Source organism: Loxodonta africana, chromosome 8 (assembly GCF_030014295.1).
Source record: "Loxodonta africana isolate mLoxAfr1 chromosome 8, mLoxAfr1.hap2, whole genome shotgun sequence".
In the NCBI taxonomy this organism is placed as follows: Eukaryota; Metazoa; Chordata; class Mammalia; order Proboscidea; family Elephantidae; genus Loxodonta; species Loxodonta africana.
In genome coordinates, this window is record NC_087349.1 from 69215525 (window position 1) to 69287613 (window position 72089).

Genomic DNA, 72089 nt, shown 5'->3' on the forward strand with positions numbered 1-72089 from the left:
ACCAGCAGGGTCACCCATGGAGGACAGGTTTCAGCTGAGCTTCTAGACTAAGACAGACTAGGAAGAAGGACCCGGCAGTCTACTTCTGAAAAGCATTGGCCAGTGAAAACCTTATGAATAGCAGCGGAACATTGTCTGATATAGTGCTGGAAGATGAGCCCCCCAGGTTGGACGGCACTCAAAAGATGACTGGGGAAGAGCTGCCTCTTCAAAGTAGAGTCAACCTTAATGACATTGATGGAGAAAGCTTTTGAGAACTTCATTTGCTGATGTGGCACGACTCAAAATGAGAAGAAACAGCTGCAAACATCCATTAATAATTGGAACCAGGAATATATGAAGCATGAATCTAGGAAAATTGGAAATCGTCAAAAATGAAATGGAACGCATAAACATCAATATCCTAGGCATTAGTGAGCTGAAATGGGCTGGTATTGGCCATTTTGAATCAGATAATCATATAGTCTACTATGCTGGGAACGACAACTTGAAGAGGAATGGTGTTGCATTCATTGTCAAAAAGAATATTTCAAGATCTATCCTGAAGTACAACACTGTCAGTGATAGGATAATATCCATACACCTACAAGGAAGACCAGTTAATGTGACTATTATTCAAATTTATGCACCAATCACTAAAGCCAAAGTTGACAAAAGAGAAGATTTTTATGAGCTGCTGCAGTCTGAAATTGATCGAACATGCAGTCAGGATACATTGATAATCACTGGTGACTGGAACGCAAAAGTTGGAAACAAAGAAGGATTGGTAGTTGGAAAATATGGCCTTGGTGTAGAAACAATGCCAGAGATTGAATGATAGAATTTTGCAAGACCAATGACTTCTTCATTGCAAATACCTTCTTTCACCAACATAAAAGGCGACTATACACATGGACCTCGCCAGATGGAACACGCAGGAATGAAATTGACTATGTCTGTGGAAAGAGATAATGGAAAAGCTCAATATCATCAGTCAGAACAAGGCCAGGGACCGACTGTGGAACAGACCATCAATTGCTCATATGCAAGTTCAAGCTGAAACAGAAGAAAATCAGAGCAAGTCCACGAGAGCCAAAATACAACCTTTAGTATATCCCACCTGAACTTAGAGACCATCTGAAGAAGTTTTGACACTTTGAATACTAGTGACCGAAGACCAGATGAGTTGTGGAATGACATCAAGGACATCATACATGAAGAGAGTAAGAGGTCATTGAAAAGACAGGAAAGAAAGAAAAGGCCAAGGTGGATGTCAGAGGAGACTCTGAAACTTTCTCACAAACCCAATAAAGTAGATACCTTATATTCCTTGTTTTGTAGATATAACACAGGTGAGGAAATGGAGGTATTGAGTATTTAGGCAACTTGCTCAAAGTCATGAAACCAGCAAGTGTAAGAGCCAGATTGTGAACTTGAGAAGTGTGACATCAGAAGCTGTATGCCACCTAATTATTTTCTTCTTAGAAATATTTCTGGACTCACTGTATTTGTCACAAAATATTATTAATTTATTAGAGCCAACATCCATAGTTGCATTTTCCAAAATCCGTTTCCTGAAACAAAACTTCCATGAGGTATAAATTCATATAAGGGTGTTCCTTGGCTGAATATGGAGTCCGTCCGTCGGTGGTACAAATGGTTAACATGCTCCATTGCTAACTAAAAGGTTGGCAGTTGGAGACTACCCCGAGGCTCCTGGGAGGAAAGGTCTGGTGATTTATTCTGGAAAAATAGCCATTGAAAACCGTATGGAGCACCAAAACAAAACAAAACCCACTGCTGTTGAGTCGATTCCAACTCACAGTGACCCTAAAGGATAGAGTGGACCTTCCCCATTTAGTTTCCATGGAGTGCCTGGTGGATTCGAACTGCCAACCTCTTGCTTAGCAGCCGGAGCACTTAACCATTATGCCACCAGGGTTTCCCTATGGAGCACAGTTCTACTTAAATCCAAATGGGAGGTCACCACCAGTTGGAATCAACTTCATGGCAACTGATGTGGTTTTTGTTTGGGGCTGAACATGTTTGGTAAGTGATAGGTTAATCAATCAAACTAATTTCTTTTATGTAGATCTTCTCAGGGCTATTACTACACTAAAATGCAGTGTGTACTCCAAGACTATGACAGAGTATGCAGCATTTTTTTTCCCCTGAACATGCTTTAGGAAATACTTACTTTTAGACTGATTTTAGGCTTTACTCCCCCAATACAACAGTCACAAGCCATAAGTGGCTATTTAAATTTAAATTAATTAAAACAAATAAAAATTTAATTGCTTAGTCATATTAGTCACATGCTAAGTGCTCAGTGGCTGCCTGTGGACAGTGGCTGCCATATTGGACAGTACAGATACAGAACATTTCCATCCTCAAAGATATTTCTGTTAGAGCTGCTGTAGACTTTTTTGCCTGCATTTTATGCTAGATGGAAGTGATGCTTTGTTAGGTTATTAAACTCTACAAGTAGACACTGTGGTACTGAGAAGTGAATCTAGAGACAAAAACAATACATTTTCCACTGACTTTATTTAGTTTTTCTATCACTAATGAATGTTTTGATTAAAATAGATTTTTTTTAATCCTTGGAAACTCTACGGGGCAACTCTACTCTGTCCTGTAGGGTCGATATGAGTTGGAATTGACTCGATGGCAAGGGTTTTTTTTTAATCGTTTACAACTCTTGTGAAATTCAAGAGATTTATAGGACTTGAAGTTAAAAACTTTAAATAAATAGAAACAGCAAAATAAAATAGGGAAAAACATTGAAGAAATGATAGATTAAAAATTGATCATGACAGCAAGAAGCTGGAAGCAGAGATTTCCCTTTCTGTGCTGGATACATAAATCAAATTTAACTATAAGATAAGACTGTCATACTTCTAGGCCTCAAACTCCAGAATAATAAGGATTGTGATAACTACTCTGATCAAGCTAAAGATAGAAGACAGGCTCTCACATCAAACTGGCATTAATGAAAGGATAGATAATAGGCTAGATCTACTAAGACTAGACCTAGACTAAGGCTACTCCATGGAGTCCCGGGGTGGTTCAAATTATTAACTCTCAGCTGCTAACCAAAAAGTTGTAGGTTCAAGTCCAACCAGAGGCACTTCAGAAGAAAGGCCTGGTGATCTACTTTTAAAAAATAAGCCATTAAAAACCCTGTGGAGCATAGTTTACTCTGACACACATGGGGACTCCATGGGTCTGAATCGACTCTGCAGTCACTGGTTCTGTTTTTTTAAAGGCTAATTTTAGATACCTAGCCAGGAATTCTGAACGCAATTATCTTTAGAGATCAGACTTGTGAGGTAAGTACACGAAGAGAAGGAATGGAGGTAAGGCAGGAATTAGGGGATGGGTACAGCACAGCAAGTACCTACTCTTCTCCAAACCAATATTTCTGGTGTTGATTGCCAATGTGCAACATCTGAATCCTAGCTGCTCTGTTGTAATTGGAAATCAAACCCCATATTCATTAAAGTGAATAAGGACAGTATTTTCAGTTAGGGAAAAGGTTACATATTTGTATTGCAATGTCTGGATAACTAGAAAGCAAGGCATCGCCACCACCTGGTGGTAGCTGCTCTGAAATGCAATAATACCATCTCAGGGATAAAACTAGTTTCTGAAGCTCCCCAAGTGCATACCTGGCAAAATCTATGATATATGGCGGTGTTAAATATTATTCTTATTAAATAGACTTAAAAATGTTGTGAGGACTGAGGTTTTGGAGATATAAGCAAAATTGTGATCTACTTGAGGGTAAGGACAATGTTGACTTATTTTAAATTATTTTTATCAAATCAATGCATGTATATAGCCTGTGAAGGAAAATAGATATTTGTTTCAGTAGTTGATATTTTCAAGACTCCTTCCCAAATTTGTTATCTTTGTGTGGCTATGTAATGTGTTGATGCTCCTACGTCTTATCCATTAATTTCAGATGTTAAATTGACCCCCTCTTAGAGAAAATAGAAATAGCTCTGCTTCTACTTCTCTTCATTTATTTAAATTAATATTCAACATTCACATTATTGTACCATTTCCTGCAGAGACAAATGTATATTATATATTCATATTTTGTTTTTTCCTGTAGTTAATAATTGCTTTGTATTTTCTTTGCTTAGGTTTCTGTGTCATCATTTATTTTTAGAAAAATTCCATTCAATTTAAAAACTATTTTGTACACATTTAATGGATTAAAATTCCTTTCTTTCCCTTTTCCATGGAGACATCACTCTGCAATTCTTCCATCTTTCTGCTCCCGTCTGGACTAGATGCTCTGTCTTGCTGTTGTTAGGTGCTGTTGAGTTGGCTCCAACTCATAGCAACCCCAACTATAACAGAATGAAACATTGCCCAGTCCTGTGCCATTCTCACAATCATTGCTTTGTTTCAGCCCACTTTTGCAGCCACTCTGTCAATCTGTCTTGTTGCAGGCCTTCCTCTTTTCTTGCTGACTCTCTAATTTACCAGGAATGGTGTCCTGCTCCAGGTATTGGTCCTTCCAGATAATGTGTTCAAAGTAAGTGAGACAACGTCTTGCCATCCTCAATTCTAAGGAACATTCTGGCTGACTTCCTCCAAGACAGATTTGTCCGTTATGCTGGTGGTCCATGATATATTCAATACCCTTTGCCAAAACCATATAATTCAAGTGTATCAATTCTTCTGTCTTTTCTTTTCATTGTCCAGCTTTCACATGCATGTGAGGTGATCAAAAATACAATGGTTTGGGCCAAGTGCACCAGAGTCATTCAAGTGGATTCTTTGTTTTTTAAGGTGTTAAAGAGCTCTTTTCAACGGATTTGTCTGATGCAATATGTCATTTGATTTCTTCACTGCTGCTTCCATGGGCATTGATTGTTGATCCAAGTAAAATGAAATCATTGACAACTTCAATATTTTCTCCATTTATCATGATGTTGCTTATTGGTCCAGCTGTGAAGATTTTTGTTTTCTTTATGTTGAGATGTAATCCATGTTGAAAGCTGTAGTCTTCGATTTTCTTCAGTAAGTGCTTCAAGTCCTCTTCACTTTCAGCAAGCAAGGTTGTGTCATCTGCATATCGCAGGCTCTAAATCTTCCTTCAGTCCTAATACTGTGCTTTCCTTCATATAGTCCAGTTTCTTGGGTTATTTACTCAGCACACAGATTGAATAAGTATGATGAAAGGATACAACCCTGCAGCATACATTTCTCTGTAGGCCTCTAAGCCTCATGTAAAGTTGTCATTTTAGGACTTCCCTATAATACTGTCTAGGTTGGATCTCCTTTGCCTTGTATCTGGTATTCAGTGTTTTCCTGTTTGTTGGTATATGCTTTACTGGTATTTGCTGAACACCCTTCTGTAGCTTCTAGAGAAAAGAGATATGCAGATTTTTCCTGTTTAAAAAGATCTTTATTTTAAAAGCACTGGGGCAACATTTTGTTCTTTTATACATAGGGTCACCATGAGTTGAAGCTGACTCAACATCAATTAACAGCAACAACATTTACTTGCATATCTGTCTTTCCACACTATAAGACTATGTCTTACCTGTTGCCGTCAAGTTGAGTCTGACTCATAGCAACCCTATAGGACAGGGTAGAACTGCCTTGTAGGGTTTCCAAGGAGTGGCTGGTGGATTCGAACTGCAGACCTTTTGGTTAGCAGGCAAGCTCTTAACAACTGTGCCAAATCCCGATAAGTGACTAAGCGTTTATTGGGAACTCACTTATAAAAAAGAGGATCTCATCACCACCAAAAAGAATAGCCAAGAGTGGAACACATCCTTTGGATTGCTACTTTCATAGACTTCGCATTCCAGAGATGGAGAAATACCTTAAATTACTAATTACAAATTATGTAATACCATAAACAACTACTAATATAATGGGTAATTGAATTACAATTAATATAGGGGCTACAAAGTGAAGTAACAGTAAGAACAAAAACTGGTAATAGAGGATCCTGACTAAATTATGATTCAAGATTGTCAACTACAGAAAGACAACATTGAAGAAGTAACGTTTAGTTTGAGATTTGAAAGAAGAAAATAATAGTTGCAAGAGGTGGGAATGGAACCTATACAAAGGAAGTAAAAACATGTCTGAAGGTCTTCAGGTGAGAAAACACACTACAACTTCAAAGAATGAATGCCAAATCATGCAAAAGTTGATCATTTTATTTGAAGGGAATTTACACACACAAAAAAGACCAGTTTTATTTATATTAGACCAGGAAGAAGGACCTGGCAGTCTACTTCTGAAAAAATTGGCCAGTGAAAACCTTATGAATAGCCTCAGAACATTGCCTGATATAGTGCCATAAGATGAGCCCCTCAGGTTGAAAGACACTGAAAAGAGGACTGGGGAAGAGCTGTCTCCTCAAAGTAGAGTTGATCTTAGTGAAGTGGAAGGAGTCAAGATTTTGGGACCTTCATTTGCTGAAGTGCCATGGCTCAAAATGAGAAGAAATAGCTGCAAACATCCATTAATAGTCAGAATGTGGAAAGAATGAAGTATGAATCCAGGAAGATTACAAGTTGTCAAAAATGAAATGGAATGCATGCATAAAGATTGATATCCTAGGCATTAGTGAACTGAAATGGACTGGCATTGGCCACTGTGATTTGGACAATCATATGGTATGCTGGGAATGACAAATTGAAGAGGAATGGCTTTGAGTTCATCATCAAAAAGGAACATTTCAAGGTCTATCCTGAAGTACAATGCTGTCAGTGATAAGTAAATGTACATACTTCTACAAGGAAGCAGTTAATAGGAATATTATTCAAATTTACCACCAACCACTGAGGCCAAAGGTTAAGAGAGTGAAGATTTTTAACAACTTCTGCAGTCTGAAATTGAACAAACATGTAATCAAGATGCATAGACAGTTACTGGTGACCGGAATGCAAAAGTCGGAAACAAAGAAGAAGGGTTGGTAGTTGGAAAATATGGCCTTAGTGACGTAAGAGATCACATGACAGGATTTTGTAAAACCAATGACTTCTTCATTGCAAATACCTTTTTTCGACAACCTAAATGGCGACTATGCACGTGGATCTCACCTGATGGAATACACAGGCACAAAACTGACTACGTTTGTAAAAAGAGGTGATGGAAAAGCTCAAAATCATCAGTCAGATCAAGGTGGAGGGCCAACTGTGGGACAGACCATCAATTGCCCATATGCAAGGTTCAAGTTGAAGCTTAAGAAAATTAGAACAAGTCCACAAGAGCCAAAGTATGATCTTGACTATATTCCGCTTCAACTTAGAGACACATCTCAAGACTAGATTTGACCCATTGAACACTAATGACCAAAGACCAGACTTGGTGTGGAATGACATCAAGGAAACCATACATGAAAAAAAGCAAGAGGTTATTAAATAGATAGGAAAGAAAGAAAAGACCAAAATGATGTCTGAAAAGACTCTGAAAGTTACTCTTGAATGTAGAGTAGCTAAAGCAAAAGGAAGAAATGAAGCAAAAGAGCTGAACAGGTTTCAAAGGGCACTAGAGAAGACAAAATAAGGTATTATAATGACATGTGCAAAGACCTGAAGATAGAAAACCAAAAGTGAAGAACACACTCAGCATTTCTCAACCCGACAGAACTGAAGAAAAAATTCAAGCCTTGAGTTGCAATATTGAAGGATTCTACCAGGAAAATATTAAACAATGCAGGAAATATCAAAAGAAGATGGAAGAAATGTGCAAAATCACTGTACCAAAAAGAATTGGTTGGAGTCAAAAGTTAAAGAAGGTAGCATATGGTTAAGAACTGATAGTACTGAAGGAAGAGGTCCAAGCTGCATTGAAGGCATTGGAGAAAAACAAGGCTCCAGGAATTAATGGAATACCAACTGAGATGGTTCAACAAATGGATGCAGTGGTGGAGGTGCTCACTCATCTATGCTAAGAAATTTGGAAGACGGCTGCCTGGCCAACCAATTGCAAGAGATCCTTATTTGTACCCATTTCAAAGAAAGATGATCCAAAAGAATATGGAAATTATTGAACAATATATTAATATCACACACAAATAAAATTTTGCTGAAAATCACTCAAAAGTGGTTGTAGCAGTGCATCGACAGGGAAATCCCAGAAATTCATTCTAGGTTCAGAAGAGGAAGTGGAATTAGGGATATCATTGCTGATGTCAGATGGATCATGATTAAGAGCAGAGAATACTAGAAAGATGTTCACCTGGGTTGACTTGACTATGCAAAGGCATTCAACTGTGTGGATCATAACAAATTATGGATAACATTGTGAAGAATGGGAATTCCAGAACACTTAATTGTGCTCATGAGGAACCTGTGCGTAGACCAAAAGGCAGTTCTTTGAACAGTTCAGGGGGATACTGCATGGTTTAAAATCAGGAAAGGTGTGTGACAGGGTTATATCCATTCACCATACTTATTCAATCCGTATGCTGAGCAAATAATCTAAGAAGCAGGACTATATGAAGAACACAGCATCAGAATTGGAGGAAGATTCATTAACAATCTTTGATGTGCAGATGACACAACCTTGCTTTCTGGAAGTGAAGAGGACTTGAAACACTTACTGATGAAGATCAAAGACCACAGCCTTCAGCATGGGTTAGGCCTTAACATAAAGAAAACAAAAATCTTCACAACTGGACCAATAAGCAACATCATGATAAATGAAGAAAATATTGAAGTTGTACAGGATTTAATTTCACTTGGATCCACAATCAATGCCAATGGAAGCAGCAGACAAGAAATCAAATGACTCATCGCATTGGGAAAATCTTCTGAAAAAGGCATCTTTAAAGTATTAAAAAACAAAGATGCTGCCTTGAGGACTAAGGTATGCTTGACACAAGGCATGGTGTTTTCAATCACGTCATATGCATGTGAAAGCTGGACAGCGAATAAGGAAGACTAAAGAAGAATTGATGCCTTCGAATTATGGTGTTGGTTAAGAATACTGAATATACCATGGACAGAATGAAAAAATCTGTCTTGAAGAATTACAGCCAGAATGCTCCTTAGACTCAAGGATGTCAAGACTTCCTCTCAGGAGGGACCAGTCCCTGTAGAAGGACATTATCCTTGGTAAAACAGAGGGTCAATGAAAGAGAGAAAGACCCTCAACAAGATGGATTGACAGAGCGGCTACAACAATGGTCTCAAGGATAACAACAATTATGAGAATGGCACAGGACTAGGCAATGTTGCCTTCTGTTGTACAAAGGGTCACTATGTGTCAGAACCTACTCGATGGCACATAACAACAACAACAAAACTATAGTTATGAAGATTTCAAAGTGTGGCTTCAAACGACAAAGTAAAGTATTATAATGAAATGTGTAAAGACCTAGAATTAGAAAACCAAAAAAGGAGAACGCTTTTGCCATTTCTCAAGCTGAAAAACTGAAGAAAAATTTCAAGCTTCAAGTTGCAATATCGAAGGATTCTGTGGACAAAATACTGAACAGCTCAGGAAGCTTCAAAAGAAGATGGAAGGAATACACAGAGTCGCTTACCAAAAATATTTGGTCGATATTCTACCGTTTTAGGAGGTAGCATATGATCAAGAACTGATGGTATTGAAGGAAGAATTCCAAGCTACACCGAAGACATTAGCAAAAATGAAAGCTCCAGGAATTGATGGAATACCAATTGAGATGTTTCAACAAACGGACGCAACACTGGAAATGCTTGCTGGTCTACGCCAAGAAATTTGGAAGACAGCTACTTGTCCAAAAGACAGCAAGAGGTCCATATTTGTGCCCTTTGCTAGGAAAGGTGATGCAGCAGAATGGAAAAATTATCTGATACTATCATTAATATCACACACAAGTAAAAGTTTGCTGAAGATAATTCAAAAATGGTTGCAGCAGTACATCAACAGGGAACCACCAGATATTGAATCTGTGTTTAGAAGAAGAAGTAGAATTAGGGATATCATTGCTGATGTCAGATGGATCTTGGCTGAAAGCAGAGAATATGAGAAAGTTGTTTAACTGTGTTTTATTGACTATGCAAAGGCGTTTGAAAGTATGGGTCATAGCAAATTATGGATAATGCTGCAAAGAATGGAAACTCTACAACACTTAATCTTGCTCATACGGAACCTGTATATAGATCAAGAGGCAGTCCTTTGAACAAAACAAGGGGATGCTATGTGGCTCAAAATCAAATTCAGGAAAGGTGTGCATAGGGTTCTATCTTTCTCCATAGTTATTCAGTCTGTGTGCTGAGCATATAATCTGAGAAGCTAGACTATATGAAAGAAAACAAGGTAGTAGGACTGGAAGATTTAGAACCTATGATATGCAGATAACACAACCTTGTTTACTGAAAGTGAAGATGACTTGAAGCACTTACTGAGGAAGATCAAAGACTACAGCCTTCAGTATGGATTAAACCTTAACATAAAGAAAACAGAAATCTTCACGACTGGGCCAATAAGCAACATCATGATAAATGGAGAAAAGGTTAAAGTTGTCAAGGATTTCATTTTACTTGGATTCACAACCAATGCCCATGGAAGCAGAAGTCAAGAAACCAAAAGATGCATTACACTGGGTACTACAAAAGACCTCTTTAAAGTATTAAAAAGCAAACACGTGAGCTTGTGAATTAAGGTGTACCTCTCCCAAACTGTGGTATTTTCAATCACCTTATATCCATGTAATAGCTGGACAATGAATAAGGAAGATCAAAGAAGAATCGATGGCTTTGAATTATGGTGTTGGTAAAGAATATTTTTAAAGAATATTGAATATAACATGGATTGGCAGAAGAAAGAACAAATCTGTCTTGGAAGAAGTGCAGCCAGAATACTCTTTAGAAGTGAGGATGGTGAGACTTTGTCTCACGTACTTTGGACATGTTATCAGGAGGGACCATTCCCTAGAGAAGGACATCATGCTCGGTAAATTAGAGGGTCGTCGAAAAAGAGGAAGATCCTCAACCAGATGGACTGACACAGTGGCTGCAACAATGGGCTCAAAGGTAGCAACAATTGTGAGGGTGGCTCAGGACCAGGCAGTATTTTGCTCTGTTGTACATGGGGCTTTTATGAGATGGAATCGATTTGACAGCACCTAGTGACAACATAGTTATCAAACTACTTTATAAAATTACAACTACATAAAATTGGCATTAGCCATATTTAACTATTTGTACCTTTTTTATTCTTTCCATTAGTGGAGAGAGAGTAAAAAGTTCCTTGCTTTTTACTACCCGAATTCAGGCAAATTCTGAAAAAGTGATGGAAACCAATTCCATGGAGCTCAAATAGATATTTGAAAATGTAAGAAAAGATCAAATATCTGCTACATTGAGTCAAAACATCAGTAAAACATTAGCAGAGCTTGAATGAGCCTGACAAAAGTTCACACAACAATTCATTTGAGATAATGAAGGAAGTTCAAGTGTGAGGCAGGCAGAACCAGATTCAGATTATTTAATATTCCTTAGTTATTATACTTTAAAAAATACAATTTGGCCTTCTCCAAAAATGTCAGTGCACATATTTGTAAATTTCACTGCACATCTATTCATTGTATAGCTCCTTTTAGACCTTTTAATGCCATTGTACATGTTCTCAGGATTGTCAAATATATCTGAAACCAGACACACAATCGTGTTAAAGAATTAGGAAAAAGTGAAAGTATAAAAAAAAAAATTAACAAAAAGCAAAATTCTTGGAACACTTTCACGAATGGATATACTTGTAAAATAATCCCAGTTTAAACTCACTGGAAAAAAAAAAAAAGACCAGACCTACTGGTCTAACAGAGATTGTAGGAACTCCAAGAACATGACCCCCAGACACCCTCCTAGCTCAGTGATAAATTCACTCCCAAGGTTCACCCTTCAGCCAAAGATTAGGCAGGCCCATAAAACAAAATGAGACTAAATGGGCACACTAGCCCAGAGAAAAGGGTGAGACGGCAGGAGGGGACAGGAAAGCTGGTAATGGGGAACCCAAGGTTGAGAAGGGGAGAGTGTTGACATGGTATGGGGTTGGCAACCAATGTCACAAAACAATATGTGTATTAATTATTTAATGAGAAACTTGTTTGCTCTATAAACCTTCATCTAAAGTACAATAAGAAAAAATTTTTTAAATAAAAAAAAAATTCCAGTTTAAAAAATATAGATTCTAAATGAAGAGATATGGTAGTAGATGAACACTTTAGGTGTTTCCTTTCTCTCTTTCTTCTTTCTCCCTTCCTTCTTCCCCTCTTCCTTCCTTTCTTTCCTTTGTTCATTCATTTTTTTTTTGCCTTTTATTGTCTTTTTTAAATTGTGCTAAATATATAGATGTAGTAAAACATAGTTTTTCATAATTAAAAGTTGGATTTGATGGTGGGAGAATGAATTCTTCGGTATGTAGGCTGAACATGTTGTTAGGTGCTATCCGCTCAATTTTCAACTCATACAGATTCATGTGACAGAATAGAAGTGCCCCATAGAGTTTTCTTGGCTGTAATTTCAATGGCACCCAACAACAACATTTATGGAAGCAGGTCACCAGGTCTTTTTCCCCTGTGGTGCGGCTGGATGGGTTTGAATTACTATTTGCTTAACAGCTGAGCACATAACCGTTGCACAGCCAGGGCTCCTGAAATTGATCCTAAACTATCTTTTGTCTATGAGCTTAGCGAGTAACCTTTTAGGAAATACCTTAACTTCAGCATGTCAGTGGAGGGGCCTGAGGCAACCTGGAGTGTCAACAAAGAGGAGAGGGTGGTGATGGCCAGGACTCCCCACTGATTAAGTGACCAATGCCTTGGGAGAAGGTGTGGTCAACCAAATCTTGGTGGTGAATGAATTCAGTCTGGAGCAAGTGGGTTGCCAACTTTAAATCAACTGTACGTCTGGTCACGAAGTTAATTTAATTAATAGACTTATCATGCATTTTGGATCTACAGTGCTCTGTCAATGGTTTCAGAAGGTTTACAAAGAAGCAGTGGTTAGTGTTGGAGGAGTGCTTTAATAAAATTGGGAGTAGGGTTGTCCTTATAGATACTGGCCCCCTCCTTTGAGGATGGGCAATTACAGTATTTCTCATGATAACTATACATATTTTTTTCATTAAAAATCCAGATTTTCTAGTGAAAATTGCAGTGCTATTGTCCACTGCAATATGTTAATATTACTATTACATTAATATTGATTTTAATTTGTGGCAATAGAATATAGTCTTCTGAGCAACTGCTCAATATTTAACATAAATGAGATTATTTAATCCTTGCAACAGCCCTATAGGGTGGGCATTAAACATTCCACTTCACAGCTTGAAAAAATGGCAAAGAGTGGGAAAATAATTTGTTCAAGAGCATAGGCATGAGGAGAAGAAATCATTGAAACTTAGGTCTGTTTACCCCCAAATTTGTATACTTTCTAGTATACTTGTTTGAGGCCAAATAAAATCTGAGGATAATGGTTAACTCATAAACATCCCATTGCCAGTGTTCCACTCCAGGTAATCCAAATTAATATGTACATGCTATATACCCTGAGAAATGAAAAACAATGCATCCAAACATAAGGAAAAGACAGAGGGAGAAAAGAAGAATAAACTCATTGAAGTTTTAGGCAGCAAGTGATAATTAAAAACTGAGAAACCAGATAGTAAAGTACAGGGTAAAGACTATAGTAAAGGTGATTATAGTAAAGAATAAAGTGAGAAAATGGTAGAGTAAGAGCATAATACATTATACGAGCAAAAGTAACCAATGCAGTAAGAGTAGCGCCAACTGAACTGCAAAAATAAATTGAGAAAAAAAGAGAGAAAACACATCACATAAAGAAAGACACACAACAAATAATATATGTGGTTATGTAATTCAGAATATAACAACTTGAAAAAAACTAAAAAAAGACATATCAATAAATGCAAATGGCCTAACTCATTAATTTTTTTTCAAATTTGCTCCTTAATCAATTCCCGATACCTAAAACAAAGAGACTCAGAAGACTAAAAATCAAGAGTTAGACAAAAATATAGTATTAAAATGAAAGCAGCAGGGTTTGTGGTCTTGATAACAGAAAAAGTGTAATTCGAGTCAAAAACATTAAATGTTAAAAGGACACTTTTAATGGTAAAACCCACAATCCACAATTCAGATAAAATAGTTATAACTATCTATGCACCCAGTAACACAGCAACCACCTATATAAACCAGAAAATATAGGAGATGCAATTAAAACCTAGAAGGAAACATATTAATAATAAGAGGATTTAACACATCACACCACGGTCAGTACAAGACAGGTTAAGTGGACAAAAATAAGCAAGAATATAGAAGGCCTGAACAATGAAATCAATAAGGTAGATCATAAACCAAAAACATTTAAGCACATATGTGCATGTTTGTATGCACGCAGGTATGTATTTGTCCACACATGTACGTATACATAACTTCCCAAAACACACTGGCATCAAGTCAATTACCATTCACAGTGACCCTATAAGACAGAGTAGAACTGCTCCATAGGGTTTCCAAGGCTAAAAATATTTATGGAAGCAGACTGCCACGTGTTTCTCCCACTGAGTGGCTAGTGATACATTCCACCTTCCTATATGTTAATGGATCTTTGCAGCTATTTCCTTCTTATTTTGAGCCCTGCCACGTTAGCAAATGAAGGTACTGAAAGCTTGACTCCATCCACGTCATTAAGATCAACTTTACTTTGAGGAGGCAACTCTTCCTCAGTCTTATTTTGAGTGCCTTCCAACCTGAGGGGCTCATCTTATGGCACTATATCAGACAATGCTCCCCGGCTAGTTAATAAAGTTTGCACTGGCTAATTTTTTTCAGAAGTATATCGCCAGTCTTTCATAGTCTGTCTTAGTCTGGAAGCTCAGCTGAAACTTGTCCACTATCACCATGGGTGACCCTGTTGATATTTGAATACAGGTGGCATAGCTTCCATCATTGTGGCAACATGCAGGCCACCACAGTAAGAAAAACTGACAGATGCCCAAGGCTGACACAGAGTCACTGTACCAAAAAGAATTGATTGACGTTCAATCATTTTAGGAGGTAACATACAATCGAGAGTCGATGGTATGGAAGGAAGAAGTCCCAGCTGCACTGAAGACATTGGCAAAAAACAAGGCTCTAGGAATTGATAGAATAGCAATCGAAATGTTTCAATAAACGGATATAGGACTGGAAGCACACATTTGAGTTTGTCAAGAAATTTGGAATACAGCTACCTGGCCAACTGACTGGAAGAGATCCATATTTATGCCTATTCTAAAGAAAAGTGATCCAACTGAATGTGGAAATTATCAAACAATATCTTTAATATCACATGCAAGTAAAATTTGGCTGAAGATCATTCAAAAGAGTTTGCAGCAGCACATCAACAGGGAACTGCCAGAAATTCAACTGGATTCAGAAGAGGATGTAGAACAAGGGGTATCATTGCTAATGTCAGATGGATCATGGCTGAAAGCAGAGAATACCAACAAAGATGTTTAACTGTGTTTTATTAACTATGCAAAGACATTTAACTGTGTGGATCATAACAAATTATGGATAACATTGCAAAGAATGGGAATTCCAAAAGACTCAAATGGCTCATGAGGAACCTGTACATAGACCAAGAGGCAGTTTTTCCAACAGAACAAGGGGATACTGCATGATTTAAAATCAGGAAAGATGTGTATCAGGGTTGGGTCCTTTCACCATACTTATTTAATCTGTACGCTGAGCAAATAATCCAAGAAGCTGGACTATATGAAGAAGAATTGGGCATCAGGATTGGAGGAAGACTCATTAACAACTTGCAGTATACAGATGACATAACCTTGCTTTCTGGAAGTGAAGAAGACTTGAAGCACTTACTGATGGAGATCAAAGACTATAGCCTTTGGTATGGATTACACTTCAACATAAAGAAAACAAAAATCCTCACAATTGGACCAATAAACAATATCATGATAAACAGAGAAAAGATTGAAGTTGTAAACAATTTCATTTCACTTGGATCCACAATCAGCACCCATGGAAGCAGCAGTCAAGAAATCAAAGGATGTATTGCATCAGGCAAATCTGCTGGAAAAGATCTCTTTGAAGTGTTAAAAAGCAAAGATGTCTCCTTGAAGACTATGGTGCATCTGACCCAAGCCATTTTCAATAGCCTTATATGCATGCTAAAGGTGGACAATATATGAGGAAGACTGAAAAAGTGTTTGAATTATGGTGTTGATGAAGAATATTGAATATACCATAGACTGCCAAAAGAACGAATCTGTTTTGGAAGAAGTACAGCCAGAATGTTCCTTACAAGCAAGGATGGAGAGACTTTGTCTTGCATACTTTGAATATGTTATCAGAAGGGACCAGTCCCTGGAGAAGGACATCATGCTTGGTAAACTAGAGAGTCAGTGAAAAAGAGGAAGACCGTCAATGAGATGGATTGACAAAGCGGCAGCAACAATGGGATCAAGCATAACAAATGATTGTCAGGATGGGGCAGGATTGGGCAGTGTTTTGTTCCACTGTGCATAAGGTCGCTGTGAGTTGGAGCTGAGTAGACACACCTCACAACAACATTAAAAAATACATTGTCTTTACAATTACACATGAAACACTGAAAAAATCCCTCACATATTAGGTCACAAAGAAAGCATCTATAAGATCCATAGGTAGAAATGTTACAGAACACATTTTCTGTTCACAATGCAAGAAAAAAAAAATCTAGAAATTATCTAAAAAAAACTCTTCCCCACTGAAAATTAATACTCAATCATTAAACCACTCCTGGGTCAAAAGGGGGGGAAAAAAAAAAGGAAATTCTAGACTTTATAAATTGCAATGATAATGGAGACATTGCATAACAGAATCTGTGTGCTTCACTTAAGCAGTAACACAGAAAAATTTATAGCCTTAAAAACTTCTATAAAAATAGGTAAGTATAATAATCACTGAAATAAATTTCCAACCGCAAATGCTAAGAAAAGGACAGAGAGAGAGAGGGAAAGAAATGATAAAGATAAAGCAATTAGTCAATTTCATCTTATTCACTTGCTCATATTTGTCAAATTTTGCCTGACAGCTCCTTTCAAGGCTGCTTTCTTGTGCATGGTCCTGCCCAGCGGAGGTGGTCCTACCCAGCGGAGGTGGTCCTGCCCAGCGGAGGATCTTCAACTGCCCCTGAAGCCATGACGTTCTTTAGAAGTTCATTTTTATCTTGATAATCTTTCTAACGCTCCTTTTGTTTGGTTCACCAACTAATTTAGCTTTATGTTAACGTTCATACTTTTGCTCCCTGAATTCTCATGTCTTTGTGCTTCTTAAATGGTTACGTGCATATTATTTATGTTGGTTAAAATTATGACAATTTTTTTTTTTTTTTTAAATCAGCCTTGTTGCTCTAGATGACCCAGGAGACTCATAATTGTTACACCTTTAAAAACCTGTCTGAAGCCACTGGAGCAAGAGAGAGGAAAAACAGTACCACACAACCTCAACTTCAAACGAGTGGGCACTTTCTGACAGAAGAATGTAAAAATTACTTAAAGACTTCCTCTTCTCAGAGACAGTATTGCTGTGGTGCTGATGAGATCCTTAATTTTTCAGTCCAGCTATTGGATAATTTATGACAATGACCACAAGTCTCATCGGAAACACTAAAAATGGCCAGAAGATGACTTATGAGAATAAAAGTTACATAACATCTGAGGGGCTGGCCAGGGATATGGTTGTTCAAGGTCCGGGAGTTGGCCTATGTCACTAAGGAGTGTATTTTTCTAGGATCCTTTCCATTTATAATTGTTCATTTGCTTTCATAGCCACTTACAGGTTGCATTTCAAAAGAATTTCATTTTGGAGGATGCAAACCTGTGGGTATGAAGGAAACATGAAATTAGACCATTAAGGACACGACTAAATTGAATATTAAGGCAAGGTTTCAGAATTAGAGACTTAAATCCTTGGGAATAAAGGATTTTTTGTTTCTTTAACTCCGAGACAATTTCTGGGTTTTCATCTAACCCACTGTGCATTCCCATATCACCAATATAACCTCAACTGTGCAGTAACCACATATCTAATTTCAATTAAAGCCAAGATTCTTTACTCCCAGTCTGGTACTCCTTAGATTATTTCACATTCCCTCCCCTGCCCTTGAGGAGACAACGAGGGAACAAGGAACAATTTGAATAGAACTCAACAAGATAAATCATCACTACTTTTCTTTGCTCCCTTTTATGTGTGCACCCAATGGCTTGGGAAATTAGCAATGTGAGCTTTCATGGTGGATTTTCTTGCCAGCAGTGTTTGCCAAGCAACTATGTAAAAATACTGCACCCTTGTTTTCCTACTAACAATTGCTTTTCTTCACTGAGAAATGGATAAGCTGCAACTACTGATAAATGTATTATAGAATGAACAATTACTGAGAAGCAATTTGGTTTTAAAAATTAAGCTACTGGGGGGGAAACTTTGATTAAACCTCATGAAGTAATAAATCAGCCCCAATGTCCAGATAGAACAGGGCTGACTTTATTTTTCTTGGGCAGCCAGTCTTTGGTATTGGATGTAAGATACCACATCCACAGAAGATTAGTGAATGGCAATTCTTAAATTATGGTAGTTTTTGCTGCATGAGGAGCATTATAAAAAATGGGTTTTTGTTGTTGTTGTTCAAAGAGCTTTGCTCCCTGAAAATGACAAAAATGAAAGAACTAGCTATCCCTTAACTTCAAGCAGCGTTATCTTAAGCAACAATAGTTCAATGATTTTGCTCTTCTTTTTAATGACCTAAACCCAGGGTGAATGATTTATAATGTTTGCTTCACAGTCACACCGGTAAAATATATCATGAAATGATCTCTTCATTTTCCATGATAGATTACTCTGAATAAAATCATATTTAGACAATATCCAATAGTTACCAGCCTCTTCCAGATATACACAAATTGCAGCAAACAGCAGGCTCCACTAGCTACAAATTATTATACAACCACAACGGGAAGCTCTTTCCTTTCTTTCTCATAACCCCCTACCCAGATGGAGTATAAGTAATTCTAAAGACGTCATGTCATCATAAAACTATATGAATTATTTCTGCATAACCCCAAACAATCTCTAAAAAGCAGATATAAAATAGATCTTTTATGGAGGAATGATTATAAAAACATTAATTTAGCCAAATATGCACATTTATTTGTACTCATTTATGATATGTAAGTATATGCATGTATTCACATATATCGTGTTGAAAGTGATTTTGAAACTCTATCTTATAGGCTTAGAGTATTATAGTTTCTCTTAACATTTAAAATTTTTAAAATCGCTTTATGAATTAAAGAAAAATAAAATCTTATTTAGAGACTTTGTATCTGAAATTTAGAATTCGTTTCCTCTCCTGTATGGCTTAGAGAATTTGAACTGTGTTGTACTAATAGAAATTAATATCAACTTAATTTCAAATAAGTTTTGTGTTCTATTAATCCTAAATCATTTTCATAGATGAATAAAACCAAAACCACACAGGTTACTGTTGAGTCCCTTACGATCCACGATGACTCTATGTGTGTTAGAGTAAAACTATGCTCCATAAGGTTTTCAATGGCTGTGACCTTTTGGAAGTAGATCGCCAGGCCTTTCGTTTGAGGTACCTTTGGGTGAATTCAAACTGCCAACTTTTTGGTTAGTAGCAGAGTGCTTAATGACCAGCCATGCAGCAGATTTTCAGATTTATCTTTTGTGAAAACCTCTTAAGAAAGTGATTTTTAAGAACCTTCGTTGTAAGTTGCAGTTTATTTATTGTAAAACAAGGAGCTAACTGTTTTCAGGGGTTTCATTTCTTAGGTATTTATATAGAACAGGCCCTTATTTTGTTTTTGAATACATGCCATTTGAGGCATCTTACCAAACTGAGCAGTATTGACCTATAGGGTATTTGGTATCATTAACTTAGCTACAGGTCATATTTATACCAGATACCAATCTGTAATTATGTTGCTGTCACTTTGAAATACTTTACACATGGAATATAAATTTTTTTTTTTTTTTTGCAAAAACATAGAAACCTGAAAGCAAGAATGGGGCATAGACAAGAACTGAGAGAAACAAGAAACAAAACTTTAAGATCGTGAGTGAGGTCAAGCCCCTCAATCAGTCAGTCTTCGTACCAGTCCAGACAGGATGTGTTACAGTCGCGCATTATTATCCTATAATCAAACTTTACACGTGAGAGCCTGTGAAAGCATCATCGTACTCTACACTATAAGCTCTTTTGCATGATTTACACACCAACCAGTGATATTGGGGGGGGGTCCCTTAGGGTTAGTGTTAGAGCACACATAACCTGACACACATGCATTTATTTTTTCTTTGGTTGGGTTTCTTTTTAGAGAGGTATCACAAGCATGGAATGAGAAAAAAAAAAAAAATGTAGACCAAGCAAATATGCATAAGCAAATTGAATTAATTAGTAAAAAAATTTTTATCCCTTGGTCTAGGATTTAGTATGACTTTTTTAGAGTACATAATCTCTGTGAGAACAATTTGGAAAATAAAAGAATGGTATTCTAGTTTGAATGTATAAAAAAGATTAAGTGTTCTCAGCATAATAATAATAAACTCAGAAAAATAATGAAATTTGCTCAGATGCTAATGTACGAACACCAGGGGGGCTCTAAGAAAAATATAACAATAAAATCTAGTCTCATATTAATTATGCCATTTGACAAACTGAACATGGAGTTGCTTCTGTCCAACAGCCCTTATATAGAAGAGATCACAGACATAATCTGAGACGTTAAAGTGCTGGAAATCCATCTTCCCAGGAGGATTTTTGCCAATTAGTTTGGTACTAAAGAATCCTGCCTGGCATGAGACTGCCCAGCAAGGTAGAGGATCAGAAATAGGAAAAAAAAAAAAAAAAAAAGAAATATTTTATAAAAGAGAGCTAAAAAATCAGCTACTCAGCTGGCAGCACAAAACTATGCTTGAAAGTGACTAGGATTTGGAGGCTTTCACAGTGAACTGCATTATAATTTTAGAAGTATGTTTGGGGAGATTTGGTATATTTCTGGCATTAATAATTGTGTAAACTAAAAATTGCATGTTGTGCATATCTATTATGATAGCCTGAAACTAATGAAGAATCCCATCTACTGCTTATATAGGTATTATGGAACACTTGATGTGACCATGATGGGTCAATTTTATCACCCTAAAATAAAGGAAATATTCTTGGATATGTGGACATCTGTAACATTTGATTGGATGGGTCTTTGTTTACTCAGTCTGTATTTGGAGATGCAGAACCACCATTTGTTGAGGGTGGGTGCGGGTAGAATCCTATTCAGTCAAGACAAAATCCAAAATAGAAATACTGCTGTTGCTGGGTACCGTCGAGTTGATTTTGACTCATAATGACACCAAGTCACAGAGCGACAGAGTAGAACTACCCCATAGGGTTTTCTTGGCTATACTCTTTTTTTTTTTTTTTTAACTGTGCTTTAGGTGAAGTGTACAGAGCACGTTAGTTTCTCACTAAACAATTAATACACAAATTGTTTTATGACACTGGTTGTGAGCCCCACAATCTGTGAACACTCTCCACTTTTCCAGCTCAGTTTCCCCATTTCCATTCATCCAGTGTTCCTGTCCTTTCCTGCCTTGTCTTTGCAGATGTGCCCATTTAGTCTAGTATACACGATTGAACTACAAAGCACTTCCTCAAGTGTGTCATTGTTTGTTTTATATACCTATCTAATCTTTGACTGAAGGGTAAACTTCCATGGTGATTTCAGTTCTGAGTTGAAAAGGTATCTGGGGGTCATACACTCTGAGTTCCTTCAGTCTCTGTCAGACCAGTAAGTCTGGTCTTTTATTTTTTGTGAATTTGAATTTTGTTCAATATTTCTCTTGCACTCTGTCCTGGATACTCTACTGTGATTCCTGTCAGAGTGGTAGGTGTTGGTAGCCAGGCACCATCTGGTTGTTCTGGGCTCAGGTTGGTGAAGGCTGTAGTACTTGTAGTCCATTAGTCCTTTGGACTAATATTTCCCTTGTGTCTTTGGTTTTCTTCATTCTCCTTTGCTATGGACAGAAAGTAACCAGTAGAGGTATCTTAGATGGCTGCTCATGGGACTTTTAAAAAATTTTTTTATTTTTTATTGTGCTTTAGGTGAAAGTTTACAGCTCAAGTTAGTTTCTCATACAAAATTTATATACATATTGTTATGTGACCCTAGTTCAATCCCTATAATGTGACAGTATACTACCCCTTTCTACCCTGGATTTCCCGTGTCCGTTCAACCAGCTCTTATCCCTTTCTGCCTTCTCATCTTACCTCCAGACAGGAGCTGCCCATTTAGTCCCGTGTATCTATTTGAACTAAGAAGTACACTCTCACAAGTATCATTTTATGTTTTATATAGTCCAGTCTAATCTTTGTTTGAAGAGTCGGCTTTGGTAATGATTTTAGTTCTGGGTTAACAGAGATTATGGGGGCCATGTCTTCTGGGTTTCCTCTAGTCTCGGTCAGACCATTAAGTCTGGCCTTTTTATGTGAATTTGAGTTATGTGCCCCACTTTTCTCCTGTTCTGTCAAGGACTCTGTGTTGTGCTCCCTGTCAGGGCAGTTATTGGTGGTAGCCAGGCACCATCTAGTTCTTCTGGTCTTAGGCTGATGGAGTCTCTGGTTTATGTGGCTCTTTTGTCTCTTGGGCTAATAGTTTCCTTGTGTCTTTGGTGTTCTCCATTTCCCTTTGCTCCAGGTGGGTAGGGCCCAATTGATGTATCTTAGATGGCCACTTGCAAGTTTTTAAGACCCCAGATGCCACTCATCAAGGTGGGATGCTGAACATTTTCTTAATAGATTTGTTATGCCAGTTGACCTAGACATCCCCTGAAACCATGGTCCCCGGACCCCCATCCCTGCTTCTCTGTCCCTTGAAGTGTTTGTTTCCATTCAGAAACTTCTTAGATTTTGGTTTAGTCCAGTTGTGCTGACTTTCCCTGTATTGTGTGTTGTCCTTCCCTTCACCTAAGATAATTCTCGTATACTTCCTAGTTACTGAATTCCCCTCTCCCTCTCTCCCCAACATTGTAACCATCAAAGAATGTTTTCTCCTGTGTTTAAACCTTTTCTTGGGTTCTTATAATAGTGGCCTCATACAATATTTGTCCTTCTGTGACTGACTAATTTCATTCAGCATAATGCCTTACAGATTCAGTCACGTTATGGGATGTTTCTTGGATCCGTCCTTGTTCTTTATTGTTGTATAGTACTCCATTGTGTGAATATATCATAATTTGTTTATCCATTCATCCATTGATAGGCACCTAGGTTGTTTCCATCTTTTTGCTATTGTGAACAGTGCTACAATGAACGTGGGTGTGCACAGGTCTGTTCATATGAGGGCTCTTATTTCTTTAGGATATATTCAAAGGAGTGGTATTGCTGAAGTATTGTACGGTACTTCTATTTCTAGCTATTTAACGAAGCATCAAATTGATTTCCAAAGTGGTTGTACCATTTTACACTCCCACCAGCAGTGTTTAATTGTTCTAGCCTCTCCACAACCTCTCCAACATTTATTATTTTATGTTTTTTGGATTAATGCTAGCTTTATTGTAATGAGATGGTATCTTATTGTGGTTTTGATTTGCATTTCTCTAATGGCTAATTTTTTTTTTTTTTTTAATGGCTAATGATTGTGAGCATTTCCTCATGTATCTGTATTAGTAGCCTGAATGTCTTCTTTGGTGAAGTGTCCGTTCATATCTTTGCCCATTTTTTAATTAGGTTATTTGTCCATAGAGAGAGTAAACAGAAATCCAAAAGATTAACAATAAAATTTCAGAATTAGACAACTCAATAGAAAGTCATAGGAAAAGAACTGAGGCAATGGAAGTCAGAATTAGTAAGAACGAAGCTAAAACCCTCGACACCAATTTATTTGAGGAAAAATCAGATAAAAGAAGTTAAAAAAATGAAGAAACCCCAAGAATTATGTGGAACTCTATCAAGAGGAATAACCTACCAGTGATTGGAGTACCAGAATGGGGGGAGAGAGGTGTAACAGAAAATACAGAAAGAATTGTTGACAGAAAACTTCCCTGATATCATGAAAGATGGAAGATATTGGTCCAAGAAGCTCACTGAACCCCACACAGGGTAGATCTCAAAAGAAAGTCACCAAAACATATAGCAATCAAACTCACCAAAACCAAAGATAAAGAGCAGCTAGGGATAAATGAAAAGTCATCTACAAAGGAAAGTCGATAAGACTAAGCTCTGACTACTCAGAAGAAACCACGCAGGCAAGAAGACAATGGGATGACATATATAAAGCCTTGAAAGAAAAAAATTGCCAGCCAAGAATCATATATCCAGCAAAACTGCCTCTCAAATATGGTGGCAAAACTAGGGCATTTTCAGATAAACAGTAGTTTAGGGAATTTGTAAAAACCAAACCAAAATTGTAAAAAATGCCAAAGAGAGCCCTCCTATTAGAAAATCAGTAATATCAGATAACAACCCAAGACTAGAACACAGGACAGAACAACCAGATATCGACCCAGGTAGGGAAGTCACAAAAATAAATCAAAGCTAAAACACTGAAGATAGGGGAACAGAGCATCAATATGTAAAAGATGACAACAATAAAACAAAAAAGAGGGACTAAATGATATAGTCACAGAACTTTCATATGCTCATAGGATTTTAAGAGCCCAGATGCTACTCACCAAAATTGGATGTAGAACACTTTTTTTATAAACTATGTTATACCAATTGATCTAGGTGTCCCCTGAGACTGTGGTCCAGAGCCCTCAGCCCAGTAACTGGGTCCCTCAAGAAGTGGATGTGTCTATTCAGCTTCTATGACTTTGCCTTGGTCAAGTTGTGCTAACTTCTGTATAGTGTACTGTCTTTCCCTTCACCAAAGTTACCACTTATCTACAATTTAGCTGGTGTGTTTCCATCCCCACTACACCCCTCTCTCATACCAAAGATTGTTTCTTTCTGTGTGTAAACCTTCCCCTTGAGTTTTTATAATAGTGGTCTCATATAGCATATGTCCTTTTGTGACTGACTTTTTTCACTCAGCATAACGCCCACCACATTCATCCATGTTGTGAGATGTTTCCAGGATTCATCATTGTTCTTTATCATTGCATAGTATTCCATTGTGTGTATGTGCCATAATTTGTTTATCCATTCATTTGTTGATGGTACCTAGGTTGTTTCCATCTTTTTGCTGTTGTGAATAACGCTGCAATGTACATGAGTGTGCATATGTCTCTTTCTGTGACAGCTTTTATTTCCCTAAGATATATTCCTAGGAGTGGGATTGCTGGTTCCTATGGTATTTCTATTTGTAGCTTTTTTGGAAGCACCATATCATTTTCCAAAGTAGTAGCACTGTTTTACGTTCCCACTAGCAACGTAAAAGAGTTTCAAGCTCCCCGACGCCTCTCCAACATTTGTTATTTTCTGTTTTTTTTTTTTTTTTAATTAGTGCCAGTAATGTCAGGGTGAGATGGTATCTCATTGTAGTTTTGATGTGCATTTCTCTAATGGCTACTGATCATGAACATTTCCTTATGTGTCTGTTAGCTGCCTGAATGTCTTCTTTGGTGAAGTGTCTGTTCATATCTTTTGCTCATTTTTTAAATGGTTATTTGCTTTTATTTGGTTGAGGTGTTGGAATATCTTACAGATTTTAGAGACTAAACTTTTGTTGGATATGTCATAGCCAAAAATTTTTTCCCAATCTGTAGGTTCTCTTTTGGTGAAGTCTTTTGATGAGCATTAAGTGTTTAATTTTTAGAATATCCCAGTTATCTAGTTTATCTTCTGGTGTTTGTGTATTGTTAGTTATGGTTTATAGTTATACAGTTAGTTATGGTTTATATAGTTATAGTTATATAGTTAGTTATGGTTTATATAGTTATATAGTTAGTTATAGATAGTTATATATATGCCATATATTAGGGCCTAGTGATGACCCTATTTTTCTTCCATGATCTTTATAGTTTTTGGCTTTATATTTAGGTCTTTGATCCATTTGAATTAGTTTTTATGTATGGTGTGAGGTATGGGATCTTTTTCAGTTTTTTTATAGAAGGACATCCAGTTTTGCTAGCACCATTTTTTTTTTTATTTGTTGAAAAGACTGTCTTTTCCCCCATTTAATGGTCTTCAGACTTTATCAAAATCAGCTGACCATAGGCAGAAGGATTTACATCTGAGTTCTTGATTCTGTTCCATAGGTCAATATGTCTGTCATTGTACCAGTACCAGGCTGTTTTCACCACCATAGCCATATGGTAGGTTCTGAGGTCAGGTAATGTGAGACCTCCTACTTTGTTGTTCTTGTTCAACAGTGATTTACTTATCTGGGACCATTTTCTTTTTGATATAAAGTAAATGATTAGCTTTTTTATCTTGTTAAAGAATGTTATTGGTATTTGGATAGGGATCGCATCATATCTGCAGATTGCTTTGGGTAGGTGTCTTAGTTATCTAATGTTGCTATAACAGAAATACCACAAGTGGATGGGTTTAACAAAGAGAAATTTGTTTTTCCACCGTTTAGAAGGCTAGAAGTCTGAACTCTGTGCTAACTACAAGGGGGTGGGGAAACCCTGGGGGCATAGTGGTTAAGTGCTATGGCTGCGAACCAAAGGGATGGCAGCTCAGATCCACCAGGCGCTCCTTGGAAACTCTATGGGGCAGTTCTACTCTGTCCTATAGGGTTGCTATGAGTCAGAATCGACTTGATAGCACTGGGTTTTTGATTAACTACAGGGGGAGGCTTTCTCTCTCTGTTGGTTCTGGGGGAAGGACCTTGTCATCAATCTTCACCTGGCCTAGGAGCTTCTCAGTGCAGGGACCTTGGGTCTAAAGGATGCCCTCACCTCCTGGTTCTTCATTCTTGGTGGTAGGAGATTCCTTTGTCGTGATGTTTGCTTCTCTCTTTTATATCTCAAAAGAGACAGACCCAAGATAAAACTTAATCTTGTAGGTTGAGTCTTGTCTCATTAACATAAGGGCTCTAATCCTGCCTCATTAACATCATAGAGGTAGGATTTACAATACATAGGAAAATCATATCAGATGACAAAATGGTGGGCAATCATGCAATGCTGGGAATCATAGCCTAGCCAAGTTGACACACATTTTGGGATGGGACACAATTCAATCCATAATGTTCCACACTTTGGTTCTCAAAAATTCATGTCCTTGCCACACGTAAGGAAACCCTGGTGGCACATGTAAAACACATTCGCTCCCATCACATTGCAAAACTTTTAAATCAATTCCAAGTCGAAAATCCAAAAGTTCCTTTTCATCTGTGAAATCTAGAATAAAAGTTACCTGCTTCCAAAGTACAATGATGGAACAGGCACTAGGTAGACATTTCCATTAAAAATGGGAGAAATTGGAGGGAAAGAAGAGATAACAGGCACCAAGGAAGTCAGCAGAACAGATTTATTAGCTCCCAAGTCTTGAAAATAATCCTATGTTCTCACAGGTTATTTAGGCAATGGTGCTGCCTTCCAGACTCTGGATGTTGGCCACACTGTTCAGATGCTGGTGGAGGCCCCTTCAGCTTCACCTTCCATGCCTACTGGAACAGCAACCCTGCTCCTTCAAATTTGGATGGCTCCATTCTCCTACACCATCTGAGTGGCGACTACACTCCCTTAGCCCTGGTAGGACCAGTTCTTCTGCCCCTTGGTTATGGCAGCCCAGCCCTCTCATCCTTGGACAGCAGATCTGGCCCCATCCTGCTAGCACTCCAGAAAGGAAGCCCCAATCTTCAGAGATGAGTTGGTGAAGATCTGACTCTTGGAAAACTAGGAGGCTGTGGCTCCACTCTTTGAAGACCCAGAGACCATGGCTCCACCTTTTAAGATCCCAGAGGTCATGGTCCTACCCTTTGAGATTGAGGCAGCTCTGCTTCTTGTGTTTCTTGTCTCTTTAGCTTCTGCTTCCTGGTTTCTTGGCCTCTTGGGTCCTAGGGCCTCACAGCCCACATATGCCCTGCTGGGACAAGTGTTCCAAAGCTTTTTAGCTCCACCAATAAATGTCTGAAGGCACCCCACTTAACCAGGAAGCCTCCTGTGCAAAGGTATTCAGCTCTCTCACTCCATGGGTCAGCTCCAGTGTTGTCTTGCCCTGGTCTCCTGATTCTACTGCCATTTCTGCTGCTTCTTGCCATCTGTGCTGTTTTCAGTGTAATAGCTCTTCTCATTTCCTCCTGAATCCTCACCAGCATTGTCTTTGACGTCCATAATTCCAACAACAGTATCTTCAAGGCAATCTAGGCTTTTACCATTAGACACTTTCAAACACTTCCAGCTTCTACCCACTCACAGTTCTAAAACCACTTCCATGATGTAGGTATCTGCAAAAGCAGCACCCCACTTTCCTGGTACCAAATTCTGTCTTAGTTATCTAGTGCTGCCATAACTGAAATGCCAGAAGTGGGTGGCTTTAACAAAGAGATTTATTCTCTCACAGTCTAGGAGGCTAGAAATCCTAATTCATGGTGGCAACTCCAGGGAAAGGGTTTCTCTCTCTGTCGGTTCTGGGGGAAGGCCCTTGTCATCAATCTTCCCCTAGTCTAGGAGCATCTCAGCACAGGGACCCTTGGTCCAAAGAATGTCACCCACCCCTGGTTCTTCTTTCTTGGTGGTAGGAGGTCCCTTTGTTTCTCTGCTTCTTTCTCTCTTTTATATCTCAAAAGGGATTGACCCAAGATCCAACCTAATCTTGCAGATTGAGTCCTGCCTCATTAATATAACTACCTCTAATCCTGTCTTATTAACATCATAGAGGCAGGATTTACAACACATAGAAAAATCACAAAAGATGACAAATGGTGGGCAATCACACAATACTTAGAATCATGGCTGTCTCAGTCATCTAGTGCTGCTATGACAGAAGTACCACAAGTAGATGGCTTTAACAAAACAGAATTTATTCTCTCATAGTCTAGGAGGCTAGAAGTCTGAATTCAGGGTGCCAGCTCCAGAGAAGGCTTTCTCTCTCTGTTGGCTCCAGCTCTGGGGAAAGGTCCTTGTCATCAATCTACCCCTAGTCTAGAAGCTTCTCAGAGCAGCTTCCTGGGTCTAAAGGACAAGCTATTGTTTCTTGGTGGTATGAGTTTCCCATGCCTCTCTGCTTGCTTCTCCATTTTTATATCTCAAAAGAGATTAACTTAAAACAACCTAATCTTGTAGTTTGAGTCCTGCCTCCTTAACACTACTGCCTCTAATCCCACCTCATTAACATCATAGCGGTAGGATTTACAACACTTAAGAAAATCACATCAGATGACAAAATGGTGGACAATCACACAATACTGGGAATCATGGACTAGCCAAGTTGACATTTTTGGGGGACACAATTCAATCCGTAACAGTAGGATTGACGTTTTCACGATGTTGATTCTACCTATCCATGAGCATGGTATGTTTTTCCATTTATGTAGGTCTCTTTTGGTTTCTTGCAATAGGGTTTTGTTGTTTTCTTTGTTATAGATCTTTTATCTCCCTGGTTAGATTTACTGTTAAGTATTTTATCTTTTTTAGGGGAGATGGCAACGTTTTTTTTAAATAAATGGTATGGCTTTCCTGATTTCCTTTTCATAGTTCGCTTTATTGGCGTATAGGGATCCAACAGATTTTTGTATGTTTATCTTGTATCCTGCCACTCTGCTGAATCTTTCTATTATTTCCAGTAGTTTTCTTGCAGAATCTTTGGAGTTTTCTATGTTTAGTATCATATCATCTGAGAATAGAGATGGTTTTACTTCTTCCTTACCAACTTGGATGTCCTAAATTTCTTTTTCTTGCCTTATTGCTCTAGCTAGGACTTCTAGCACCATGTTAAATAGTAGTGGTGATAAAGTCATCCTAGTCTTGTTCCCCTTCTCAGGCAGAATGCTTTCAACCTCTCTCCATTGAGAATGATGTTTGTTGTTGAGTTTTCATAGATGCCATTTATTATGCTGAGGTATTTTCCTTCTACTCCTATTTTATTGAGAATTTTTAATCAGGAATGGGTGTGAGACTATAAAATGCTTTTTCTACAGCATTGAGATGATCATGTGATTCTTTTTTTTTTTTTTAATGTGGTGGATTATGTTGATTGATTTTCTAATGTTGATCCATCCTTGCATACCTGGTACTATTTCCACTTTGTCATGGTATATTATTTTTTTGGTATGATGCCAAATTCTATTGGCTATAATTTTGTTGAGAATTTTTGCGTCTGTATTCATGAGAGATATTGGTCTGTAATTTTGTTTTTTTGTGGTGTCTTTGCCTGGTATTGGTATCATGGTTATGCTGGCTACATAGAACAAATTAGGGAGTATTCTTTTTTTCTATGTTCTGAAATAGTTTGAGTAGTACTGGTCTGTGCTCTTCTCTGAATGTTTGGTAGATGTCTCAACAAAGACATCTGGGCCAGAGGGTTTTTTTTTTTTTTAATTAGTTTTTCAATCTCTTCTTTTGTTATGGGTCTGTTCAGGTTTTCTAGCTCAGTTTCTGTTTGTTTAAACAGCATGTTTCTAGAAATCTGTCCATTTCCTCTAGGTTTTCAAATTTGTTGGAGTAGGGTTTTTCATATCTTTTCAATTTTAGTTGACTCTGGTATAATGTCCCTCATCTCATTTCTTATTTGGGTTATTTGCTTTCTCTCCTGTTTTTCTTTTGTCTGTTTGGTCAATGATTTGTCGATTTTGTTGATCCTTTCAAAGAACCAACTTTTGGTTTTGTTGATTCTTTGTATTGTTTTGCTATTCTCTATTTTGTTTGTTTTTGCTCTGGTCTTTATTATTTCCTTTCTTTTGGTGGCTGTGGACTTCTTTTGCTGCTCTCTTTCCATTTGTTCAAGCTGTAGAGCTAATGTTTTGATTTTGCCCCTTTATTCCCTTTTGATGTATGTGTCCATTGCTATAAATTGACCTCTGAGCACTGCCTTTGCTGGATCCCAAAGGTTTTGGTACGATGTATTTTCATTCCCGTTTGATTTTAGAAATGTTTCGATTTCATCTATTACCTAGTAGTTTTTAAGCAAGGTGTTATTCATTTTCCATGTTTTGTATTTTATTTTTTCCTCGCTCTTTCTGTTATTAATTTCTCCTTTATGGAATTGTGATCAGAGAAGGAGTTTTGTATTATCTGAATGTTTTGGATTCTGTTGAAGGTTACTTTGTGGCCTAAGATGTGGTCTATTGTGGACAAGGTTCCATGTGCATTGGAAAAGAATGTATACTTTGGTGCTGTTAGGTGGAGTGTTCTACATATGTCTATGAGGTCAAGTTGGTTGATTGTGGCTTTTAGATTTTCTGTATCTTTGTTGAGTTTCTTTCTAGATGTTCTGTTCTATACTGAGAGTGGTGTGTTGAAGTCTCCTACTGTTATTATGAAACAGTCTATTTTTCTTTTCAGTGATGTTAGAATTTGTTTCATGTATTTTGCAGCCCTGTCACTTGGCGCATGGATATTTATTAAGGTTATATCATCTGACTGGATTGTCCCTTTAATCATTATATAATATCCTTTCTTTTTAGTTACTGTGAATATTGCCTCCTAATCTATTTTATCTGAGATCAGTATCGCCATTCCTGCTCTTTTTTGGTTGCTGTTTGCTTTATATATTTTTTCTATCCTTTGATTTTTAATATATTTATGTCTTTGTGTCTAAGGTGTGTCTCTTGTAGACTGCATATTGATGGGCCGTTTTTTTTTTTATCCATTCTGTCACTCTCTGTCTCTTTATAGGTGCATTTAAGCCATTTACATTCAGTGTGATTATTGATAGGTGTGAGTTGATTGCTGTCATTTTCTTGTGCTTTTCTCTGTGGTGTTGACATTTATTCTATTCCTATTACTTTCCTGTGCTGAGTTCCTTATGTTTGTGAATTTCCCTTTTATTTTTTCATTATTGTAAGTTTTGGGTTTATTGAGCCTTTATGTTTCTCTTCTTTTTTATTTTGATGATAAGATTGGTTAACATTCTTTGTGATTACCTTGAAGTTTACCCTTATCTTCCTAAGTTTGAACCTGTCTTTATTACTTGATATGGCCTCAACTTGCTCTCCATTTGAAAGTTCTATACCTACACCATTTATTCTCTCTTTTATTGTTTTGACATTGTCATTATTCACAATTTGTCATCTCTGGTTCTCTGTTTTAGATCTTTCAGTTTTGTTTTGTCATTGAGAGTTGTTTACCTAAGTTGGTATCTGGCTGGTTCTGTCCTGTGTCCTAGATTTCGGGTGTTGTCTGATGTTGTTTGTTCTCTAACTGAAAGATTCTCTTTAAAATTTCTTGTAAGTTTGGTTTGGTTTCTACAAATCCCCTTAATGCCTGTTCACCTGGAAATGTCCTAATTTCACCACCATATTTGATAAAGAGTTTTGCAGGATATATTATTCTTCATTGGCAATTTTTTTTCCTTTCAAGGCTGTATATATGTCATTCCATTGTCTTCTTGCCTTCATAGTTTCTGCCGAGTAAACAAAGTATAGTCTTATTGTTTCCCCTTTTGTAAGTGACTTTTTGTTTTTCTTGAGCTGCTCTCAGGACTTTGTCTTGGGTTTTGGGGAGTGTGATTATAATATGTCTTGGTGACTTTCTTCTGAAATCTCTCCTGTATAGGATTCATTGGGCTTCTGAAACAGTCAGGTTTTCATCACTCATAATATTAGAGAAGTTTTCTGCCAGCAAATCTTCAATGATCTTCTCTATGTTTCCACATCTATAAAATACCTACACAGCAATACCTAAATTAGTGTTCGGTTGAATAACTGGGACAGTAACCTAGCCAAGTTGACACATAAAACTATCACAGGTTATATCTCAGAGGAGTATGTGGGAAAGACAAAAATTTTGGATTTTGTAAGGTTTGGGTATTAAACTTTACTCATTATTACTTGTGGTATCTGGAGTAAATTACAAAACCTCCTTGAGCTTCAGTTTCTGTAAGTCTCTATTTCTAAATTTTGACATATTCAATCATATAGTATGGCTATTAGTCCAGTTATATGTTTCTAAATAACATTGCTTTAACAATTTTATACAAGTAAAGAAATAAACAAAATAATAGCAAGAGCAATGATACAAATCTGGCAAAAGGTATTGAAGCTTTCTATAAGATATATTCTCAAGGTTGTTTGAGTGAGGCTGAGATTTGAATGCTGCCCTAATTAGTGAACAATTGTGATATCTTGGCACCACACTTAATTATTTTGAACTTCAGCATACTCACCTGTAAAATGAGAATAAAAATATTTGCCCTACCTATCTTATAGAACAATTTTAGAGAATAAAAAAGGAATGTAAAAGGGGTATAAAACCCAAACCAAGCCATTGCAGTAGGGTTGATTTCAACTCATAATGGCCCTGTAGAACACAGTAGAACTTTCCCATAGTGTTTTCAAGGAAAGGCTGGTGGATTTGAACAGCCAATCTTTGGATTAGCAACTGAACTTTTAACCACTGGACAACCAGGGCTCCAAAAGGACTATAATAATTATTATATTGGTCATTGATTCTCATCCTCCCTTTAATTTAGTGGATATAAAGAAAGATTTTCACGCTTTCTTAAAAAAACTTAGACGATCATGGAGCTGTTTTTTGAAAGTGAAAAAAAAAATCTCTTAAATATTTATTATTATAAAAACTAATTTCTTAGAACCAAAAGAAAAAAATAGCAAGTAGTTAACAGAGATATTATGTTGTTTTGCCAGGTTTTGCAAAAATTATCTTAATATACATTTATCTAAGGGAATTATGTAACAAAGTAAGTTTAAATTTCTTTCATGACACAGAACTCACGTAGAGTGGTGGTGAGTAATTGAAGACTAGATCAATGCTGACAAAACAAAACAAAAAAAAGAGATCACCTCTACAACTGGTAAAATCAGTTTTTCTAGTACGGAGTTCAACTTTATGAAACTAAAGCTCAGAACAGTGGGTATCAATCATACTGGGTACATATCTGGACAGGTTGTGAAATTTTGAAGTTATCAGCAATTTAATTTTGTGTTAGGAAAATTAAAGGGAAATCTCCTTGGTCTTTAAGAACAGGAAATCATTATATATATAAAGTTTGTGTGTGTATATATCCCAGTTATCTATTGTAAGTAACAAACCATTCCAAAATCTAATGGTATCAGACAAAAAACAATTTATATGATCATGGATTCTGTGGTATAGGAATTCAATGTCTACTGGTTACCCAAAATGAGAAGAAACAGCTGCAAATATTTGTTAATAATTGGAACATGGAATATATGAAGTATGAACCTAGGAAAATTGGAAGTCATCAAAAATGAAATGGGATGCATAAAGATTGATATCCTAGGCATTAGTGAGCTGAAATGGACAGGTACTGGCCATTTAGAATTGACAATTATAAGTCTAATATGCCAGTGATGACAAATTGAAGAGGAATGGAGTTGCATTCATTGTCAAAAAGAACATTTCAAGATCTGTCTTGAAGTACAACCCTGTCAGTGATAGGCTAATATTCATACGCCTACAAGGAAGACCAGTTAATACGACAGTTCAAATTTACACAACAACCACTAATGCCTAAGATGAATAAACTGAAGATTTTTACCAACTTCTGCAGTCAGAAATTAATCAAACATGCAGTCAAGATGCCTTGGTAATTACTGGTGGTTGGAATACAAAATCGGAACCAAAGAAGAGTGGGAATTCCAGAATACTTAATTATGCTCATGCTAAACCTGTATAAAGACCATGAGACAGTTGTTGGAACAGAATAAGGGTATACTAAGTGGCTTAAAATCAGGAGAGGTATGTGTTAGGGTTGTATCCTTTCACTATACTTATTCGATCTGTATGCTGAGGATATAATCTGAGAAGCTGGACTATATGAAGAAGAATGCACCATCAGGATTAGAGAAAGGCTCATTAACAATCTGCTATATGCAGATGATACTACCTTGCTTGGTGAAAGTGAAGAGGACTTGAAGCACTTACTGAAGAAGATCAAACACTACAGCCTTCAGTAAGGATTACACCTCAGCATAAAGAAAACAACAATCATTACAGCTGGACCGATAAGCAACATTATAATAAAGACCCATGTCAAGTTGTCAAGGCTTTCACTTTACTTGGATCCACAATCAACACCCATGGAAGCAGCAGTCAAGAAATCAAATGGCATATTGCTTTGGGCAAATCTGCTTCAAAAGAACTCTTTAAAGTGTTAAAAAGCAAAGATAGCACTTTGTGGATTAACCTAAGCCTGACTCGAGCCATGGTATTTTCAATTGCCTTGTATGCATGCTAAAGCTGGACATTGAATAAAGAAGACTGAAGAAGAACTGATGCCTTTGAATTATGGTGTTGACAAAGACTATTGTATGTACCACAGACTTCTAGAAGAAAGAACAAATCTGTCTTGGAAGAAGTACAGCCAGAATGTTCCTTAGAAGCGACGATGGCGAGGCTTCGTATAGTGAAGTTTGGACATGTTATCAGGACAGACCATCCCTAGAGAAGGACACCATGCTTGGTAAAGTAAACAGTCAGCAAAAAAGAGAAAGACCTTCAACGGGATGAATTGACACAGTGACTGCACCAATGGTCTCAAACATAAGGACTGTGAAGACGGTGCAAGACCAGGCAACATTTATTCTGCTTTTTACATAGGGTTGCTATGAGTCAGAATTGACTTGAGGGCACCTAACAACAACAGTAGTAGTTGTGATGACTTGTTCCTTTCCATATTTGGGGCCTTGGCTGGGAAGAATAAAATATCTGCGGGTGACTTGGACAACTGGAATCTAGAATCATCTGGAGGCTTGGTACCAGGTATGGGATGTTTCATAAAATGGACCCAGTTGGGACTGTTACTGGAGTGCCTACCTGTGACCTCTCCATGTGGCTTTGGCTTTCTTATAGTATGGCATTTACAAAGTAGTTGGACTTTTACATGGTGGCTCAGTTCTTCTAGAGGGTGCATTTCAGTGATTAAGGCAGAAGTTGCATGACTTATTTTGATCTATTCTCAGAAGTAACAGTATCACTTCAGCCACATTCTACTGGTCAAAACAGCCACAAGTCTATCCAGATTGAAAGAGAGGGTATCTGCCCATGTGTTTTAGTATTTTTTTAAATTTGAAAACATTTTGGGATTTTCTTGGATATGTAATTTTTATTGATTTCCAGTATAATTGCTTTGTTGTCAGAGAATATATCTGGTAAGGTATCTATCTTTTGAAAAATTTTGAGTCTTATATTATAGAACAAATATGGTCTACTTTGGTAAATGTTTCATTTGCATTGAAAAGATTTTTTTATTGTTTGTAATTATATGATAATATGTTATATCAGTTTTTGCTTCATCAATTTTGATGTTTTGTTATTAAATGCTACATGTGCAGGATGCTTATACCGTCTTCATGAACTGTTCATTTTAACATTATGCAATGTCCCTCTTAATCTTATGTAACATTCTTTGTCTTGATTTCTACTTTGATGATAATTTAGACACACTAGATTTCTTATGGTAACTATTCGTATGGTATAATTTTTTTCATCATTTTACTTTCAACCTATCTTTGTCTTTATATTTAAAATGCGTCTTTTGTAGACAGCAACTAGCTGTGTAATAAACTGGGGATCTGGTGGCCAGCCTATAAAATGAAAGATGCACTCCAAACCTATGAAAAGCAAACTGTAGCTTTTAGAAATATTGTTCCAGGGCTTTTTTTTTTTTTTTTTTTTAATTCTTGAAATGAATGAGAAATAGGAAAAATGTTTCAGCAATATATTTAGTAGACATTGATTGGGAATAAATTAACTGTCAGAACTTCTCTATCAAATTTGCTGAAAGTTTTGATAGGAATTCAAGGTCAGAGATGTAGAATTTTTGGACAGCTGTTATAATTCTCCCAACATCATGGTACTATCTATAGTGGTATGAGGAGCTGAGAAAAGATCAGACAGCTTTATTAATTAGAATATATTTATCTAGATAGTGCTTTTTATGATCTGATTTTTACACATGCATTTATTTTATTTTGTTTCATTAAAAAATCAGTAGCATTTTTATGTTGGGAAGTAGCAAGAAAGCACAGCTGTTATTCACAAGTTTTCATCTTGGGAATTGGGAATTGTTTCAAAGTAAATTATTTTATTTGCTGCTTATTTTTCCCAGGTAATCTTGGTCAAAGCTATCAAAAACCAAACCTACTGCCATTGAGTCTATTCTGACTCATAGAGGCCCTATGTGAGAGAGTAGAGCTTTCTACTCTTCATAGGGTTTCCGAGGCTGTAAATCTTCATAGAAGCCGACTGCCACATCTTTCTCCCATGGAGCTACTGGTGGGTTGGAACCGCTGACCTTTTGGTTAGCAGACTGTTGCTTAACCACTGCACCACCAGGCCCCACACACAAGTATACATTCTTAAAAATGATAACTTGTTTTCTTGGTTGCCATCAGCCATTAGTGTGTTTAATACCTTGCAGCAGACTTAACAGCAGCTTGGGAAAGGTAGCTGGGGAGGTGGTGTGGATGGTGTGGTGAATAGGGAAGATAGCTCAAATACAGTTCTTTAGTTAATTACCTTGGTGTTTGTTTTGGAGCCCTGGTGGTGTAGTGGTTAAGAGCTCAGCTGTTAACCAGAAGGTTGGCAGTTGAATCCACCAGTCGCTCCTTGGAAACCCTATGGGGCAGTTCTACTCTTGTCTATAAGGTTGCTATAAGTCTGAATCAATGGCAACAAGTTTGTTTTTTGTTTTGATATGACAGAAAGCGCTTTGGAAGGCTGGATACATTTAAAAATGATTTACCCATGTTGGAATGAACATCAGCGAATTGTTTTTGTTATTGTTCCTGGTGCCATCAAATGGGTTCCAACTCATAGCTGCTCTATGTACAACAGAGTGAAACACTGCTGGGTATGTGCCATCTTCACAATTGCTGCTATACTTGAACCCATTGTTGCAGCCACACTGCATCAATCCATCTCGTTGAGGGTCTTCCTCTTTTTTGTTGACCCTCTACTTTACCAAGCATGATGTCCTTACCCAGGAACTGATCCCTCCTGATCACATGTCCAAAGTATATGAGATGTAGTCTCACCATCCTTACTTCTAAGAGCATTCTGGTTGTACTTCTAAGACAGATTTATTTGTTCTTTTGGCAGTCCATGGTATATTCAATATTCTTTGCCAAAACCACAATTCAAAGGCCTCAATTCTTTGGTCTTCCATATTCATTGTCCAGCTTTTCATGCATATAAGGCAAACTGAAAACACTGTGACTTGGGTCAGGAGTCTTCAAGGTGACATCCACTTAATTTCACAAACAAATATATAAAATAAAGAAATAAAATCCTTGATCTGGTTTAGAATGAGAGACAATCAAATAATGTTTAAAGAGTGGGCTCCACCTGTAGCTTTATATTTTCTGGGTGTTTATTTTTAATAGATTCACGGAAAGGTTTGGACTTCATATTTAACCAAATTACCTTAACCCTAGGTGGATAGTGTTCTAATGTAACTACTCAAAATATGAACTTTAGAAAATTTTATATCAAGGACAGTCTTTTAACATTTAACCACTTAGTTAATTAGCTGGTGAGTTGGCTATACCTACAAGGTCTCCATGAGTGGGAATCGGCTCAAAGGCAACGGGTTTGGGTTTTTTTTTTTTGGTTTTGGTTTTTATCACTTCAGGACCAACCAGTCTGGAAGAAGAATCACTCTTAGAATGTACAGATGCTTCTTACACAAGGCAACATAAAAGCAAGCATAAAGTCACTTTTTTTGTAGAATCTAGCTGTGTAGTTGGATGTGCACTACACAATTCTTCCATCTATTCTGTATGTTTGAAAATTGTCATTAAATTATTAGGAAAGAAGACTTGGGCATAATTTCTTGAAAATCCCATATTTCTTTACAGTAATACCTAACAAAACTCTTCATAAAATTCCATTTCCAGCATTCTGTTACCTTTATAAATCCTATTAAAAAGTATAACAAGTTAATGCTTATATCTAGTTCTTGTTGTTTTTTTTCCCCAATAACTACACATTGCTAAAAAACTCTCCTTATTGGTTTCAAAATGAAACTCTTTCATACACAAAGACAAACACAAATATGTAATTATTGGGCTGTGTTGGAAGAGTTATGTACTTTATATTGCCAATTATTAGTTTAATAATTTTCAAGCAGGGTGGATTACTCACAAATTAATGATATAAGATGGACCTCTCCCTCCCTTGCAACTGGTTGCATACTGATTAACATTTTAGTTGAGTCTTATATTTATGTTCTTTTTTATTTTAAACTTTTTGCCATATAATATTTTAAGTTTAATCAAAAGTCAACTTAGAAAGGCCATTCTGCCTAAGGGATATTTTTCCATTAAGAATTATGACATATTGGTGGCCTTAAGGGATTATTGGTTTTTGAAGAAATATTAACAGCTGGAAATTTGCATTTTAATACAGTTCTCTTCAGCTACTCAAGCAATTTTATTTTTAAGACCTGTGACAGGTTTCAAAGCTTTAGTTCTAAAGCAATCTTGTCAAGTAGAGTTAACATAATTTTATTACAAATAAGTTTATAATAATTTTTTTTCACCTAAAAATTTTAGTTCAAAATGTTGGGGAAATCAACACCCATTTTTTTTTATCTGCACTAAAACCAGACTTAATAATTGGAAAAAGTGAGGGAGAATTCTTTTTAGACCTTTACTTTCAAAAAAGGAAGAATAAGAAAATAACACATCTAATTAGGTTTCTCCGATTAGTAGTTAAAAATGAAGTTGATGCAAAGCAACCCTTCACAGCAATTGTTTCAGTCTATCTAGGTGGTTCTCTCTGGGGGAAATGACTCCTTGGATGAAAAAAAAAAGATAGCAGAAGAAAATTCTGTGAAATGAGGATACACCCTATCATCCTCGATGCTGGTATTAAATATATATTCTGAATTGTTATTAAAATTAATTGGAGATTTTGAATTAGGATCCAGTGACTTATCATCACTTAAAATGGTGGCAGTGAATTCAACTGAATGCTAGCTTTAACAATCACAACTGAATTTTTCTTCTAAAAATGACTAAGTGGATAAATACCGTAAAATGCTGCAATGAAGAACACCAACTTCACTCTTTTGTTTTTAGTCTTAAATAAAAACTGAATTTGTTAGTCAACTCTAGACATCTGAATTGACAGGACCAGAACATGGACAATTGCTCATTTGCTAGTGACCAGGTCAAATCACCACGGGTTTATTGGTTGAAACAGATTATGCTAACAGTGATTTTCTGGGAGAATGGAAGACTGAAGAAGGGGAAGTTATAAAGGGAATAAGAAGGCATCAGAATTTCTAGCAAATGGGTGTGTGAAGTTGTTATAATATTAAATCAGCATGCTCACTATTATAAATGTTTTTCAAAGAATCCCTGCTTTGGAAATGTTGTCCCCTACTGTTGTTGTTAGGTGCCCTCAAATTGGTTCCAACTCATAGCGTCCATCTGTGCAACAAAATGAAACACTGCCCAGTCCATCCTGAGAATAATTGCTATGTTTGAGCCCATTGTTGCAGCCACTGTGTCAATCCATCTCCTTGAGGGTCTTCCACTTTTTCACTAACTCTCTACCTCACCAGGGCTCAAGCATAAAGATTGTGAGGCTAGCACAGGTCCGGGCAGTGTTTTGTTCTATTGTGCCTAGGGTGGCTATGATCAGAAATGACTCAAGGGCACTAAACAACGACTACTGTACCAAGCAGGATGTTCTTATCCAGGGACTAGTCTCTTCTGATAACATATCAAAAGTCCTTAAGATAAAGTCTCGCCATCCTCACTTCTAAGGAGCATTCTGGCTATACCTCTTTCAAGACAGATTTGCTCGTTCTTCTGGCAGCCCATGGTATATTCTTTGCCAAAATCATAATTCGAAATTCTTCTTCAGTCTTCTTTATTTACTATCCAGCTTTGGCATGCATATGGTAATTGAGAAGGCTTAGGTCACAAGTGCACCTTAGTCTTCAAAGTGACATCTTTGCTTTTTAACACTTTAAAGAAGTCTTTTGCAGCAGATTTGCCCAATGCAACACATCGTTTAATTTCTTTCTTTTTTTTTTTTCATGAACCAGTTTGCTTGATTTCTTGATTGCTGCTTTCATGGACATTGATTGTGGACTCAAGTAAAATGAAATTCTTGACAACTTCAATTTTTTCTTGTTTGTCATGATGTTGTTTATTGGTCCATTTGTGAGGGTTTTTGTTTTCTTTATTTTAAGGTGCAATCCATATTGAAGGCTGTAGTCTTTGATCTTCAAGCAGTAAGTGCTTCAAGTCCTCTTCACTTCCAAAAAGCAATTTTGTGTTATCTGCATAATGCAGGTTGTTAATCAGTCTTCCTCCAATTCTGATGCTGCATTCATCTTCATATATTCTAGCTTCTCAGATTATTTGCTCAGCATACAGACTGAAAAAGTATGGTGAAAGGATACAACCCTGATGCACACCTTTCCTAACTTTAAACCACTCATTATCCCTTTGTTCTGTTCAAAAGATTACCTCTTGGTGTATGTACAAGTTCCTCATGAGCACAGTTAAGAGTTCTGGAATTCCTATTCTTTGCAATGTCATCTGTAATTTGTTATGATCCATGCAGTCAAATGCCTTTGCATAGCAACAAAACATAGGTAAATATCTTTCTGATACTCTCTGCTTTTAGCCAAGATTCATTTGACATCAGCAATGATACCCCTTACTCCAAGTCCTTTTCTGAATCCAGCTTGAACCTCTCAGAGTTCCCTGTTGTACTGCTACAACTGCTTTTTAATTATCTTCAGCAAAATTTTACTTGTGTGTGATATTAATGATATTGTTCGATCATTTCTGCGTTTTGTTGGATCATCTTTCTTTGAAATGGGCACAAATATGGATCTCTTCCAGTCAGTTGACCAGGTAGTTGTCTTTCAAATTTTTTGCATAGATGAGTGAGCACTTCCAGCGCTGCATCCGTTTGTTGAAACATTTCAATTGGTATTCTATCAGTTCCTGGAGCTTTGTTTTTTGTTAGTGCCCTTGGTGCAACTCGGACTTCTTCCTTCAGTACCATTGGCTCTTGATCATATGCTACCTCCTGAAATGGCTGAACATTGACCAATTCTTTTTTGGCACTGTGACTGTATATTCTTTCCATTTTCTTTTGATGCTTCCTGTGTTGATTAATATTTTCCCTGTAGAATCCTCCAATAACGTAGCTCGAGGCTTGAATTTTTTCCTCTGTTCATTCAGTTTGAGAAATGCTGAGGGTGTTCTTCCATTTTTATTTTCTAACTCTAGATCTTTGCAAATTTCACTGTAATCCCATACTTTGTCTTCTGGAACTCTCATTTGAAGTCTTCCTTTCAGCTCTTTTACTTCATTTCCTTTCACTTTACCTACTCTATGTTCAAAAGCAAATTTCAGAGACTTTGGTCTTTTCTTTCTGTCATATCTTTTTAACGACCTTTTTTTCTTTCTTCATTATGATGTCCTTGATGTCACTCACAACTCATCTGGTTTTCACTCATTTGTGTTCAATTCTTGAGACGGTTTCTAAATTTAAGTGGGATATACTCAACCCTATATTTTGTCTTTAGTGGACTTGCTCTAGTTTTCTTCAGCTTCAGCTTGAACTTGCATATGAGCAATTGATGGCCTGTTCCACAGTCAGCCTTTGCCTTTGTTCTGACTGATAATATTGAGCTTTTCCATTATCTCTTTCTACAGATATAGTCTATTTGATTCCTGTGTATTCCATTCGGTGAAGTCCATGTGTATAGTTGCTATTTATGTTGTTGAAAAAAGGTATTTGCAATGAAGAAGATCACAAAATTCTATCATGTGATCTCAGGTGTCGTTTCTATCACCAAGGCCATATTTTCCAACTACTGATCTCTCTTCTTTATTTCCAGCTTTTACATTCCAATAACCAGTAATTATCAAGCATCTTGATTACGTGTTTGATGAGTTTCAGACTGTGGAAGTTGGTAAAAATTTTCAGGTTCTTTATATTTGGCCTTAGTGCTTAGTGTGTGAATTTGAATAATAGTTATATTAACTGGTTTTCCTTGTAGGCGTATGGATATTATCCTATCATTGATGAGCTTTGTGCTTCAAGATAGATCTTGAAATGTTTTTTCTAACAATGAATGTGACACTATTTCTTTTTAATTTGTTATTCCCTGCATAGTAGACCATAAGGTTATCCAATTCAAAATGGCCAATACCAATTCGTTTCAGCTCACTAATGCCTAGGACATTGATCTTTATGTGTTTCATTTCATTTTTGACTACTTCTAATTTTCCTAGATTCATACTTTGTACATTTCACATTCTGATTATTAATGGATGTTTGCAGCTGCTTCTCGTTTTGAGTCATGCCACAACAGCAAATGAAAATCTGGAAAGATTTACTCTATCCATATTATCAAGGCTGACTCACTTTGAGGAAGCAGCTCTTCCCCAGTCACATTTTAAGTGTCTTTCAAACTGAGGGATTTATCTTTCAGCACTATATCAATGTTCTGCTGCTATTCATAAGGATTTCACTGGCCAATTCCTTCAGAAATAGACTGCCAGGTCTACTTCTTCCTAAGCTCTCTTAGTCTGGAAGCTTCCCTGAAACCTCCCCACCAATGATGACCCTGCTGGTATTTGCAATACTGGTGGCATAGCTTCCAGCATCACAGAAGCACGCAAGCCACCACAGTATGACAAACTGACAGACAAATGGTGGAAGTATATGTTAACCCTGGTGAACTAATAAGTTTTATATTTTGGAAAACCTTGTTTTTTTCTTCTTAAATTTTGAGCATATTTTATTTGTGTTTCTTTTAAAATCGTAAGTCAAATGGATAGGAACAGTGCCCAACTATGTTTTGGGTGGTACCTAGCTTTTGCTAAGTGCTATTAAAAAACAGTAGAACAAACAGCTAGAATCCTATTCAAAAACAAAAGGCGATTAAAATATGTTAGTTTCCCACATATAGAGAAATAATTACCTTCTCAATGTAATTCAAACCTAGGTGGATGTTTAGGTCTAATTTATAAGAATAACTGGTTCTATCACCTGTATTTTATGCCTTTGATGATCTGGCCAGTGATGTCTGTTGATGATGGAATTTCCATTACCAGTGCCAAATATAAAACCAGACTGAGACAAAGCTTTTGCTTATGGGATGATATCTGCGTACAATACTTAACTTTTAGAACACCACCTAATCTTTGGTTTTGCTTTGTGCTATTTTTTTTATGACTTATAGATATCTTAACTAAATTTTAGTGTAGTAGAAAAGGCATATACCTTGGAATTAGATATAAATAGGTTTATATTCTATGTTCTTATAGCACAGTGATATGAATACCATAAAAAAACCCCAAACCAAACCCACTGCCGTCGAGTTGATTCCAACTCATAATACCATAGTTTATGTAAATAATGCATGCTTTTTATGTTTGTTTGTCAACCACATCCTCCCCCCACAAAGTATTTTTGTAAGCATGTTATGCTAATTTTTTTAGAGCAACTAGTAGAAGGTGCCCGTTATTTGTGTAAAAATATGGTAAGTGATTTATTTTCTGAGCCTTACTTTCCTAACCTCTAAGACAGTAATTCTCCTGTTTTTCTCTCCTGGGAAAGAACAAGATGAGGTATTGAACAAGATAATAAAATATCACATTTTGTAACTTGGCACAGAAAATATGCTCAGTTAGTATTGGTTGCCTGTCATCCTTTGCTTCCAGCAAATATACCTTTTTATTTTTATTTTTTCCCTTCTCCTAAAACGCAAAGGAATTTTGCGCTGTCTTGATTTACTTGTGAAAATACAGGGCAAAAGACCTGAGTCTGTGCATGTTAGGCAACAAATTGTTTGATCCAAAGAAATTGCAGGGATATGTAAAACCAGAGCTCTAACAGTGTTAAACTTCTGCCACTGTCCTGTCTGCCTCCTGCCCCAAACTAAAGCCATAAAACAACGACAACAAAAGACGAGAATAACCCATTGCTGTCAAGTGGGATTCTGACTTAGAGCGACCTTATAGGACAGGGTAGAATTGGCTCACAGGGTTTCAAAGTGTGTAGTCTTCATGAGAGCAGATTTTTAGTTCTTTTCTCCTGCGGAGTCATTTGTGGGTTTGAATCACTAACCTTTCTGTTAGCAGCCAGGCACTTAATCACAGTGGCTTCTTAAAACCATAATAGCATAAAATTATCCTATTGATCCATGGGTTTCTCAGAAATTTTCTTTGGTGTTTTCTCTCATTTGTTTTTCTGATTTTGATCATTAGAGAGGGATCCAGTAGTCTTGATAGTGCTGGCTCAGCATCTTGGTAAAAAAAGAAACAAGAGCAAAACCATGGGGACTACTGATGTCAGGCACTGTGCTAGGTGCTGAGTATAAATCTGTAAGCAAAACAGATAATACACTTGCTCTACAGGAGTTTATATCTCAGTCGAGAAACAGCTTTAAACAAGTAAACACACAAATATATAACTGATGAGAAAGGGAACGTGGAACTTGAAGAAGATGGCAGTTAAGTTGAGAATTGAGAAGTATATAGAAGCTACCCATAGAAGCTGGCCAGGTAAAAATGGAATTTGCTGGTGGGCTTAAGAAAGTGGTACATGATAACATTCCAGTGGGAGGGAAAAAGCACGACTAGGGAAGACCTAGTATGGGGAAGAGCTTGTCCTTAACAAGGTGGGGGACTTTGTGTTCATAGGAACTTAGGAAGAGAGAAAAAAAGTGCTTAATCCTATTTACAAAGGTCAGATAAGGCTTTCAGGGCAGATGACATGTGAGCCACTTTGAGTATGTCCTGAACAGAGAGACTGCCAAGAAATCATCCTTGATATACCTGACAAACTCCTCCTCAACTGTAATTTGTTTATCCAGCTAAGCTGCTTAATCAACCTCTAAAGTCCTATGGAGCAAGAAAGCATTTGCAAAACATGCTTGAGATCTTTGGACTAAAACTTATTTATGGGGCAAAATATGCCATCATAAACTTATTCTTTTGTGTTTCGTATGTTCTTCTTCCTTGCTTTTGAAAGACTGAAAAGAAATAACAATAAAAAAAAAAAAAGACTGGCTTTTTTACTATTGGGACAAAAGAAGTTTCTGTCAATTAAGATCAAAGGGAAAGTTCTGTCTTATGTTCTCTTGTTTCCTTTATGAATTCTTATGTTAAAAAGTAAAATGAAATAGAATTGGCATCAGAGTACTAATACTTTTAGATCTGATTTCAAAAGCAATGTTATTTAGTGCTAAACTTTCTGTAAAGTGAGCTAACAGTGTTCCCCAAGCCAGATGCAATACCAATTCATTATTTGTTTAAGAACATCATCTGAATTAGTGGATGAATAGAGGAGAACTTGAGACACTGGACAGAGTTTATGTGGGAAGTAAAAAATGAAATATGTAATTCACAATATAGCCCTTACGTTTTACCTTGTGAGCCAAGAATTCAGAGGTATTAACTAGTCAGTTTCATGCTGGTTCTGGATGCCACTTAGTGGAAGTGAAGACTGTTCAAGTTTCATTTTATATGTAACTATGGGGTCAATGTGCATTTGCTCTTTCAACTTACACATTTAAAATTTTTCTATGTACAATGTGCTGTCACACATTTTATTTCCATTTTTCTTCTCCACAATCTTGTATAGTATGTTTTAGACTCACTTTCTAGATAAGTACACTGAGTTTTAGGAAAAGTGAAGTGGTTCTGTGTCATACAGTGCTCTGTGGAATGCCTGGCATTGCCATAGTGGGGAAAACATATACCATGTCCCAGCTCTCAGAGAGCTTATATTTGATTGTGGCCCTATGAAGAGGGAGAGAAAAAATAATAAACAAATAAATAAAATTGAGCAATAAAATGTTGAAATGACATTTGAACTGGGAACTCAATAGTGAGGAGGAGTCAACCAAGGGAAGACCTGGACAGAAATTTGTATAAGGAGCTACTGCAGCATTATTTTTATACCAAGTAGATCATGTCATAGAAAAAAGGCTTTGCTTGAGGTCTCCATAGCATATAGCTGCTTTCGAATATTGATGTAGGCATTTCTTTTAAAAAATGTCTTTATACAGTTATTTCTGATATACACCCTCTTTAGTATTCAAGAGTGTCCTTGGAACTCGGGCAATAATTCTAAGGCTAAAGTTAGGTCCAGGCTGTGCTTTCTTTCTTTAAAATAATCTTATATTCCCTGGCAGCTGTAATATACCATGAATATTAAATTAAAATCAATTGCACACTTACTTATCCTACTCTAGGGATAAAAAGCATAAGCTAACTTAGAATTAAGTTGCACTTTAAAAACATGACTTCATTTTAAAAGCTTCGGGTGCTTTCTGAGAAAGTTTGATATCCTCATGTCTCTTCATTAGAAGTCTTGTGCAGCTAGCTTAGGTAGAAAAAAAAAAAAAGAACAGTCTTAAAATGCATGTCAAGCAGACGAGATCAGCTCAGCTTTTTCCAGGCTACTTTGGTAGTTTTAGAGGATGTAGTAGATGGGAATTGGACCTTTTCCAGTTCTGTGTGTTCTTTCACTTCCATGACTAAGCAGCTGTATTCTAGACTAGGGGAAATCTTAATACTGTCTAGTTAATGATCATTTCAAGGGCCGCCTGCTACAAAGAAGATTTACTTTTGGAGCTCCAGAAGAGCCAAATGTTTGAATAACTAAGAATGCAGGGCTCTGGCTAATGTTGAAGGCCCAGGAGACAGGACTCAACATGACAGTGATCAGGCCTGCCTTCAGCTTTGAGCACAGAGGAATGGATCCCAGGTTACTTATGATTGTGATACAGTGTTACATATAGTGACATCTATGATTGTGTAGAAAGTTAAGGAACACTATAAATCACGCATTGAGAAAGAGCCAACTGAAAGGCAGGGTCATTCTGCCAAGACCAAGATAGACGGGACAGAAATGCCTCACAACACAAAGTGGTTGACTATGTAATTTTGTCACCCACTCGTCTGTCAGTTTGTCATACTGTTGTGCGTTGGGTGTTGCTGTGATGCTGGAAGCTATGATACCAGTATTTCAAACACCAGCAGGGTCACCCATGGTGGACAGTTTTAAGCAGAGCTTCCAGACTAACACGGACTAGGAAGAAGGACCCGGTGGTCTGCTTCTGAAAAGAATTAGCCAGTGAAAATCTTAAGAACAGCAGCAAAACATTGTCTGATATAGAGCTGGAAGATGGGCCCCTCAGGTTGGAAAGCACTCAAAATGTGACTAGGGAAGAGCTGCCTCCTCAAAGTACAGTCAACCTTGATGACATGGATAGAGTCAAGCTTTTTGGACCTTCATTTGATGATGCTGCACCACTCAAAATGAGAAGAAAGCTGCAAGTATCCATTAATAACTGGAATGTGGAATTACAAAGTATGAATCTAGGAAAATTGGAAATCATTGAAAGTGATATGGAGAATATAAAGATCCATATCCTAGGCATTAGTGAGCTGAAATGGACTGGTACTGGCCATTTTGAATCAGACAATCATATGATTTACTATGCCAGGAGTAACAAATTGAAGAGGAATGATGTTGCATTCATTGCCAAAAGTAACATTTCAAGATCTATCCTGAAATGCTGTCACTGATAGGCTAATATCCATACACCTACAAGGAAGACCAATAGATATTCGAGATGGATATATAAGTTAAGGAGTCATAAACAAGTGAGTGGTATCTGAGTCTGTGGGGTGGTTGGTATTATTTAGGGAAAAAGACTGAAGATGGGAAGAAATTGTGAAACTGTGTACTAATTCTAAGGAAAGAAAAAGGATCCAGGTATAAAGTCTGAGAAAAACCAGAGAAGCAAAAGAAGATTAGGAGATCTTGGTCTTATGGACGACAAGAAAGGAGTGATTCAATTGACAAAATGTCAATTGTCCTTTATCATGCTGAGAGATGAGAAAGATAAGGACTGAAAAGCCCCCATTAACTTAGAAAAATGAGGATTATTGGTGAACGCTACTAAAACAGTTCTGGTGCACTGGTGGGGAGGTAGAAGTGGAGTAGATCGAGGAGTGGACGGTAGGTGAGAACGTGGTGACATTGTGTATTCAGGTAGTCTTTTTAGGAACTTGGGCTGCGCATCTGAGTTGGAAATATTGGACAGTAGCTGATGTAGGATGAAAGAGAATGCTTTGTTTGGGAGATGGGAGATAATAAAGGTTTCAGAATGTTTTAATAGTCTTGGGCCAAAGTAACTAGAGAAGTAGAAAATGTGGGAGGGGACGAGAGTTGGAGCCCAGGTGGAAAGACTGAACTTTAGTTTGAGGGGAACCGCCCAATCCCCGTTAGCTGAATTGGAAGAAAATATGGAAAGAGATGTGAAAGGGGAAATAGCAGGGAGTTAAAGAAGTTTTCCTTTTCATGGCCTCTACATTTTTTCTATGAAATATAACTGGTGAGGGAGGAGTGAAAAGCTATTAAATACATGGAGCTAGTTCAGATGCCGCCTTCAAAACCATCAGAATTCTACTACTGCGTCTTCTCCCTATGGATTCCCCTTGAGCCTTAGGTCACAGTCCATTTACTGACTATATGTAGAGCATGCAGCAATGACAAGGAGGACCACATCTAAGCTAGATGTGCTATTCATCTCTAGGAAATGTGAAGATTCAAGGCATTCCAAATTGGATCAAGTGTAAAAAAACTAAACAGGCAAAATAAGTAAATAAAGAAATCAAACCATAGCAGTTACTGAATACCATCTGTTATGGATTCAATTGTGTCCCCCCAAAATGTCTGTCAACTTGGCTAGGCCATGATTCCTAGTATTGTGTGGTTGCCCACCATTTTGTGACCTTTATCCTATGGGGTTGTAAATCCTAACCTCTATGAATGGAGCCCTGCTGGTAACCAAAGAGCTCAGCTGCTAACCAAAAGATTGGCAGTTTGAATACACCAGGTGCTGCTCCTTGGAAACTCTATGGGGTAGTTCTACTCTGTTCTATAGGGTCACTATGAGTAGGCATCAACTTGATGGCAATGGATTTTGTTTTTTTAAGATGTTAATGAGGTAGGATTGGAGGCAGTTATGTTAATGAAAAACCAAAAACCTATTGCCATTTTGTCATCTGATGTGATTATCCTATGTGTTGTAAATCCTGCCTCTATGATGTTAATGAGGCAGGATCAGAGACAGTTATGTTAATGAGGCGGGACTCAATATATAGCATCGGTTGTATCTTGAGTGAATTTCTATTGAGATATAAAAGAGAAAAGAGAGCAGAGAGGAAAGGGACCTCTTTCCAAGAAAGAAGCTGAGAGGGCAGATCTTGTCCTTTGGACCCACAGTCCCTGTTCTGAGAAGCTCCTAGACCAGGGGAAGATTAATGACAAGGACCTTCCCCCAGAACTGACAGAGAAAGAAAACCTTCTCCTGGAGCTGGTGGTACCCTGAATTCAGACTTCTAGTCTCCTAGGTTCTGAGAGAATAGATTTCTGTTTGGTAAAGCCGCTCATTTGTGGTATTTGTGTTATAGCAGCACTAAATAACTGAGACACCATCTATGGGTCAGATGCTTTGATTAGTCTTTTAATCTTCTCCTGTGAGGGAAAGATTATCCCCAGTTTAAATGAGGAAATTGGGACATTAAGGAACTAACTCAAAGCCATAATATGTAGTCAGTGACTGGCAGAGTGAGGTTACTTCCCTTTTCCTTCAGGAGAAGGGTGAAGATGTAAACATCAATCAAAAAGGCTTCCTCTCCCATGTTGTACCAAATTGCAGAACATAGCTCTGGAAAGCTGAAATTTCTCTGTTAGAGTCTTTTAAAACATTATTTTGTTGACAAATAATTTAAAATGCCTCCATGCAGAGAATTGTACTCATACTTAGAATATTTCTATTGATATACGTATTCCTTCTTTGCAAAATAAATTCAATGGAAAAATATTTAAGCATCTAATCACTAACAAGTATAAATGAATGATGGATGAATTATGCTAAATCCTTTTCTGTTGAGTCAATTCCAACTCATAGTGACCCTCTAGGACAGAATAGAACTGCCTCACAGTGTTTTCAAGTTTGTAAGTCTTTACAGAAGCCGACTGCTGCATCTTTCTCCTGCACAGTGGCTGGCGGATTTGAACACCAACCTTCAGTTAGCAGCTGAATGTTTAACCACTGCACTACCAGGGCTCCTTTGAATCATGTTACTATATCAATAATTAGAGATTTATATTTTAAAACCATCTTACCCACATTTATTAAGAAACAATGACCAAATCTCTGCTCTTTCCTATGAAACCAATATTAACTCTACATTTCAACATCGCTTTAGATGATCAAACTGCTTAAACAAGGAAGTATTGAATAGATTTTCAGTACATAGAACTTAACTACATTGCCTGGCATTGATAAACAAGTAAGTGTATAAATGAACAAATAAATTTAAAATGCAGTGTTTCAGTAATTATCGTTACCCAATAATACCCAAAGCATCTCTGTGGAAATGATTTTTGGTCAGTAAGGGTTGTACTCTTAGTTTTATCTATGCTGGCTCATCATTTTACTACTCTTTTGCTCAATTTCTGTAGCATTTAAGGGCAGAATAAAGTAACTGCAGTTACAACTGAAATCAAATTGATAAAAGACTTCCAAAATGGGTAAAAGAGAGTTTATAAATTAGTCTACCATGTTTCACTTTTTACTTCAAGTATGAATGATTCATAGCACTTCCACATCTGCGACAGCTTCATTACTGAAAGTTTATTTAATTATCAGTATTATGCCCTTCTCTGTTAAAAAAATCATATTTTACATTGACCATTCCTTGTGAATGTAGGAATCAGTGTCATTCAAACCATCTGGAAATTTGAACATCAGTTTCATTAAGCTGATGGGTTTTGATATTGACAGGTTAAATAGAATACGTTTTCTCAGGGCTCTGGAAACTTTTCCACATATCCAATTGAACTCTTTTGTGCTAGTAGTAGAATACATATAAAATGGATTTTTTGTTGTTTCCATTTATTTCTTCTAGATTCTGGAGTGCTGATAAATTCGACGACAGTGCCCACTCCTCACTGTTCTTTAGATTAATTTCTTTTGCTGCTATTTCCTTATAAATGCATCACAAGCAGTGCAATAATTACTGCTTGTAAACTAACAACTGGATGCAAAGACTAACCACATTTATTATTTTCTGTTAATGTTGGCTCTTTCGGGTTTGTCAAAGTACATTAAAAACGTATTATGATATTATGCGAACACTAAAATTAACATATTTTAATACATGCACCTATTTTTTGTCTTCTCTTCCAGATTGAAATCCATTACTAAAACTGATGTTTTATTTCCCTTGTGCCTGAAATTGAATTCTGCATCAGAATAGATAGTAACTATTTGTACAAGAAAATTAGAATTCTTTCAAAGAGAAGCGGGCCCTTCCCTCGCCCCGGCCAGTTGATTGTCAAGCTCGAGTGGTATTTTTTACTTTGTTGTTATTGCTGTTTTTGAATTGGAAAATCTTACCATGTCATTGTATTATTGAAAGCAATACAACAAAATGAAATCCCAAGATTTCTTTGCTTTGCTATTTTTCAGGGAGGATTTTTCCTTTGCCACTTTCCGTCCACATTGCCTTCTCTGATAACAAGTAACCTCATGCAGGACTCTATTACCAGTCGTTTTCTAAAGACCCTTTAGAACTGAAATGAGAGTTTGATTTAGGAATTACCAGGACACTAGGTATTCTAATTATACTCTATAATCCATGGTAAAACCCATTCTATTTCTACATATTTCCAAGGGAGTTGCTGGTATATTCTTTTCTCGTGTGGAAAGATTTGACAGAATGTAAATTAGGTAGCAGCCCTAACCTATAAATATTAATGTCTTTTCCAACACACTTTAAAAAATCTAAACTCTGCCAAGAGATACCATGAAAAGGACATATATATTTCTCTATTGCATAAGAATGGTATTTCCTTTTTAACGTTACAAATTTTAGTATAGATATTTTACACACACACAAAAGTAGAGAGGCTAGTACAATGAAGCTCTGTGTATATCAGGTACATCAAACTCCTGGCATTTTCTAAGTGGCTATTTAGGGGCTCGCAAATAAGTAAAAAGTTACCTGTTGGTCCTTATGCCTGAAAAAGTTAAAGGTATTCTTCCAGCCTTTTCACCTCACTTGATAGAGTACCAGATAAGTTCTATCATGTCATTATTGAATAGCAAATTCTATTACTATAATAGAGTTCCAGAATATAGGTTAGACTTTGTTCCTACCCTCAGGAATCTTGCCTACTTATTGTGTAAGAATGTAAATATATTATATATATATGTATTAGTCCTTGAGCTAATATCTCTAAATAGAGAAGAGTTATTAGCATATTCAATAAGTAGGATCATGTTTGCATTTCTATTGTCACAAAAAAATATGTGTTCTAATTTAGAGCTCTTTATTATATTACACTCATTATTACCTCCCAGTCAGGGATAGCCAGCTTGAAATTTATATGAATGTGTCAATAATATAAGGTTACATTTAACAGAAGGGACTCATCCTGGTCAAAATTTCACAGCGTGACTCTTCTCAAACATAACAGGGTTTTACATAGGTTATTAGAGAATTATGCTTCACAATCTATGTGTTAATTAAAGAAAAACAATGACTAATACATGGTGACCTGGTATTTCCTAAATTTGCTTATACCTCTTTCATGGACATTAACCTGAGTTTGTTCTTTATCCCAGAGTATGATATCCAGATGCACTCATGTATAAAATATATGCATGCCCATTGAGAAAACCAAGGTGGTCTAAAACCAAGTGTATGGATTGGTGTCTGACTTGTGCTAACTGAAAAATATAAGTAAATTTTGCAACGGGAAACAAGGAGTAGTAGGAGCACATCTGGTGATTGCAAAGATGGTGTAAGACTAAGAATATGCACAGGAAAAGGTGCTCAGAAATCGGAAAGTAATGGACACCAGGAGAGAATGCAAGGAGCCTGGGAACCAAAGTAACCAGCGATGGTTTAAGTAGTTGTGGCTAGAGAATCTAGAATCTGACTTTCATATTTCAGTCATGGAGCACTTGATAGTCTTAAAATACTATAATGGATAAAATCCTAAAAAATGAATTAAAAAAAAAATGAGTAATGAGTAACAGGACAATGGTTAATTTCTTTTGTGCATATCTATTGCTGCAAGTAAAACAATAGCATAAGCAAGCCCTGTTTGTATTTGATCAATACATATTTGATAATTATACCCACATGATTTTCCAATCTCAACATATGTCCTTTCAAAGTCACTAATCAAAAAAAAACAAAAACAAAAACAAATTTTGGTCGTTCAATAATGAATTGAGGAAAGAAGGCTGGTTTACTTCACAATAATAAAAGTTAGAATTTTATTGGTCTGATCTTTTTATCAACTAAGGAAAAAAAAAATTGAGTTCAGCTTAGCATCCAGCATCTCCATAAATACTTTTTGAACTGAAATACTCAGCAGAAGAGCAAGGCTGATTTGATGGTGGAACTTAGTTCCCAGAAGGGATTAGAGTTCATCGTTTTGAGGAAGATTCTTTCTGGTAAAGCAAATGTGAAGACGGGTTTGCTTATTCGGCAGAGGATACAGTGTTAACCAAATGCCTTGCTTCAATACACTTATTCTTATTAAAGCTCCAATTATCGTGGAGGACCATTTTTTGATTAATGTTGCTATTTCTATTTGATGGTTTTGCCTTAAGGTTCTAACTGTTTTGTGGAACATAATGCAGTTTAAGCTTGTTAGATCGATCAAGTCCCATACCAGATAGTCATAAACATTTACAAACATCGTTTAATCTAAAAGTTACATAATAATATATTTCAGAGGCTTTTTAGTGCAACTCGTGCTAATCAGCCATCCATGTATCTGAAAGTGTTTATTTTTATAAACGTATGTGAATATGAAAAATGATACTGCAGCATATAACATGTAGAAAAAAATGGAATGAAGGATGGTTTAGGGTGTGACTGAATTCTATATGAAGCCTTTCATAACTTTTAAGAAGATGAAAGATGCTGCATTTTAAACACCCTTAAAAGGTGATTATTTTGTGGTATAATATACAGAATATTTAATATATGATTGAGGGTACAAAGATAAATAGCAACATAACCAAAGGCAGACAACCAAAGGTCATTTGCAATCTATATGTAAGTATGCAGTGAAAGCCCTGGGGACTGTGAGGGGGACTGATTTTTGGAGAGACATACTACTGTCCAAGTATTCAGCCTTTTCAAATGGTTGATCTCATTTGGCTCCTGGCTGAGGAAGATGCCAGAAACCCCAAGAGGTGCTTTGAGAGCCAATGATACTGGCTTATGTAAATCAGTATGAATACCTTATAATTAATGCAAAAATTGACAGATTAAAAAGAAAAAGTGACCAAATATGAATGATCAGTTACTTTTGCCTAGAAGCTTCATCAGTATATGCTGGACTTATTGCAGCATATTAATCAGATGAGTCAGATTGTCAATAAATAAAGCATTACCATATTAAACAAAGAATATAAAAGATGGATCTAAGAATTTACATCATCCAGAAAAGAAAAGCAACAGAAAATTTTTATATGCTCTTTAGGTGCAGAACACTCTATTGACTTGGGGAAATCAAGTATCACTATTATTTCCTGCTCTTGTTCCTATTAATTGGCCATATATGTTAGCCAACAAAGAAAAAGATACTCTTTTGGAAGGTCCACATGACTTGATGGAAAAATATTCATGTTGATTCTAAGTCCTACTGGGTATTTCCTCACACAATGCTGATTTTGAAAATATCAGAACTGAGCAACAGAGAATTCTTTAGGGGTTCACTAGTGATCGCGGCTTGGATCAATCAGAGCTCCGTGATTCTTTGTCCATAATACACAAAATGATACTTTTCAGAGAAGGAGAACTGGATGTTCTGTGTAACTGAGCAGGACTGAGGAGAATAGTGGAGTTCCATATTTGTTAACTAGACATTTCTGTGAAATAAAACGCTGAAGTCAGAAAAAAATTTATTCTCATACTGTCCAGTAATAGAAAATAATGACAAAGCAGTAGGCACATTAAGGCAGTTTTCTTAGTTCTTACACCACTTTAAGGATCTGAGGCTCTTTTCTTGACATAATTGACATGTATTAAATATAATGTGATTACAAGGTAAGAAGACACAGGCCACATTACAAGTATTGTAATTTCATCATTCCTTACTCATATATGTACACATATATATAATATGTATTTGTGAACATATATCATATGCATAGTTGTATGGCCTTATATGTTAGGAGCCCTGGTAGTGCAGTGGTTAAGAACTCGGCTGCTAACCAAAAAAGCCAGCAGTTCAAATCCATCAGATGCTCTCTGGAAACTCTAACGAACAGTTCTACTCTGTCCTAAAGGGTCACTAGGAGTTGGAATTGAGAGCAACTGGTTTGACTTGGATGGCCTTAAAGTTAATGATCCTTAAATGCTGACAAATATCCAAAGAAATGATGAAAAATTCACAAATTATTTTGAAACAATTTTGCATTTGTAACTATTTCCAAAATCAAATGCTATTTTAGTAGGATATTATACCTTAATTTGAGTCATATATATATGACTAAAGCATCAATTAGCTCCACCATTTTCTTCCGCCTTAGATGAAACCATGCTTTAGGTGCCAGGAATATCACAAAGCACCCATAGTTCTGTTCAGTTATTCTCTCAGCTTTTACTAAGTCACTACAACAAAAGCACTTCGTACATCACTGGGAAACCAAGGAAACTATTGGCAGATCATTATCCCAAACTCTGAAGGATTGCTCACAGGATTGCTTGCTTAGCACTGTTATCTTCTTTGAGAGGGCTTCACTCACCAGCTTCATATTAACCTTACCCAGGCACATTTAATCAGTCACCCTTCTGTGTTAGTGTTAACACTGTACATAAACCTCTATTGACAGTTTTCATATAGTGTAGTAAATATAGCATACTTTTTGGTTTATAAAAACATGAAAAATTCTTGTTGCATAAATGCATGAATGATTGAATGATATATACACACATATGGACAATGCATACATAAATATATTGTACATATGATATACACATATATACAGACATGTATGTTTGTGTTATATATATAAGAATTTGTGGACAGTTGCTCATAGAAACAAAACAAATTGTGGTTCTAAATTTTTAAAAATCTTTCAAAAACACCTTAAACATTTTCATGTTATATATTTTTCAGTATTTATGCAACAATCACATAGGATGTTGTGTTATTTTCAGATTCTATCCTTTGTACAACACCAACACAAATATTTATATTATATAAAAGTGAGCATAAAATTAATTTAAATAGTGACAGTATATTATGTGTATCTTCATTATCTATGTTTTATAGAAACAAATTATTAATAATAATATTAACCACATTAGCAACATATCAGTTTATGTAAATCTGTGTCAATCACAGATAGAAACACACACACACACACACACACACAAAATAAAGCAATGGAATTCTAACCACATATTATTTGGGAAGACTACTGTTATGGATTGAGTTATGCTCCCAAAATATATGTAGAAGTCCTATCCTCTGTACCTGTGACCTTGTTTGAAAATAAATTCTTTCTTTGAAGATGCTATAAGTTAAGTTAATGAGGTCATACTGGAGGACAGTGGGTCCTAATCCCTTATGAGTGGTGTCTTATAAAACAGAACAGGTGAGGAGACAGAATCATAAGACAGACTCCATGTGAAGATGCAGCTAAAAGCCAAGGAACACCAAGAAATGCCTAGTGCTACCAGAACCTAGAAGAGAGACAAGGAAGGATCTTTCCCTAGAACTGACAGAGTAATGGCCCTGCTGACTCTCTGAATTCAGACTTCTAGTCTCCAGAACTGTGAGACAATCAATTTCTGAGCAGATAACCAGTTGTTTTCTTCTTCCACAGAGCAACAGGTGTGTTTGAACTGCCAACCTTTCAATTAGCAGCTGAGCGCTTACCCATTGCACCACCAGGGCTTCTTGAAAAACACTCTCTTTGTGGAATTTTATTACGGCAGCCCTAGGAAACTAAGTCAGCTCCTTTGACCATGCACCTTTTTTTTTTTTTTTTTTTAATACAGAAGCAATGATAATTCTGGGTACTGGCCTAAAAGGAGATGGTGAATCGTCCTTCAGCAAATGACTTGTTATTATTCCCACTCATCTTTTGATCCTTTGCATTCATCTCACTTTTTGTGTGTTTTATTTTGTGTTGTGTTTTGTTATTTTCTATATATACAAACTAATAAGTTTTCAGAAGAGCCTTTCAGATTATACATGAGCTTCATTGCCAAGTGTGTATTTAATTTTTGTCCCTAAATTTCTTTAGTAGCCTTGGCCAAAGTCATTTGAATTTTGTGAAGAAATCATAGGAAGCTCTGGACTTTGTAGAATTTTTGGAATCTATTGGACAACTTTTTTTTTTTTAAATAGTAATCAACTAATGGGGCTTATAATATAAAATTATAACAATGATGTGTTATAGAAAAGCCACGGTTACTAAATAATAATAGGGGGCTGAAAATGATTTGAGATTAAATCAGTAAAGAAAGCAAAAAATTTCTAGAACTGCCTGTGAATAAGAGAAAGGGAGATCATAGAGTTGGACATCAATACTTAAGCTAATTTTACTGTTTTAAGCAATTCCAGAAAGTAGGATTGGGAAAACAACCAAGGAAAAATAAATGGCAATGCCATCAAAGGGGGATTTGAGAAATACCTGGAGTATGTAAAAAGATTCAGATAAAAGTCACTATTTCTATCCAAATTATTCTTCACTTTTCTTTCTTCCAGAGCCAGCCACTTTGAATAACTATGGATGGTGTGTAAAAAGAGAGTATATGCAAACATTTCTTTTCTTCTTTCACCTTAACTTCCTATTGCTGTTCAAACTAGAGTTCTAGTTGTAAGACAAACATCAGGCAAGAAGTGGGGCTGGCAGGTAGGGGCATGTGGACCTAGCATGTTCTCCACATAACTGGCTCAGTGTATACATTTGCTGTTCTCCTTCATGATTATATGCAGCAATACACTCTAAAGGGAAAAGCAACCTACTGTTTAAAATGCATGGGGGGGGGGGCTATGAAGGTTACAGTTGATTTGTGAATTTATTTTAGTTGGTTTGAATTTCAGTCCTAAATGCTTTTACTTTACTATGTAAAATAGCTGTCTCTTGTTGTTTCGAAAATTGTACCTGCAACACCAAAAAAGGTCCCATTTAATTCAGAATACTTTTCTTTGAAACCATGTTCCAAAAGGAGGAGTTAAATAATACTTCTTCAAGGTGAAAATTAAAAAGTAAAATCAGTGAGAGAAAAAGCAAGTGTCCACCAAAATGGCAAAACACTAAGATGGATAATTTTAATATCATTACCCTCATGGCCAGGTCTTCAGAGGAATCTTTCTTAGTGTTGGGACCATCACAGGAAGAGCCACCAGAAAGAATCACCTAGAGTACTGGTACACGTTATTTCTTACATTCTTTTCTTCAAACTTGCAAGTCCCTTTTCTAGAGTTGCTAGATTTTAACAAATATAAATAAATAAGATGGCAACTTGAATTGGATTTTTAGATAAAAATGGATGATTTTTTTGTTATGTCTCATGCAATATTTGAGACATGCTTATATTAGGAACTAGTCCGTTAAATTTAACGACGTGTGCTCTATTTATTGGCATCCTACTTTTCTCACACTCAGACACATAGGAGGAAACATGGTGATGGTATTTCTAATGACCAAAGGCTAGAAGTGAGACTAATGTAAAGTTTTGCTTAAGATGTTAGTTTTTAAATATAGCTCATGGTGTCATCATGGTTTGGCAAAGGAAGGTGCAAGTGTATACTTTGGAGGGAAATGGTGGCTTTACATTCTGGGACTTCTGCACAACAAATTCTTTATAGGGATCACCAATAGATCACCCAAGTATGTGTATCTGCATTTAAATGTCTCCCAAGATCCTTGGTACCTCAAGATGCAAAGCTTCTTGGTGCTGGCTCAACTCTTATTGTAAAGAGGCTTACTTTCTGCAAACTCCGAACTCCTCAGCCAACCACAGGCTCTGGTCTCCAGACCCGTAATCACCATAAAACCCCATCTACATCTACCTTTCATGAAACACAACAACATCGAAACAATAATATTGTTTTTTTCTATAGATTTTTTTTTCAGATTTTATGATTTTTAATGAAAGGTGTCTCATTGCCAATAAATTTTACTGAGGGTTCAAAAAATTCTGTTACTTCTCTTTAGCCACTCATCAGACTGAAACTGATGATAAGGTATCTAGTATTTCAGACTGATGATACTTTCTGCTTTCATACAGGGTGATTAATTCAGTAGAGAATGTACTTCCCTTAACAAGTAGGCTTATCATCCAGGACAGATTTATCCATCCTATTAGGGGATTGATGGTACTGTGACTAGATCAGGAACTCAAACCTTTTTCTAGAATATTTTATCTACTTTTGATAAAGCGCACGTAATTCTACCATACCGCATACACTTTATTTACCTTACAACAGTATTTGATCTCTAAATATATTACATTTTACTTTGTAAATTTATTTACCATTGAGAAAAATCAAAATAATATGTATGATAATGGTATTTATATAAACTGATTTTTACAAAACCCCAGTGTCAGCTCATAGATAGCTATGGAGAAGAAAAACTCTGAACCCCACGGAATACAATTAGTACAATCAGAAGCTTTATAGTTAAGAATAAGAGAATGAATACAAGTGTAATCATCCTTAATATTGGTGTGTGGCAAGGAAGCTTTTCAGGATTCATTAAAGAGTTTCACTGATACTCTGTAATAGGATGTGAATAATAGGATTAATATAGCTATGGGCAGTGTTAGGTCAGCTGGCAATAGATCAATCCAAAAAGCAGAGCATATTAAATGGATTATAGATTAGTAATTAGATGGCTTCACAAACAAGGAATAACTCCTTGAGCATTTCTAAAGGTTAACAAAGATAGAATGTCAGTTTTTCAGTTTATAATCCAGTAGTGCCTGAAGATGAGGGAAGAGATGGGATTTAGGCTTCTGATCGTGATTGACATAATGAAACCAAACTATCCTAGTAGTATCAGCAGCTGGATTTCAATGGGAAGAGATCTAGCATTAAGTGAAGGGAACACTTGTGATATGTTAACAAAGGACAAAGGTTTACATGTTAGAATTTTAAAAGACATGTCATAGCCAGTTATTCAGATCTTATTTTCAGCATTTAGCTTCCAAGCCTTTGTGAGGTCCCAAGGAATACATAAGCAATTTCTCTATTTCTGTGGATGAAAATCAATGCTGTGCATTACAACAACCATGATCTATTGGAATTTCAGCTTGACACATACTTTAAGTTTATCAATAATATATAGCTACCTGAGTTTCTGTCTGCTTTATTGTTTTCCACTGAGATGTTGCCAAGTGGTGGTGTTATACTGCCTTCAATTATACCTTATATAAAAGAGTGTGTGGTGTAAGAACCCGCTCATATATAGAATTTGATTTTTGATGATTTATAAGTTCATGACTAAAGCTTTTGCACAGAGGAGTTACAGTAACTAAACAGCTCCCAGGAAACAGTTTTTGAATGGCCTCATAAAATGATATAAAATTGCTGCTATTCAAGAGTGTAGGGTATACACCACCACTTATTTGGTTCAACAATCAGTGCAAAGGCCTGGGAAACCTGCCTGTTTCCCTGCATTAAACCAAAATGTGTGAAAATGGGCCTCATGTCTCTTGAGTGTTAACTCCATTATTTTGACCTTCAGCTTCTTGGCAGTCTTTGACCTGCTTGATTAGGCAATTTGGCACAGTAAAGAGAAAAACTTAATGCTTAAGGACCAGGTTTTTAAAGTTGTGCTTTCTTCATGTGTAAAGTCTGCCATGGCCTTCTGAGCTCCATGCATCAATTTCAATTGCAATTGAGCTTACCTATTTCCATGCACCATTGACTCACATATTCAGGTGCATAGCTCTTATGTCTAACTTGTGACACCTAATTCGTAAGAGAATGTAGCCTACAGTCAAGTCAGTTAGGACAACATAAAGCTCGTAGTCTCAGAGTAATATTCCACATTATTTCATCAAATCATAAAGATATGTTGAGTCAATCTTTGTCAAAACTGGCATATTTTCTCTTGATATTATGATTCTAACTCATACCTTATATTAAGCAAGTAAACTAAAAAACAAATCAAACAAACCCAAACCCATTGCTGTTGAGTTGATTCAGACTCATAGTGACCCTATAGGACAGAGTAAAACTGCTCCATAGGGTTTCCTAGTGTAATCTTTAGGAGGTGGAAGCAGACTGCCGCATCTTTGGAGAGGCTGGTGGGTTCAGTCCGTGACCTTTTGGTTAGCAGCCCAGTATATAACCTGTTGCCCTTGAGTTGATTGTGACTCAAGCAGCACTATGGGGCAGAGTAGAACTGCCCAACAGGGTTTCTGAGGAGGCTGGTGGATTCAAACTGCCACCTTTTGAATCACTGCCAAACTCTTAACCACTGTGCCAGCAGGGTGCCATGTAAATATCAATTCTGACTCCAGTCCCTGGAGAAAGACATCATGCTTGGTAAAGAGCCAGAGAAAAAGAGGAAGACTCTCAACAAAATGGACTGAGACAGTGGCTACAACAATGGACTCAAGCATAACAACTCAAGATTGTGAGGATGGTTCAAGACCCGCAGCGTTTCGTTCTGTTGTACACAGGGTCGCAATGAGTTGGAACCGACTGGACAACACCTAACAATGACATATGTGTGTGTGTGTATATATATGGTACACTTTTATGCTAATAACATGTGCCTTCTACCTTTGTTTGCCAATCTTTCCCTCTCTCTGCAAGGTATCTTCTTAACTGTGCTATGCTAATTTTCTTTTTTTCCTTTAACAGCAACCTGTAAAAAAGTTAGCATAGGGGCCCTTATGAAAATACTTCACAGGGGAGGGAGGAGTTCACAAACAAATCTAAAAGGTATGCATTATTTGCATAAAAATACTTTATGTGCACATGTATATGTGAGTATCAGTGGCTAAAAAGCTCAGCTGTTAACCAAAATTTCGGGAGTATATTAACACACACCATACCACGTCATGCCTGTTGCCATTAAGTGGATTCCAACTCATAGCAACCCTATAGGACAGAGTAGAACTGCCCCATAGAGTTTCCAAGGAGTGCCTGGTGGATTTCAACTGCCGACTTTTGGTTAAGAACTAAGCCACCAGGGTTTCCATATATATATATGTGATCAGCTTGATGATCAGCTACCTGGAAACCTGAGTTGAATTCATACAAGAAAACTGAAAGGACTCCTAGACTGATATACCTGATCGTAGCTCTAGCCATCTGGAGAGGATGTCAGAGCTCCAAAGCCAAAAATAATCAAGCTAGCTCACTCAACCCATAGGGGTATACCAAAACAAAACAAAGCAAGAAACTATGACATAGTAAGCAAGCAAAAAATAATACAATAACTTATAGATGGCTCAAACACAACAGTCCATATCAAGTAACATAAAGAAGCAGGACATGATCACCTCAACAGGCTCTCAAAACAAAGAATCCAGGGATCTTCTAGATGAAAGTGCATTCCTGTAGTTACCAGAGCCAGAACACAAAAGTTTAATATACAGAACCCTTCAAGACGTTAGGAAGGAAATGAGGCAATATGCAGAACAAGCCAAGGAACACACAGATAAAGCAATTGAAGAAATTAGAAAGATTATTCAGGAACACAATGAAAAATTTAATAAGCTGGAAAAATCCATAGACAGTAATCAGAAATTCAGAAGATTAATAAAATTACAGAAGTAGACAACTCAATAGAAAGCCAGAGGAGCAAAACTGAATAAGTAGAAGCTAGAATTTCTGAACTTGAAGGTAAATCACTTGGCACTAATATATTTGAAGAAAAATCAGATAAAAGAATTTTTAAAAAATGAAGAAACTTTAAGAAGCATGTGGGACTCTATCAAGGGAAATAACCTACGAGCAATTGGAGTACCAGAACAGGGAGGGATAACAGAAAACACAGACAGAATTGTTGAAGATTCGTTGGCAGAAAACTCCCCTGATATCGTGAAAGATGAGAAGATATCTATCCAAGATGTTCATTGAACTCCACATATGGTAGATCTTAACAGAAAATCACGAAGACATATTATAATCAAACTTGCCAAAACCAAACATAAAGAGAGAATTTTAAGAGCAGCTAGGGATAAACAAAAAGTCACCTACAAAGGAGAGCCAATAAGAATAAGCTCGGACAACTCGGCAGAAACCATGCAGGCAAGAAGTCAATGGGATGACATATTTTAAAAGTTGAGGGAAAAAAATTGCCTGCCAAGAATCATCTATCCAGCAAAACTGTCTCTGAAATATGAAGGTGAAATTAAGACATTTCCAGATAAACACAAGTTTAGGGAATTCGTAAAAACCAAACCAAAGCTACAAGAAATACTAAAGGGAGTTCTTTGGTTAGAAAATCAATATCAGGCATCAACCCAAGACTAGAACACTGGGCAGAGCAAACAGATGTCAATCAAGACAGGGAAATCCAAAAAAAAAAAAAAAGCAAGATTATAAAAAAAAAGCTCCAAACAGGGTAACAGTGATGTTATTATATAAAAGAAGACAACATTAAAACAATAAAGAGGGAGTAAGAAATGTAACCATGGACCTTCCATATGGAGAGGAAGATACGATACAAAGAAATAAAAATTAGGTTTAAATTTAGAAAAATAGGGGTAAATAATAAGGTAACTACAAAGGAGACAAACTATCCTACTCATCAAAATAAAGTACAAGGCAAAAAAATAGAGACTCAGCAGAAACAAAATCAACAACAAATATGAGGAAACAAAAATATGTAAAGATAATCTACTCAGTACATAAAATTAAGTGGGAAAAAGAAACTGTCAACAACACACAAAAAAAGACATCAAAATTGATAGCACTAAATTCATACCTATCCATAATTACCCTGAATGTAAATGGACTAAATGTACCAATAAAGAGACAGAGAGCGGCAGAACGGATTAAAAAATAAGATCTGTCTATATGCTGCCTATAAGAGACACTCCTTAGATTTAGAGACACAAATAAATTAAAACTCAAAGGATGGAAAAAATATATTGAGCAAACAATAATAAAAAATAGAGCAGGAGTGGCAATATTAATTTCTGACAAAATAGACTTTCTAGTTAAATCCATCATAAAGGATAAGGAAGGACCCTATATAATGACAATACACCAAGAAGACATAACCATATTAAATATTTATGCACCCAATGACAGGGCTGCAAGATACATAAACAAACTTTAACAGAACTGAAAAGTGAGATACACACCTCCACAATTATAGTAGGAGACTTCAACACACCACTTTTGATGAAGGACAGGACATCCAGAAAGAAACTCAATAAAGACACAGAAGATCTAAATGCCACAATCAACCAACTTGATCTCGTAGACATATACAGAACACTCCACCCAACAGCAACAAACTATACTCTCTTTTCTAGTGCACATGGAACATTCTCTAGAATAGACCACATATTAGGTCATAAAGCAAGCCTTAGCAGAATCCAAAACACTGACATATTACAAAGCATCTTCTCTGACCATAAGGCCATAAAAGTGGAAATCAATAACAGGAAAAGCAGGGAAAAGAAATCAAACACATGGAAACTGAACAACACCCTGCTCAAAAAAGACTGGATTATAGAAGACATTAAGGATGGGATAAAGAAAATCATAGAATCCAATGAGAATGAAGACACTTCCTATCAGAACCTTTGGGATACAGAAAAAGCAGTGCTCAGAGGCCAATTTATACCAATAAATGCACACATATGAAAAGAAGAAAAGGCCAAAATCAAAGAATGATCCCTACAACTTGAACAAATAGAAAGTGAGGAACAAAAGAAACCCACAGGCACCAGAAGAAAACAAATAAAAATTAGAGCAGAACTAAATGAAATAGAAAACAGAAAAACAATTGAAAGAATTAACAAGACCAAAAGCTGGTTCTTTCAAAAAATCAACAAAATTGATAAACCACTGGCCAAACTGACAAAAGAAAAACAGGAGAGGAAGCAAATAACGCAAATAAGAAATGAGCTGGGTGATATTACAACAGACCCGACTGAAATTAAAAGAATCATATCAGATTACTATAAAGAATTGTACTCTAATAAATTTGAAAACCTGGAAGAAATGGATGAATTCCTAGAAACACACTACCTACCTAAACTAACACAAACAGAAGCAGAACAACTAAATAGACCCATAACAACAGAAGAGATTGAAAAGGTAATCAAAAAACTCTCAACACAAAAAAGCCCTGGGCCAGACGGCTTCGCCGCAGAGTTCTACCAAACTTTCAGAGAAGATTTAACACCACTACTACTAAAGGTATTTCAGAGTATAGAAAAGGAAGGAAAACTACCAAACTCATTCTATGAAGCTACCGTAACCCTGACACCAAAACCAGGTAAAGACACCACAAGAAAAGAAAATTATAGACCTATATCCCTCATGAATGTAGATGCAAAAATCCTCAACAAGATGCTAGCCAATAGAATTCAACAACATATCAAAAAAATAATTCACCATGACCAAGTGGGATTCATACTAGGTATGCAGGGATGGTTCAACAGTAGAAAAACAATTAACATAATCCACCACATAAATAAAACAAAAGACAAGAATCACATGATTTTATCAATTGATGCAGAAAAGGCATTTGAGAAAGTTCAACACCCATTCATGATAAAAACTCACAGCAAAATAGGAATAAAAGGAAAATTCCTCAACATAATAAAGGGCATTTATACAAAGCCAACAGCCAACATCACCCTAAATGGAGAGAGCCTGAAAACATTCCTGCTGAGATTAGGAACCAGACAAGCATGCCTTTTATCACTGCTCTTATTCAACACTGTGTTGGAGGTCCTAGCCAGAGCAATTAGGCTAGATAAAGAAATAAAGGGCATCCAGATTGGCCAGGTGGAAGTAAACGTATCTCCATTTGCAGATGACATGATCTTATACACAGAAAACCCTAAGGAATCCTCCAGAAAACTACTGAAACTAATAAAAGAGTTCAGCAGAGTATTGGGATACAAGATAAACGTACACAAATCAGTTGGACTCCTCTACACCAACAAAAGAACATCGAAGAGGAAATCACCAAATCAGTGCCATTTACAGTAGCCCCCAAGAAGATAAAATACTTAGGAATAAATCTCACCAGAGATATAAAAGACTTATACAAAGAAAACTACAAAACACTTCTGCAAGAAACCAAAAGAGACCTACATAAGTGGAAAAACATACCTTGCTCATGGATAGGAAGACTTAACATTGTAAAAATGTCTATTCTACCAAAAGCGGTCTATACATTTAATGCAATTCTGATCCAAATCCCAACGACATTCTTTAATGAGATGTAGAAACAAATCACCAACTTCACATGGAAGGGAAAGAGGCCCTGGATAAATAAGGCATTACTGAAAAAGAAGAGCAAAGTGGGAAGCCTTACTCTACCTGATTTTAGAACCTGTTATACTGCCACAGTAGTCAAAACAGCCTGGTACTGGTACAACAACAGATGCATAGACCAATGGAAAGAACTGAGAATCCAGACATAAATCCATCCACGTATGAGCAGTTGATATTTGACAAAGACCCCAAAACAGTTAAATGGGGGAAAGGCAGTCTTTTTAACAAATGGTGCTGGAATAACTGGATATCCATCTGCAAAAAAATGAAACAAGACCCATACCTCACTCCAAGCACAAAAACTAACTCAAAATGGATCAAAGACCTAAATATAAAATCTAAAATGATAAAGATCATAAAACAAAAAATAGGGACAACATTAGGAGCCTTAATACACGGCATAAACAGTATACAAATCATTATTAAGAATGCAGGAGAAAAACTAGGGAACTGGGAGCTCCTAAAAATCAAACACCTATGCTCACCCAAAGACTTCACCAAAAGAGTAAAAAGACTACCTACAGATTGGGAAAAAGTTTTTAGCTGTGACATTTCAGAGCAGCACCTGATCTCTAAAATCTACATGATACTGTAAAAACTCAACTACAAAAAGACAAATAATCCAATTTAAAAAAATGGGCAAAAGATAATAGACACTTCACTAAAGAAGACATTCAGTTAGTGAACAGACACCTGAGGAAATGTTCATGATCCTTAGCAGTTAGAGAAATGCAGATCAAAACTACAATGAGATTTTATCTCACTCCAATGAGGCTGGCATTAATCCAAAAAACACAAAATAATAAATGTTCAAGAGCCTACGGAGAGATTGGAACGCTTCTACACTGCTGGTGGGAATGATAAATGGTATAACCACTTTAGAAATTGATTTGGTACTTCCTTAAAAAGCTAGAAATAGAACTACCATACAATCCAGCAATCCCACTCCTCGGAATATATCCTAGAGAAACAAGAACTTTTACATGAACAGATATATGCACACCTATGTTTATTGCAGCAGTTTTTACAATAGCAAAAAGATGGAAGCAACCAAGGTGTCCATCAACGGATGAATGGATAAGTAAATTATGGTAAATTCACACAATGGAATATTATGTATCAATAAAGAACAGTGAGGAATCTGTGAAATATTCATAACATGGAGGAATCTGGAAGGCATTGTGCTGATCAAAATTAGTCAGTTGCAAAAGAACAAATATTGTATGAGACCACTATTATAAGAACTCAAGAAAGAGTTTAAACTGAGAAGAAAACATTCTTTTGTGGTTCTGAGAGGGGGGAGGGAGTGTGAGAGAGGGGTATTCACTAATTAGATAGTAGATAAGAACTACTTTAGGTGAAGGGAAAGACAGCACACAATACAGGGGAGGTCAGCACAACTGGACTAAACCAAAAGCGAACAAGTTTCCTGAGTGAAGTGAATGCTTCGAAGGCCAGTGTACTAAGGGCAGGAGTTTGGGGACAATGGTTTCAGGGGACATCTAAGTCAATTGGCATAATAAGATCTATTAAGAAAACATTCTGCATCCCACTTTGAAGACTGGAGTCTGGGGTCTTAAATGCTAGCAAGCAGCCATTTAAGATGCATCAATTGGTCCCAACCCACCTGGATCAAAGATAATGAAGAACACCAAGGACACAAGGTAATTATAAGCCCAAGAGACAGAGAGGGCCACATGAACCAGAGACTACATCATCCTGAGACCAGAAGAACTAGATGGTGCCCGGCTACAACCGATGACTGCCCTGACAGGGAACACAACAGAGAACCCCTGAGGGAGCAGGAGGGCAGTGGGATGCAGATCCCAAATTCTCATAAGACCAGACTTAATGGTCTGACTGAGACTAGAAGGACCCCTGTGGTCATGGCCCCCAGACCTTCTGTTGGCCCAGGACAGGAATCATTCCCAAAGCCAACTCTTCAGACATGGATTGGACTGGACAATGGGTTCGAGAGGGATGCTGGTGAGGAGTGAGCTTCTTGGATCAGGTAGACACTTGAGACATGTTGGCATCTCCTGTTCGGAGGGCAGATGAAAGGGTAGAGGGGGTTAGAAGCTGGCAAAATGGACACGAAAAAAGAGAGTGGAGGGAGGAAGCGAGCTGTCTCATTAGAGGTAGAGTAACTGGGAGTAGGTAGCAAGGTGTATATAAGTTTTTGTGTGAGAGATTGTCTTGATTTCTAAACTTTCACTTAAAGCACAAAAAAATTTAAGAAAAAAACAAAGTCCTCCAGATAATTTTGATATAACACTCTTGTGTGAAAACCACTGCTCTATTGCAATGACCTAAGATCAAACAAGAAAAAAGCAAAACCAAACCAAAAAAAAAAAAAAAATGATTTAAGATCAAACAACAACAAAAAAGCAAAACCAAACCAAACTGAACCAAAAAAAAAAAAAAAATTGCAAAAATACTCCATATTTAAAAAAAAGAAAACTGAAAACATAGTGTAAGTATTTTTTGTATATAAAATAGTAGATAGGGTGAATTGGCATATATTTATCCTGCAAAATAAGGCTTGCCATTAATAATCTAGTTTTTTCCAGAAAGAGTTTATGATATATGAAAAATGATCTGTTCCTCTTTTTATTCCTGGAAGTTTTTTGTTACCTTTCTCAATCACTTTGTAAATTCTTGATCTTTTTAGGTTTTCTTCCTTTGTCTGTTTTAGTTTTCTGTTAATCTTTATATAGCAATTTTCAGGTTAATTTAGAGTATAATTATAATTAATATGCCTTGGAGATTCCTAAAATAATTCAATTTATTGAATTTTATCCTACTTTCATAATTTCACAAATGATTTATAATTTTACCAATTTATTTTGTCTTTTACTTAAAGTTTTCTTTTCAAGATACTATTTATGCTTGATTTTTAGAGTAAATGCATTAAAAATTAAGATACTTTTCCCTCAATGCCTTAGAATATAAATTTTAATTATTATATTTCTATCTTATTTTATATTTCATTCTAGGTTTTATCAGATTCATTTTTATTTAGGTTGTCTTTTTAAAAGTATTTTTTAAAGTCTGGGGTTTTGTTCTTATTCTAAAATTAATGTCTAGTTTTATTATATTGTGGTGGAAGAATATAGAATCTGTAATTATATCAATTTGATTTTTAGTATTTTCTTTAATAGGATGATAAGTTTTTAACAATAAGAGGTTAATTATATTTGCCTTTCATACTTAACATATCAGTTTTATTATCAGCTTAGAAATACTATAAAAGAAGTTCTAACCCTAAATCAGTGAGCACATTGCAAAAGGACTTCCAGGTAAGTGATTTAATATTCACCAAAATTTCCACTCATCTTGCTTGCCTGGGATGTCATAAAATGTTTCTCAGGGGTGAAGCTCCTTAGATAATAGCTTAAATAGTTGCGCAAGATGAATAGATTTAGCCAGCAGCAGCAGAAGAGAAAATATAGGCCGGTAATGGAAGAGCATGTAAAAAGGCACTAAGGATAGAAAGCACAGATTAAAGAAGGGGTCTAGAGTGACTATTGGTTTGAGGGTTGGGTAATTAAGTATATGGTGATGCTTTTTATCAAAGTGTGTACAGGATGTGAAGCCGATTGGGGGAAGGAATATATTAATTAGTCCAATATCAGTCATAATAACTCTGCATTCACGCCATTATTTTCACTTCTCAAAGCAATTTCATTGTAACATTCTAGTTTGTTCTCAGTACAAAACAGTGCAACAAATAAGCTAGTTACCAACTCCATTTTATAGACAGGAAAATTAATTGAAATAAGTAATTTGTTGAAGGTCCCAGAGCAACTCAGGAATGAACTCAGGAATCAAATCTTTGACTCTAATTTACAAATTCAGAGCTTTTTCTGTTATACCATTATACATCCACATTGTAATTAACACCCCCGAAACCCTAGTGGTGAAGTTGTTAAGAGCTCCGGCTGCTAAGCAAAAGGCTGGCAGTCTGAATCTACCAGGCGCTCCTTGGGAATCCTATGGGGCAGTCCTACTCTGTTCTATAGGGTCGCTATGAGTCAGAATCCACTCGATGGCAACAGGTTTGGTTTTTTAGGTTTGGAATACACATGAGGAGCCCTGGTGGCGTAGTGGTTAAGAGTTCGGCTGCTAACCAAAAGTTTGGCAGTTCAAACCCACCAGCCACTCCTTGGAAATCCTAAGGAGCAGTTCTACTCTGTCCAATAGGGTCACTATGAGTCAGAACCAACTTGACAGCATCTAACAGTAACAATACACATGAGTTGTATGAATTCTTTTGAAATGAAATATTTATCTACCTATCTACCTACCTATCTAAGAGAAAACAGATGACATCCTGATATAAAGACCTTGATATATAACTCCTTTTTTTTTTTTATAGGCTTCAAATGTATTAAAAATTCTTCATTTTCAACTCTAAAAGACACTGCGAATAATATCAAGAAAATGGAAGCTTTTAAAACCATGACGCTAGTTC